Here is a 72,089-nt window from a genome sequence, read left to right on the forward strand (position 1 = left end):
ATGCTGAAGAGCTTAGCTTTTATTTCTAAATGTAGGTAATACATTTTAATAGCACTTCTAAAGGCATAGGGGGGAAAAAACTATGTTGTTCTAATCAGCCAACACTTCTTCGAAGTTTCTGCTTTAGTGTATGACATTTCAAAGTTTTCTCAGTAAAACTGATAGTAGTTTACAAAAAAATCACAGATTGGAGAGATGTTTTCTTTTAAGTTTGCATTGATGGGTTGTTTAGTTGTGAATGTCTAAAAGATAAGAGAGTTAAGATTGATCCCCACTTCATGTCTTCCACAATGAACATGTATTTCCCAAGAAGCAACTTGGCAGAACATACCAACCTGAGTCCTCAATAGCAATTTACTTACAACATAGCAGTGTATGTACTGTTATTGCTCTTTTCTTGCTGTCTTTTACAGGCTTCAAATACTATAATTGTGCATTCATATACAAAAAGGTAAGCATCACAAATTTCATAGATTATATGTTAATCTGCCATACCTCGGTGTACTCATAATGACAAACTCAGTTAGAAACCACAAATATGAACCTAATAAACCTTACATCTAAGAATTGTAACAACACAGAGTATTAGGGACTTGTTTTTTGACAGGACTCATTGGTGGCAACTAGTGCCAGTATACAAGGTGTTCGTAAAAAGAAAAAAGAAAAGGAGTACTTGTGGCACCTTAGAGACTAACCAGTTTATTTGCCACAAGTGCCACAAGTACTCCTTTTCTTTTTTCTTTTTACGAATACAGACTAACACGGCTGTTACTCTGAAACCTATACAAGGTGTTGCACACTTAAATGGGGAAGGGATAAGATAATCACAAATTCTACTTGTGCAAGTATCATGGTGGAGCAAATGCTGGATTGTTTCCATCAGAGTAGGTGTGGAATACAGTCTAAACAGCATAATTGTTACTATAGAAAAGAGTCAATCAAAATGAGGCAATAAAGAAAGATAAAAGTAAGTTGTAATTAAATGCCCTTATTATATATCCCTTTTCAATTCATACATTCATTTTTCTCAATGATTATCAAAAAAAAAGTCTCTTGTATTTTTAAGACCAGGCATTAAGACAATCAATTTATCAAAATAACTTACAATTACATAGGATTTTTCATGTTAAATGGTCCCACAGAATACTACAATTTTAGTTTCTATTCAACCAATTTATATGGAAACTATGTAGGGCCACTACATTCACCACCAGAACTGAGCAATCTTTAAAGAGCAGAGGACAATACAGTACTATGCAAAATTTTAGGAGAGCAACTGAAGAAATAGCAGATCCAAACAGAATTGCATGGGAAATTTAGGTAGTCAATTTTGCAAGAGTCTAAATGTAAAAGTAATGACAATGAATGTAAAGGTTCATGGATGGAAAAGTGTAAATTTTACATCTAATATACAGATGCTCAAATTTGAGCAGAACACCAGGGTTATATATCAATCACCTGCTATCTTATAAAAAATGTTACAGGAACTTTAATGACCACAAATATTCCAATACCTTAGTCTTAAAACATAAAAAGACAGCACTTTCAACAACAGAGTACGGTTAACTCACACTAGGGCAAATGGTCAGGCCCAACTCAGATGGATGTGTGCCACTTGTAAAATTACCAACACCATGTTGTGCATTTTGTTCCTCAAAGTTGATCCAAGTACTGATTCAGCCCAATCCTGTCCATCTTGAAAGATCTAACAGGATAATAAGGTGCAACAATTTACTTGCAGGAATTTCAAAGCCTGGTGTATGCACTACTCATAGTTTGTTAGATTACTGCCATTTACCCTTCAGGTTCCCTGTTAAGAGTGAATGGGCCTATAATCCTCATAACAGATAGCGAGCCTATTCCATATATCAAAATCATCTTTGTAGACTCTAATGGATCTAAAGTATAGGAATTAAGGAGCTTTGAAAAAAAATCTGATGAGAGATCTCTAAAATTACTCATGTGGTAGCACTCTTGCTACTGCAGCTGAAGATCACAGGTTGTTATCCCATGACAGGGCCTGGATTCATATTTAAGATGGACACTAGTGTAGTCTATTACTATTTACATAGAGTAGGGTTTGGCAGACAACATGCATTTCATTTCATGAGAAAAATGGAGGTACTGACATTTGTTTTCATCCCGCAGTGGAACACCCCAACACTCTTTGAATTTTTTTGTGACTAGACAATGCCTCAGAGGTTAGGACACTCCCTTTGAACCAGGGAGAGCTAGAGACTGCTGCTTCATTTGTTGCAGAAGCTGGAATGCATGTAGTTCTGGCTATCTGTACATCTCAAATGAGATCAGTGTCATCATTATCCCTGTTTTACAGATGGGACAACTGAAGCACAGGCAGGGGGAAAGGACTTGTTCAAAGTCACCCAGCAGGCTGGGTTTTGGTTTAAGTGACTTGCCCAGTATCACACATTATGGTCCAAATACTTAGTCCTGCCTTGAGTACAGGGGACTGGATTAGATTGCCTTCCAGTTCTATGATTCTATGAAAACACTGAATAGCTTCTCATTAAGTGTGCACTGAATGAGGAAGGGTCCTGTGGGAAAAAATAGTATATTATGTAATTCGACAAGGAACACATGTGACACGCAAAGGGGGGATGAATTAAGATTGCCAGCCTAATCTTTATTCTAGCATTTCCTAACTTCTAAATGCTTCACTTTACAATCTTAATAATGTTCTTTTACATAGTGTTTTGTGTGTAATATTTAGATTTATTTCCTCCCATGTAGAGATGTGAGAACATTGCCCCTATGTTTCTCGTAGAGTACATAATGGCTATTCTACATATCTATAGTATCATCTTGTTACTGTGCTTAGGTCTGGAGGGGAGGCAGGTGGATTGGTAATCATCCATACCATTTTAAAATTCATTGGGGAGCGTGACTGTGCTTGCCATTAAGGTTTTCCACAGGTTCTACAGCTCTAGTTAAAGCTGGTGTTTCATTCTCCCTCTTCAAGGGTATTTTAATGCTTTTAGAAGCCATAAATAAAGGGTGAGTAATTTTCCACATGAATTCAAAATCTGTTCTGCTGCATTCAGCCTCTGAATTACAGGAATCATTTGAACTGAAAAAGATCCAAGGAAGTACAGCTTACTGAATTTTGCAAAGCAAAGTTATATTTATTCATTGCATATGCCAAGTGTGTGTATCTTGGGGTAGAAGAGTGACTGGTTTAACATGTGCAGAGTATTATAACTTTATACATGCTTTTAAATTGCATTGGCATTCTCATAAAAAAAAAAAAGACTGACTTCAGTGGAGAGATGACAACAACAGCTGAGACTGCCCCCTTGCATATCTCCTTTCTGGGTTTCCAGAGTGGTTCATCATCAGGCAAACCATTTTTAGATGAGAAAAAAATCCACCCATGTACAAACAGTTCTAGAAGAAGTAAACTTGTAGCTCTGCTGTTCCAATACCGCAGGCTACTGATGTCCTTCTAAAGTGCTAGGCTGTATGCTAGCACGAATCCACTTTCCATTAATACTTAACCTACCTCCCCATCATATTCAAAAGCCCCATCCCTTTCCAGCAATCTAAATGACATGGTGGCTCCTTAACAAGGCTGATGAAATACTACTGCTTAAAACCCAGTACCTTTAGCTACAAGTAACTTAATCTGTAAAACATCTAATAGATATTAGACACATTTTACCCTTCCAAAGAGTCTCATCTCTAACATTTTCACTTATTTTTTTCCTCATCCATGGAGCTGAGGAAGAAAAGCTGTGGAACACCTCTCCTGCATAAAGCATTTTCTCTCCTCCAAACCCTTCTTTAACATCCATCTCTATTGGAAATGCTTCCTACCTTCTCCACATCGATAACTTTAAAATAACCTCTCTTTAAAGGACTTTTCCCCCTCTTTGTCTCTCTCACACTGGAGGCTCTTGAGGGCAAGAAATGCATCTTGTTATGTATGTGGTGCACCATATAAATGCATAATGTTATTTTTAATTGTAACTACAATGAAATAGTCTCTCTCTTTCTCCCCTGTAAGTGGAGGGGAACACCATCTATTTCCTTATCAGACCCTAGTACAGTTTTTGTGCAAGTCTGCAAGAATTGTGTTTGTAGTTTTATACTCTCACAGATTAGGTGGCACTAATTAATTCTACGTTTTTATTTATTTTTTTAAAGCAGAATTACAGGACTAAATTCTGTTCTCAAAAGCATTCCTCATCCCCTTTGATGTCAATAGAACTTTGCACCTGCATCTGAAGGTAAAATTAGACATGCAGGGTTGTAGACTCTTTTCACAGGGTATAAGTAACTCCAGTTGAAGTTAATGGGAGTTCCTCATACATGGTTATTGGAGGATAACCATGAAGAGCCTACAAGCTGCATTTGAATAAGTAAAGTAGGTGTACTTTTGATTAATATAAAGCATGTATGGGTTGACATAATGCATTGAAGGTTGTTATGAAAGGTCTGGTTAAACTCATTTGACCTGAAATGTCACAGGGCAGCTTAGAAACACCATACATAACATATACAACTCATATTTTAGCCAAATTAACTACTGGTGTAAACAGGTTTTGCTCCATTGAGCGTAAGTATAATTCCAGGAAGCTGCATCAGTTTACCAACAAAAAAATTGGTCTATTATTCCCAGTGGTTTTATTTTAAACATCACACAAGGCTCTAAGGATTTTGCAGCACTTCAGTGTCAGTTTAATTCTTCATTTAATTCTTCATTACTGAAAGATCGGACATTTGGGAAATCAATGAAAGGTTAAGTTTACAGACTATTTTGAAACCAGTCCAAGATCCTGCAGCTTTTCAGATTGCTTGGGGCATGACAAAAAGCCATTTTCTGAGGCAGGGTCATACATTTTATTGCTAAGAAAAAGAAAAAAATGGAAGCAGATCTTGAAAAACAAGAGAAATCCCTAGAGAAAAGAGCACAAAGCTACCTGCACCACTTTTCAAAAAGTTTTGAAAACCAGGGTCAAAATCTAGGGTTTGTTAGGTGATTTTCCACAGAAACTAATTTTGGAAAAGGAGATGCAAAAAATGGTTGAACTATGGGTTAAACAGTTGCACTTAGGGTGACCAGATGTCCTGATTTTATAGGGACAGTCCCGATATTTGGGACTTTTTCTTATATAGGTGCCTATTACCCCCCACCCCCGTCCTAATTTTTCACACTTGCTATCTGGTCACCCTAGTTGCGCTGGTAAACAATAGTTATTCCCACCAAAATAAAGCAGGATATATATATATATATATATATATATATATATATATATATATATATATATATATATATATATATATATATATATATAGTTCTTCTAATGCACATTCTGTTTATCATAGAATCATAGAATCATAGAATATCAGGGTTGGAAGGGACCCCAGAAGGTCATCTAGTCCAACCCCCTGCTCGAAGCAGGACCAATTCCCAGTTAAATCATCCCAGCCAGGGCTTTGTCAAGCCTGACCTTAAAAACCTCTAAGGAAGGAGATTCTACCACCTCCCTAGGTAACGCATTCCAGTGTTTCACCACCCTCTTAGTGAAAAAGTTTTTCCTAATATCCAATCTAAACCTCCCCCATTGCAACTTGAGACCATTACTCCTCGTTCTGTCATCTGCTACCATTGAGAACAGTCTAGAGCCATCCTCTTTGGAACCCCCTTTCAGGTAGTTGAAAGCAGCTATCAAATCCCCCCTCATTCTTCTCTTCTGCAGACTAAACAATCCCAGCTCCCTCAGCCTCTCCTCATAAGTCATGTGCTCTAGACCCCTAATCATTTTTGTTGCCCTTCGCTGGACTCTCTCCAATTTATCCACATCCTTCTTGTAGTGTGGGGCCCAAAACTGGACACAGTACTCCAGATGAGGCCTCACCAGTGTCGAATAGAGGGGAACGATCACGTCCCTCGATCTGCTCGCTATGCCCCTACTTATACATCCCAAAATGCCATTGGCCTTCTTGGCAACAAGGGCACACTGTTGACTCATATCCAGCTTCTCGTCCACTGTCACCCCTAGGTCCTTTTCCGCAGAACTGCTGCCTAGCCATTCGGTCCCTAGTCTGTAGCGGTGCATTGGATTCTTCCATCCTAAGTGCAGGACCCTGCACTTATCCTTATTGAACCTCATCAGATTTCTTTTGGCCCAATCCTCCAATTTGTCTAGGTCCTTCTGTATCCTATCCCTCCCCTCCAGCGTATCTACCACTCCTCCCAGTTTAGTATCATCTGCAAATTTGCTGAGAGTGCAATCCACACCATCCTCCAGATCAAAAGGATGAGGGTAGCATCTTGCTTGCTTGGAGTATTGCCACCATTTCCATTGAACCCACTTAACGGCACACTGAAAAAAAATGGCGAACAGGGTAGAAATTGTACTTGGAATGATAATTGAAAGAGCCCCAAAATGGAATAACTAATTTGCACGTTAGGGCTTTGCCCCAAACCCCAATAGTTGCATTGACATCGGAGCAAGCCAAGACCCAAACTGTAAAAGTCAATGTGTTTCCTGGTTCCTCCCTTGCTCCATGGCTAGATACTATATCTTTATATCTGGCACAGATTACTCCTGTTGGGAAACCATTAAAAGCAACTAAATATCAAGGTTGTAAAATTGAGATACTCCTCAAAATGCATTCACAGGAAAAATTCTAATGAAGTATATTTGTAATGATTCACAAACAAAACTAGATATTGAATGAAAAACCCATCTTTAAAGATAAAAAACATTGACACTAAAGAAAGTTTTCCATAACACCTCCAACTTCTAATAGATTAAAGAGTAGAAAGGGATAACATATGAGACTTATAAGGTTGAAATATAAAATGAAGAATTGCCAATCATAAGATTAAGAGCTTTGATAGCTATAATTTTAATACAATGTAATTATGGGTGGTGAATGAGTATAGATAAGGTATCACTTAGAGCAAGGCCTTGCTGTCATAAGTGTGGTTTTGCCAGTGTTTTTACATAGAATTGTTAACTTGCTTAAAATGATGTTATTCCTGACAGACCAAAAGTAACATGTGCTGGAAGCTGTGAGGTGAAAATACACAAACCTGTAACAAGGAGACTTTTACTGGTAAGACTGAGGGCAGGGTGACAAAAAAAACAAAACATGACAAACAGTGAAATCAGAAAAAAAATATCGATGTCAGATAATTGAAGCTTGCCCCATGCGTAATGTACTAGTTACATAAAAAATGTGCTAAAAGCTGATTGGATAAAGGTCAAGGAATCTGGAATGTGAAAATGTATAAAGATTTAAAATAAATATGAGCCCAAACTGAAGAAACACCAAAAGCAGAAACGGAAGCATGTGACTGAAGTACCAGACCAGGTGGCCAGGGGAACGTGGTCACTTGGTCCCACAGGTAGGTAGTAGTAGTAGCAGTAAAAATATATAACTTCCTACTATCATGGAAGAGGAAAGGACTTTTCAGTGCCCAGGAATGTGGTAACTTGAGCCCATTTACCAATTCTGTCTTACGTTATTCTTTGTCTGGCATAAATGTTCAGACATTATAAGTGACAATAATTCTATTTTGAAATTGTACAAATAAAGATGAACATTGATTAAGTCTAGATTAGGTGGACTTGTGACTCAGTTTCCCAACGTTTACCCCAATTTCAGGAATATAAGATTTTTTTTTCCACAAATTACACATTGCTGTTCTATGCCCTGGCCAGCGCTTCAATGAGAAACTGAAACTGTGGAACACAGGCTTCACAGTGTTCCCCTCTCTCTAGCTAACACTGCAGATTGGAGAGTTTAGAGTGGTCTTTTCAGTAGTTTGTGTATTAGTCCATATTTTGGGATTGAACATGCTGTTGGCATACAGCCCTTATTAAAGGGCAACAAATATGTGCCTCACAACTGGAGGAACACCAGGAGGCATCATCTCTCCAAAGGACAATACTTCCCAGGGGAACCCTGTTACAATGGGGGCAGGTGGAGTTTGTGTGATACCCATTTAAGAGGTGCAGAATGCACCCTTGTCATATGGGAAGTCAGCTCTTCCTGGCCAAGATGCAGGAAGGAGGGAGTGAGAACAATGCGTGCCCTCTTACTCCTCTTACTCTTCCAGTGCAAGAGCTAGATGCTCCGGTCATCAGGTACCCAGATCTGTGATGTGGGAAACCCTTACATGGTAGTGCAAGGAGGAGAATTCTTACACTGTAGGAAGGTGGTTGTTGTGCCTACAAGTGCTGTCTTTCTAAGGCAAAGTGCCCTTTCTTTGTTTTTATATCAAAAAGGTAAATTCAAAAGGAGCTGATTACTTGTATTTCCTACGGAAGTCCATCGGAGTTGAAGATACACAGCTGGTGCTTCGCACCACAGCAATTGGCCCCAAGAACACTTCAGAAATATTAAGGACTTCCAGCATAACTATCTTGGTTAGGGGGTGATTTATTTTTACTAAAATAGTGTTACTGCTACAAGCCCTTGTGTGGGTGCAGTGATGCCTTAGGTTTAGTGGTGCCTTAGGTTTAGTCTACACTAGCAATTTATATTGGTATAACTACGTCTCTCAGGGGTGTTGAAAATCTACACCCCTGAGAGATGTAGTTATGCCCACCTAACGCCCGAAGTAGACCATACTATGTCAATCGGAGAGCATTTCCCATTGTCACAGCTACTGCCTCTCAGAGCAGTGGATTAACTACACCAACAGGAGATGCTCTCCCATCAGCGCAAGTAGTGTCTTCACTAACCTCTACAGTGGCACAGCTGAGCCACTGCAGCACTGTAAGTGTAGACAAGCCCTTATACCAATATAGTCATCCCCCGCCCATATGTGAACAGCTATATTGGTATAAAGGTGCTTTATACCAACAACACTGCATCCACTTTAGGGGAATTGCAACACTAACTATACTGGCACAAATTCTTAGCTGAGAAAAGCCCTGAACTGAAAAGGGACATAAAACTATCACATTTGACTATCAGAAGCAACTGACCAAAATACTGTCATGAGCCATCAGCAACTTTAAATACCATTAATTACTAAAGTCCTTGTGCCTACTAAACAAAACCAAATAAGGCATAAACACATGGTTAGAGCTCTTAAACAATAAGGAACAGAATGTTTCATGCATCCATTGTGAGTAAATATTGACGACTTATGGTTCAGAGGAGGAATATAGCTAGGCACAAAAATACACTATATCAAGTGGAAAAGCAGTTCCTTTGCACTAAAAGCATCTTTCTTAGCCTTGGAAAAAATTATCTGTATTTGTAAATGCCTCTCATTGTTCGTGTAAATGCCTCTCAATGTGCCCCATGTGATCGTATTTGGCTACAGTAAATCATGTCCACTTGCTAAATTTCCTTTGAAGTGCCTTTTGAGGTGGAAAAGTGTGTGCATGAGTGTGTTTTAAAGCTCCATCTTGTCCTGGGTAAGATGTTACATATCAACATATTGATCTGAAAATGAAGATCCTGTCCTCCTTGAAGATCAACCTTGCTATGACTGAGGGACATTGCTGGAAAGGCTTCAGGGTTGGGGAGACAGAGAGATACACACACACACACACACACACACACACACAGACCCCCAACCCTGCCATTGGTTAGAGCAGAGACCTCAGAGTCAGAATATTTGGGTTCTATTTCTGGGTCTGTTCATTGTGTGGCCTTGGCCAAGTCATTTAGACCAATATTTTAAACTTGAGTTGATAAAGTTAGGCACCTAAAACAAATCTATAATTTAGGGACCCACAGAACAATACCATCTAGCTCTAATATAATGTTTTCATCAATTATCTCAAAACACTTATAGGTAGTATCATCATCCCCATTTCACTGATTGAGAAAGGGAGACAAGGGAAGGTGAAGTGAATTGCCCAGGGTTATATGGCAGGCCAATTGTGGACATGTGAACAGAATCCATACCTGCTGCATTCTAATCCAGGCCAGTTATCCACTAGACACAATTGGCCAGATTTTCAAAGGTATTAAACATTGGCAATTTGCACTGATTACAGTGGGAGGAGGTCAGGATTCTACACACCCTTCAAAAACTTTACTTAGAATAATTATCTGCTGGAAAATATTTACTTCTTAGTAGTGACTATTGCATGTGAAATTAGTTGGCGGACTATAGATGCAATTTAACTTCTGTCAGAAGCCAAATGCATAATTACCATTGACTTTTATTTATCCACATTGGGACAGGCCCTAAAAGTAGATAACAAAATACACTATTCTAGCTGGCTCTAATGAGCACCCCCGTGGCAGTTTCAGCAGAAAGGTCAAGACAGAATGAGCCATAGACATGGAATTACTTCTCATGGCAGCTCCTCCAAGTCAGGATTGTAACACACCAGCAAAATATGGGAAGGCTTGCACTATTTCTAGTGATTCTGTAGATTCATAGAAGTGTTCAGTGTAATCCATTGCACTTAATCTTTTGCAAATGAAATTAAAATAGAATTATTCTCAGAGATGGAATTTCTGGGAAAAGCTTGTAAAAATAAAGTCCTTGTGCATCTTGTGGTATGGAAATCTTTTGTGAACTTGAAGGAGCTTACTTGTGTTTGTCTAAACAGTGTAGCCAATCTCTATTTAAAATATTGTATCCCTCTATTTTGTTCCTGTTGGAAATGCAAATACCAACTATGAAAACGTAAGATTTGACCTCCTATTTACCTGAGTTCTTTCAAAATGTGGCCCCATTTGGTTTGTTACCATAACAATCTGAAGCTGTTTATTTTACAAAAAATATCAAGACTATGCTCTTTTGCAGGCTAATTTGAGACATTTCAAATTTCCAACTCAAAAGATGTTCAGGCTGCTCTCAAGATTGAAAATATAAAATGTAGAAAAGGGTCTGAAAAGGTTATTTATTAAGAAGTAAATGTAGTGCATCTGATTAGATGTTAAAAAAAGACAATCATCTCCAGGTCCGCTGCATGAAACTGCCTTCAGAATAAACATTTTTGCATCTCCTCTCCTGCACACTTTTTTGTGTGCCTCTGTTTGAATTTACCTCATGCTATACAAAAAGCAGCTCTCTGAACTTGTCCACACTGCCTGGAGTTCGAACTACAGAGATGCAAATAGCAGTGTGCAGTAAAATGTTGCGATGTGGGTGGATGTCCCCTGTGTGGACGTTGCAGGTACAAACTAAAAAGGTACTTTGCATTAATGTAATCCTGTTTGAAGAGGACTATGTTAATGAGACCTACAAACCTTTTATTCACACCAATGGCATCCATGTGGGGGAGTTACAGTACAGCACTATGCTGAATTCTGTTATTTACATGGCCTGGAGTTTGGACTACAGGGGTGTGGACATGCTGGCTCACACCTAGCCAACATACCAAATGCTTATGCTGCCTGTACTTAGCAGCACCACAGCCACACAAAGGAAATTAAAAGTTTCCCATCCACACCCTCAACCTCTCCTTCTATTACTGAAAGCATCTTTACTTAGATCTTCTGGACATTCAGCTTGTCCCTCCCCCATCCCCTTGTGCAAGTCTGTGGAAATGCTGCCACCAATGTATGTCGCTATCTTGAACCACATCATCTTTCTTTATGAATTGCTTAACTGGCTCCTCATTGCACTGTCTGTATCAATTTTAAGGTCCTTATGCTTGCTTTGAACTCTCTCTGTCATTTAGCCTCAATCTAGATCTCCAGCCTGGTATCCTTTTGCTGCTCCTTTATCACCTCCTTCCACCAGTGGTTCCAGCCTCAGTGTTCCTTCTCCCATCTCGTATTTCATGCTTTACCCTATGAAGTTGTTAGTAAAGTACCATTTCCCAATAAAACAAGACAAAAACCTTTGCTTAGCGCACATACAATATCCTACTTTCAATATTTGTTTAACTACCACTAAATACTGTAAATTTGTAAACTACCACTAAAGTCTAATCCTGAAAGCCAGTGGTATTAAGTCTTCTCATCTTATGTCCTTCACCTTGGTAAATAAAATTATATTGTTGGATGCTCCTTGGCAGCTGTGTATGTTTGAAAGATTCCTGCCTCCCTTCCACCACCATGTCTTTGCTTCTCAGTACTCCTTTCTCTTCTCCAAGTTTCTTTCCCATTTCCAAAGCTTCTGGTGTGAGAGCTATAGCCATATGATACGACTCATCTACTGTACTGGAAAGCCATAACACGCGATTATCAAAACACCCTCACCAATGACACCAGCTCTTGCTTACTATTTTCTCTTGCAACTCTTCCTGCATAGCAAGTGAATATCTCGATTTCCTCCAAGTTGTGTTTGGCTACCTTTAAATTGGAAACGTCAAACCTTCAAATGCATTCTTTCAGTTAGGTCTATGCTTTCTATCCTCCTTAGCCAGAATCACAGGCTGGGGATGAAAAGTCAGCATTATGAATGCAGCAGTGACAAAGAAAATGGGGAAAGGTTTGGCCAGCCAATTCCATTCCCAGCCCCTCAGCCTCCTTGGGCTCACAGACAATGAGACACCAGGCTCCTAACAGACCTCTATGTGAGGAGCTATATATAAATAAAATAGTGAAAACAGCGGTAAAATAGGAGCAATTAAGAAAAGAAAGCCCATGTTACAGAAAATAATTTTCCACATAAGCAGAGATGGCTTTGAGCTGTGACAACAGAACCAGAGAGAGGCAAAGCGACTTGCCCTACTTCATTCACTAGGTCAGTGGCAGAACTCTTCTGGGTCCCAGTCTAGTGGCCTTTCATGAGAACTACACTACCTCTTATAGTGTACTATATGAACTAAATGCCATAGTAGACCCATCTCAAAAGTCCTGGATCCTTAAAAATTCCCCCATGCTGCAAAAGATTTTATCTTCTGACAAGAAGGGAATGTCTTGTATATAGGATCTGGGTGCTATTCAATGGAATTCATCCTTCAGAAGGCTGGATTATTAAGTCTGCAAGACTATGTATTCTTAAAGATTCAGATAAAAATGGGTTATGGACAATGAGATCTTTTAGGAGAAATACACAGAGCAAAAAACATTGGTGGCTATATCAGCTCTTCATTTCATACAGTATTGTTCAATTACTCAATAGCCGTCTGAATCAAAGCATGTCTCCATTCTCCAACATCCATCCCTTCCCTCACTCTTTTTTTTTTTTTAAAGAAATGTTAGCAGCAGCAGCCCTTTTCTGAAATTGGCAGAAAGGTATGAGCCTATTAAGGAGGGGTTATTAAGGTTGAATATGATCAGAAAGGAGAATGGATTCCTCCGAGATTTATATCCTTTTGCTTTTTATTGTAGTCCACAATTTGTAACATTTCATTACACACCCTTTGGAGCAATTTACCCCCTTTTTTATTTCACTCTATGGGCTTTTATTGCAGTGATCTTAGCAGAGGAGCCAATATTTATTTATTTGTAAATATGGATTTTTGAATGGATTAAAAATGGTCAAGTTTTTTTTTTCCTGGAATGATGCAACTCAGCCATATTGTTTGTTTTGTTAGCCATGTTTAAAATTAGTGCACAGGGTACAAGACAGTATGAATGTGTGTTTGTATTTTAAGGGTGGGATTTCCAAAGCTGTGCTTCCACTGAAGTCAATGGTAATTCTTAACAACTCTAATGGGAGTAGGCTTAGGATTTTTAGAAACCCCATCTTAAATACAGTTAAAACAGATATGTTTAGATTCACATCCAAACAAGGAACAGAAGATAGCTGACTTATCTGACCAATCACTACAGGGCAACTCTACTAAGTTTCAAATGCCTGCAATCTACATATTTAATTATATATTGTCATGGGGTCCATTCGCTGCTAGGGGCACCGCCTCTTGGCTACTCTGGGGATTAGCTTCTTCCACATCCTGCGTCCTCCTCTGGAGGTTCCTCCACCCATTGTCCTCTCTCTCACCCTGTGGCCCCTCTTGCTCCAAGAGCTGCAGCTTCTTCTTCATGACTTGGGCCACTGGCCAGGTCACTATAGTCCCCCCCTTCTGGGGAATCAAAGTCTTTCAGGGCAAACTGTCTCAGGCAGTGCATCCTCCACTGTCTGGTCTGTGCCACTGCTTCAGTGGCTAGTAAAGGAACCCAGACCCTCCCTTTGCTCTGGGTTCCTGCTCTGGGGCCCTCTACTCAGCAGCCAAGGTCCACACTATCTTATGCCTTGCTGCTTCTCCTCTGAACCTTCCCTACCTTTCTGGCTCTCCCCCTCTCTGGGTTTGCCAGTCCAAACACCCTCCTCCCAGGAAATAACTGTAGGGTACTTCCTTCCATAGCCCCAAACACACGTCCCTTCACCCAGAGAGTGACTATAAACTGCTTCCCTACAGCCCCTGGCTGCTCTCAGCTTCTGGGCTTTATAGAGACTGTCCAGCTGAGTCTCATCTAATTGATCCCTGCCACCCCTCTTCTTCTACAGGCGCAGCCTGGGCAGCTAATTGGCCTATCTAGGCCTTCTGTGGGGAGGACACTCCATTGGGGGAGGGGTGTACACACACACACACACACACACACACACACACACACACACACACACACACACACACACAAAATCACAATTTAGCAGACTTGAGGAAATCCCAGACTGGTTTTGGATTTTCCCATGAGCTGACACAGTCCGAATTCCTTGTATAAATTATTACACTATAAATTTCTCAGCATCACCACGGAGGTGCTCAGTGGCCTTGGCTCCCATTGATGGCTAGTGGGTTGCAGGTGTTCTGCATCTTCCAAGCAGTGCTAGTTGCCTCACAGGATCGGGCCCTCAGGTCCCAATTCAGCATAGCATTTTTACTCAGTAATTAGGCACCTGCTTAACTGTGAAGTCAATGGGATTTAAGCCCCTGTTAAAGGTTAAGTGCTTTGCTGAGTATGGGTTTTAATGCAGCCCTATTAACATGCTTTTCTGAACTGGAGTCTACCTGAAGCAGATTTAAAATTTTTGATAGAAACTCACACTCTGCGAAGTCCTTCCTCTCAAAAGGGAGATACTTTAAAAACTGCATTAAAAAGTTAATTATAAAAAAAAATGATTCTGACTCCAGGTCTGGAAAGCAATTATAAAATGGTCTATCAAAAAATGTGTGGTACATTACACATGATGAGGTGAGATCTTCTCCAGTGCCACTTCTGAGTGGTATTGAATCTATTCCAATTCTTCCCCCAGTCTCATTTTGACTTATTGCTGTTGTTATTTTCCATCACAATACAATCAGAAGCTAAGAAGTCTCCTCCTAATTTCATCAAAATGCTAATGAACTGTTTTTGTTTGCAGCTTATAAGAAATTGAGCTGCTTTTCGAGGAACAATGGATTATATCACAAGTAGATGGACATACATTTCTTGTGCTTTTAAAGTTCAATACTATTTCTCTAAAAATACGTCAGGACAAACAATGTGGAATCTGATTTCCCTGACATTTTTAAATTCTAAGAGTAGAATATTATGAGAAACACAACAATCATGTTTGATTTCTTTGAAGGAAATGATTAAATGTAAGCATGAGACGTGTGAAGGCTCAGTGAAAGATACCAGGAAAGTAGGCTTGCTTTTTTGTAAGCTTGTAGTCTTACAGAAAATTTAATTAATGTCCTTTCTCTTGTACTCATATAGTCTCAGCAATGATCCCGGGGGGGGAAAAATAATTAAATGAAGAGCTGTCCAAAACCACATGCACACTTAGAGAAATTACTGGAAGTTTTCAGTAAATGTGAACAAAGTCACTTTTGGTCAATGAGATTTAGCAGCCATATTCCAATATCTGTTTTGAAAGATGGGCCTGCATAGGAAGTTTTGAGGCTCAGTGGTACCAGGGTGGACAGATTTAAATAAAAGTAATTTAAAACACTGATTTTAATCAGAAAGTAGGAAACCTTGATTTAAATAATCAGTTTTAACTGTGTTTTGCATTTCTACTTTTTAGTTATTTTCCCAAAGAAAAGTCGATTCTCATTGGTTGGTAACCATTAAAACATGTTTCTACAGCCACACAGAGACTTTTACACTAAATTTCCTGCTGCTTTTTGCTAATCAGGAATATACATTGTATCTATACACATTTATTTAAGCAATTATGAAACTTACCTTTTAACTAGATGATCATTAATTTTTACTAGCTATTTGTGTCAAGCTCTATTTGGATGAAAATTCAAAATAATTTAATAAGGCACAAAACCAGCATTTTTTGTTTTTTAATAAATAAAGCTACCATAAATGTGGTGGATGCATAAGAGAATTTTTTTTCCAAATCATATTCTGCATTTAAAATTAGCCATTTTTTTTAAACAACAGAAGTGTTATTTGAGTGAGCTAAGCTGATCATTTCTGGTCACCATAACCTTCAAGATTTTAGAACTAGTAGAGCTCATCCTTTCACACTAGTTTTTATTCATAGATTGGAAGAGGAAAACAATCTTTCCTGCCTGAGGCTGCTCTAACGTACACTGGCATAGTTCTGGTCTGAAAATTATGAAGTCATGACCAACGTCTTTGCACTTATTGTTACGCTTCCTAGTAGAGTCTGGACACAGCAGAAGATCTGGCTCTAGATGTCTCACTAAAACTAAGGATAAGTTATCTCATTTTCCCTAAGTGAGTGGCAGAATCTGGCCTCAAGATTTTGGAATAAAATATATTATTACTCTAACATTCCGGTAAAATTACAAGCTATCAATTTAATTTGTAAAAGGTTTCCTGTTTGTGCGTCCTGGTGAGGTGGCTCTGTAGGGAAGCATGTGATCAGAGTCAGTGTGCAGACAGAAAAAACTAGAGGATGGTGGGGTAAGTTGGGTATCTCTTTTCAGAGAGCATCCTGCTTTGTTTTTCTCTCTCTCTGTTTTTGGGTTTTCTTTTGTATTAGTGTGCTTCATTTTACGAAATAGTGTAATGTTACATTGCAACCCTTCAGCAAAAGTATTTTATGTTTTTATCTAACTTTTCGTGTGAATGCCATGAACATAACACAAACAAAACAGGGTGAGTGATGCGTGTCCATATAGTACAGAATATTTAATTGGACTTTTCTGGAATTTCCCTTTTAGGAACAAAGAAAGCACAAACGGCAGAACTGTTCAGTGTTGGCAGGACTGAAGATGCAAAACCAGTTGACTCAGTGTATGTATCTCTAAACAGCCATCATGATCATCCTGACTAGTGTTCTTAGTGTCTCATCTATGTGTTATGTGCCTACCGATTGTTTTCAGACTGAGAACTTTGGAAGTCACATACCCTGTCAGATCAGTGGTCTGTCTAGTGCAGTATCCTGCACACTACCAGATGCTTTAGAATAAGAAGCAAGAACCCTGATAGTGAACAGTTATGAAACAGAATATCCACAGGAGGAGTTACTTCTTACCCTCATCAGCTAATAATATGTTCATACATTAGAAGAATGATACCCGTCTGAAGAAAAACAATTTTGCACCTCAAATTTAAGGATGAAAAGGCGCACCCAGTTTACTTTCTCATTCATTATTCCTTCATTTTTGTACACAACTCTATGATAGCCCTTCTTATTTTGCTCTTCTGTACCTTCAAATCTCTCTTCCTATGGAAGTCTTTGCATGCCTATAATTACTTTAGTCATTCATCTCTGAACAAGGTCTTTCACAGTTAAACTTCTTTTGGAATCAGGCAAGCAAAATGATTTGTTCTTCAGTTTCCCAGAACCCCAGGAGACAAGGAGATAGGAACTTTCATGGACATAAAAGTAAGTTATCACAAACACTCCTGGAGAGATGAAATGCTTGAACTTGTAGAATCTATAGTCAAGATAGGGAAAGTTGGAATAGTGGTGAAAGAACAGGGATATGGATTCTGCCTAAATGAAATCTAATCAATAAAATATATATAAAAAATATGCCAGGCCACTTCAGCAATTGTCATGTGCCATTCACTGGTCTGGGGGTGAGTACAACACATGAACCAAACTGCAGGAAAGCTGAGATGTGTTTCCTTCACTGATAAGTCCGAATACCTTTTCTTCATGCATCAGGTGTTAGAACCCCATAATCTGAAAGAGTGTTACACAGCAGAGTTCAGCTACTGGAGCCACTAAGGTATTTCAAAATGAGATTAGATGAATTTGCTTGTAGCTTGGTGAATGCAGTTCTGACCTCGTGATACACTCTGGTCATATACCTGAACTCAAGCCCTGACAGAACAGCTGCTGGCAAGGTTATTTTCCTAACATCCCTCAAAAACATGATCATCTTGTCTGATCTTCTTTGTAGAATTCTAAAGCTCCAGCAAATTAAAATGATAGAATGTCTTCTTGTTAGCAAGGGACAATGAAGGAAAACGTAGCTACAGGAGCAATGAAAAGGGAAGTATGGGTTGTGATTAAGGCACCAGCCTTGGAATCAAAAAGATCTGGGTTCAGTTCCTGGTTCTGAAACAGGTCTTTTTTTCTGAAATTGGGCAAGCCACTTTGTGCCTCAGTTCTCCATTTATTATGAAGATGATAATATTCCCTTTTCTATTTATATTGTAAGATCTTTTGGGCAAAGATTGTCTCCTACTAAGTATTTGTAGAGCACCTAGCACAGAAGGGTTGCAGTCTCTGCTGGACTCTTGCAAGACAGACAGACTGACCTAGTCCAAACAAACTCAAGGATGGTGTTAGGAGAGAAAAAAGGGTTTTGTATATCTTAAAGGGGGTACAGCTTCACTCACCCCAGAGAAGCAATATTTCTTTTAAACAGAAACATATGGTCATGGTAAGTGAAAAACAATGTTCATCTCTGAGTTTGGAGACTTAACTAACTTCTGAAAACTTTGAAACTATTCACCATAATATTGCACAATTAACAAAAATCTGAAAGTGCACAATGTTTTGAGCACAGATGGGATTTTGATGGAAATTAATCTTCATATCATGGAGCAGTGTGACATCAAGACAACAAGAAATCTCAGAGAACATACTTTTGTTGATCTGATAAAATAATTAACTCAATCACTTAATTGCTATGGTATGTTCATGGTAGTCATGGCCCTCTCTCTATTTTCAAGGCCGCTTTCTGCCAATGTGAGGGAACAGTCTCAGCAAATAAGATGCTTTAAGACCCCATTACAATCACCTCTGACAATGGATCAGGAAAAGTTCCTATATTTTTATTTATTACAGTTGCTTCTGATACCTGTGTAGAATTCAAGGTCTGCTGTTCTACAATGGCTAAGCAAGAAAGATGGCATACTTCCACTCCAAACAGAGAACAGTGACCCTATTTCAAAGGGGGTTCATTGTCATAAATGTGGTTACATTTTTTGGACAAAAAGAAATATGTTTGAGAAAGCTCAGAAAAAGAAGGCAATGTCTTAGGGGAACAGTGAGTAGTTATTCTGTAAACACAGATTCGGATCGATGCTGAATTCTATGCTATTTATTCTTTGTATTGTGGGTACAGCAGCAATATATTGCATGGGCAGATCTGCACTCAACTGTATTTATGAAGAATTTGAAAAATGAAAAATTATAGAAGTGTCCAAGTTTCACATTGAATGGAATAGAGTGAAAAAGAGGTTCAGCAAAAACAATTGTTTATTCTTTTTTTTTAAGTCTGTGTCCTGCCTCATTGGGACAGTCATCTGTTCATTCGTTGATGACACATTGCAGGATTCCCATTGTATATTCAGTTTCAGCATGTTTGTTTATACAGCTCAGAGCTGTAAAGTTTTGGAAGAACCTGAGGCTAATATGAGGGGGAAAGGAGTCCAGGAAGCTGGCTGTATTTTAAAGAAGCCTTATTGAAGGTGCAGGAACAAACCATCCCGATGTGTAGAAAGAATAGCAAATATGGCAGGCAACCATCTTGGCTTAACAAAGAAATCTTTGGTGAGCTTAAACACAAAAAGGAAGCTTACAGGAAGTGGAAACTTGGACAGATCTGGAGCAACAGATAACGACCCTGCGTTGTATACGAGAAACTGAGGATTTTCTGGACAAAACTCAGGATAGGCTTCTAGGGGCACAAAGCTCTAAAGATATAGAGCAGGTTGCACAGAGGAGCCAAGAGGCCAGTGAAGAAGCTTGGCAACATGTGACCTCCAGAAGAGGTAAGCGGAATGTCCGGGTTCCAGTAACAGACACAGGTAACTAACCGCTTTCATGTTCTCTCCACAGGTACCATTGCGGAGAGTTGGCCAGATGATATGTCTGGGGGGAGAAAGCAGAAGGAGACTCCGCTGGTTGGAAGGCATGAGATGCGATGTCCTGAGGTTGGGGGTTCCACGACCACCACTCCCAAGAGGAGAAGGCGGGTGGTGGTGGTCGGGGACTCTCTCCTCCGGGGGACTGAGTCATCTATCTGCCGCCCTGACCGGGAAAACCGAGAAGTCTGCTGCTTGCCAGGGGCTAAGATTCGCGATGTGACGGAGAGACTGCCGAGACTCATCAAGCCCTCGGATCGCTACCCCTTCCTGCTTCTCCACGTGGGCACCAATGATACTGCCAAGAATGACCTTGAGCGGATCACTGCGGACTACGTGGCTCTGGGAAGAAGGATAAAGGAGTTGGAGGCGCAAGTGGTGTTCTCGTCCATCCTCCCCGTGGAAGGAAAAGGCCTGGGTAGGGACCGTCGAATCGTGGAAGTCAACGAATGGCTACGCAGGTGGTGTCGGAGAGAAGGCTTTGGATTCTTTGACCATGGGATGGTGTTCCATGAAGGAGGAGTGCTGGGCAGAGACGGGCTCCATCTTACGAAGAGAGGGAAGAGCATCTTTGCCAGCAGGCTGGCTAACCTAGTGAGGAGGGCTTTAAACTAGGTTCACCGGGGGAAGGAGACCAAAGCCCTGAGGTAAGTGGGAAAGCGGGATACCGGGAGGAAGCACAGGCAGGAATGTCTGTGAGGGGAGGGCTCCTGCCTCATACTGGGAATGAGGGGCGATCAACAGGTTATCTCAAGTGCTTATATACAAATGCACAAAGCCTTGGAAACAAGCAGGGAGAACTGGAGGTCCTGGTGATGTCAAGGAACTATGACGTGATTGGAATAACAGAGACTTGGTGGGATAACTCACATGACTGGAGTACAGTCATGGATGGTTATAAACTGTTCAGGAAGGACAGGCAGGGCAGAAAAGGTGGGGGAGTAGCACTGTATGTAAGGGAGCAGTATGACTGCTCAGAGCTCCGGTACGAAACTGTGGAAAAACCTGAGTGTCTTTGGATTAAGTTTAGAAGTGTGTGCAACAAGAGTGATGTAGTGGTGGGAGTCTGCTATAGACCGCCGGACCAGGGGGATGAGGTGGATGAGGCTTTCTTCCGGCAACTCACGGAAGCTACTAGATCGCATGCCCTGATTCTCATGGGTGACTTTAATTTTCCTGATATCTGCTGGGAGAGCAATACAGCGGTGCATAGACAATCCAGGAAGTTTTTGGAAAGCGTAGGGGACAATTTTCTGGCGCAAGTGCTAGGGGAGCCAACTAGGGGGGGCGCTTTTCTTGACCTGCTGCTCACAAACCAGGTAGAATTAGTGGGGGAAGCAAAAGTGGATGGGAATCTGGGAGGCAGTGACCATGAGTTGGTTGAGTTCAGGATCCTGACGCTGGGAAGAAAGGTAAGCAGCAGGATACGGACCCTGGACTTCAGGAAAGCAGACTTCGACTCCCTCAGGGAACAGATGGCCAGGATCCCCTGGGGGACTAACATGAAGAGGAAGGGAGTCCAGGAGAGCTGGCTGTATTTCAAGGAATCCCTGTTGAGGTTACAGGGACAAACCATCCCGATGAGTCGAAAGAATAGTAAACATGGCAGGCGACCAGCTTGGCTTAATGGTGAAATCCTAGCGGATCTTAAACATAAAAAAGAAGCTTACAAGAAGTGGAAGGTTGGACATATGACCAGGGAAGAGTATAAAAATATTGCTCGGGCATGTAGGAAAGATATCAGGAGGGCCAAATCGCACCTGGAGCTGCAGCTAGCAAGAGATGTCAAGAGTAACAAGAAGGGTTTCTTCAGGTATGTTGGCAACAAGAAGAAAGCCAAGGAAAGTGTGGGCTCCTTACTGAATGAGGGAGGCAACCTAGTGACAGAGGATGTGGAAAAAGCTAATGTACTCAATGCTTTTTTTGCCTCTGTTTTCACTAACAAGGTCAGCTCCCAGACTGCTGCGCTGGGCATCACAGAATGGGGAAGAGATGGCCAGCCCTCTGTGGAGATAGAGGTGGTTAGGGACTATTTAGAAAAGCTGGACGTGCACAAGTCCATGGGGCCGGATGAGTTGCATCCGAGAGTGCTGAAGGAATTGGCGGCTGTGATTGCAGAGCCCTTGGCCATTATCTTTGAAAACTCGTGGCGAACGGGGGAAGTCCCGGATGACTGGAAAACGGCTAATGTAGTGCCAATCTTTAAAAAAGGGAAGAAGGAGGATCCTGGGAACTACAGGCCAGTCAGCCTCACCTCAGTCCCTGGAAAAATCATGGAGCAGGTCCTCAAAGAATCAATCCTGAAGCACTTACATGAGAGGAAAGTGATCAGGAACAGTCAGCATGGATTCACCAAGGGAAGGTCATGCCTGACTAATCTAATCGCCTTCTATGATGAGATTACTGATTCTGTGGATGAAGGGAAAGCAGTGGATGTATTGTTTCTTGACTTTAGCAAAGCTTTTGACACGGTCTCCCACAGTATTCTTGTCAGCAAGTTAAGGAAGTATGGGCTGGATGAATGCACTATAAGGTGGGTAGAAAGCTGGCTAGATTGTCGGGCTCAACGGGTAGTGATCAATGGCTCCATGTCTAGTTGGCAGCCGGTGTCAAGTGGAGTGCCCCAGGGGTCGGTTCTGGGGTCGGTTTTGTTCAATATCTTCATAAATGATCTGGAGGATGGTGTGGATTGCACTCTCAGCAAATTTGCGGATGATACTAAACTGGGAGGAGTGGTAGATACGCTGGAGGGGAGGGATAGGATACAGAAGGACCTAGACAAATTGGAGGATTGGGCCAAAAGAAATCTGATGAGGTTCAATAAGGATAAGTGCAGGGTCCTACACTTAGGATGGAAGAATCCAATGCACCGCTACAGACTAGGGACCGAATGGCTAGGCAGCAGTTCTGCGGAAAAGGACCTGGGGTGACAGTGGATGAGAAGCTGGATATGAGTCAGCAGTGTGCCCTTGTTGCCAAGAAGGCCAATGGCATTTTGGGATGTATAAGTAGGGGCATAGCGAGCAGATCGAGGGACGTGATCGTTCCCCTCTATTCGACATTGGTGAGGCCTCATCTGGAGTACTGTGTCCAGTTTTGGGCCCCACACTACAAGAAGGATGTGGATAAATTGGAGAGAGTCCAGCGAAGGGCAACAAAAATGATTAGGGGTCTAGAGCACATGACTTATGAGGAGAGGCTGAGGGAGCTGGGATTGTTTAGTCTGCAGAAGAGAAGAATGAGGGGGGATTTGATAGCTGCTTTCAACTTCCTGAAAGGGGGTTCCAAAGAGGATGGCTCTAGACTGTTCTCAATGGTAGCAGATGACAGAACGAGGAGTAATGGTCTCAAGTTGCAATGGGGGAGGTTTAGATTGGATATTAGGAAAAACTTTTTCACTAAGAGGGTGGTGAAACACTGGAATGCGTTACCTAGGGAGGTGGTAGAATCTCCTTCCTTAGAGGTTTTTAAGGTCAGGCTTGACAAAGCCCTGGCTGGGATGATTTAACTGGGAATTGGTCCTGCTTAGAGCAGGGGGTTGGACTAGATGACCTTCTGGGGTCCCTTCCAACCCTGATATTCTATGATTCTATGATTCTATGAGATGACTAGGGAGGAGTATAAAAATATTGCTAGAGCATGCAGGGGTGTAATCAGGAAGGCCAAAGCACAATTGGAGTTGCAGCTAGCAAGGGATGTGAAGGGTAAAAAGAAGGGTTTCTACAGGTATATTAGCAACAAGAAGAAGGTCAGTGAATGTGTGGGCCTCTTACTGAATGGGGGAAGCAACCTAGTGACAGATGATGTGGAAAAAGCTGAAGTACTCAATGCTTTTTTTGCTTCGGTCTTCACAGACAAGGTCAGATCCCACACTGCTGCATTGAGCAGCACAGTATGGGGAGGAGGTGAACAGCCCTTATTGGTGAAAGAACAGGTTAAGGACTATTTAGAAAAGCTGGACATGCACAAGTCCATGGGTCTGGATCTAATGCATCCGAGGGTGCTGAGGGAGTTGGCTGATTAGATTGCAGAGCCACTGGCCATTATCTCCGAAAACTCATGGTGATCGGAAGAGGTCCCAGAGGAGGTCTCCTTCCCTTGAGGTTTTTAAGGTCAGGCTTGACAAAGCCCTGGCTGGGGTGATTTAGTTGGGGATTGGTCCTGCTTTGAGCAGGGGGTTGGACTAGACGACCTCCTGAGGTCCCTTCCAACCCTGATATTCTATGATTCTATGAATTGGAAAAAGGCAAATATAGTGCCCATCTTTAAAAAAGAGAAGAAGGAGATTCCGGGGAACTACAGACCACTCAGCCTCACCTCAGTCCCTGGAAAAATCATGGAGCGGGTCCTTAAGGAATCAATTTTGAAGCACTTGGAAGAGAGGAAGGTGATCAGGAACTGTCAACATGGATTCACCAAGAGCAAGTCTTGCCTAACCAACATGATTGCCTTCTGTGATGAGATAACTGGCTCCATGGAAATGGGGAAAGCAGAGTATGTGATATATATTGAATTTAGCAAAGCTTTGGATATGATCTCCCACGGTATTCTTGCCAGCAAGTTAAAAACAAGTATGGATTGGATGAATGGACTACAAGGTGGATAGAAAGCTGGCTAAAACATTGGGCTCAACGGGTAGTGATCAATGGCTCCATGTCTCGTTGGCAGCTGGTATCAAGCGGAGTGCCCTAGGGGTCGATCCTGGTGCTGGTTTTGTTCAACATCTACATTAATGATCTGGATGATGGGATGGATTGTACCCTCTGCAAGTTTGTGGATGACAGTAAGCTGGGGGGAGACATAGATATGCTGGAGGGTAGGGATAGGGTCCAGAGTGACCAAGACAAGTTGGAGAACTGGGCCAAAAGAAATCTGTCGAGATTCAACAAGGACAAGTGCAGAGTCCTGCTGCTTAGGACAGAAGAATCCCATGCACTGCTACCGGATGCAGACCGACTGGCTAAGCAGAAGTTCTGCAGAAAAGGACCTGGGAATTACAGTGGATGAGAAGCTGGATAGGAGTCAACAGTGTGCCCGTGTTGCCAAGAAGGCTAACGGCATACTGGGCTTCATTAGTAGGAGCATTGCTAGCAGATCGAGGGAAGTGATTATTCCCCTCTATTCAGCACTGCTGAGGCCACATCTGAAGTATTGCATCCAGTTTTGCATCCCCCACTACAGAAAGGATGTGGACAAATTGGAGAGAATCCAGCAGAGGGCAAAGAAAATGATTCGGGGGCTGGGGCACATGGCTTATGAGGAGAGGCTGATGGAACTGGGCTTATTTTGTCTTCAGAAGAGAAGAGTGAGGGGGGATTTGATAGCAGCCTTCAACTACCTGAAAGGGGGTTTCAAAGAGGATGGAGCTAGGCTGTTCTCAGTGGTGGCGGATGACAGAACAAGAAGCAATGATCTCAAGTTGCAGTGGGGGAGGTCTAGGTTGGATATTAGGAAAAACTATTTCACTAGGAGGGTGGTGAAGCACTGGAATGGGTTACCTAGGAAGGTGGTGGAATCTCCGTCCTTAGAGATTTTTAAGGCCAGGTTTCATAAAGCCCTGGCTGGGATGATTTAGTTGGGGTTAGTCCTGTTTTGAACAGCGGGTTGGACTAGATGACCTCCTGAGGTCTCTTCCAACCCTAATCTTCTATGATTCTATGACTAAGTGGGATTTTACATGATGCTACCATGATAAATCTAATATTTGTAAATTTGCTATAATGTATCACAAGGTTTAAGCTTTATGATGAATGCCTTGGAATAATCAGATCCTGGAAACTTAGATAATGTCTTGTTCGTAATGACAATCACTGGTCAAAAACATTGTTTCATCTATGTTGAGGGAGAATAGAGAGACTCATAATTATTCCAAAGTTCATGCGCCTAGGAGGTCTCTACCCGATCCATGAATCTCTAAAAATTGACAAAGCCACCAGGCCACTGAAGGATTGAGGCATTAGCTTCACTCATGGCAATGACCCTACCTTCCCAAATGGGCAGTGATAACATTGCCTAGAAACAGAGCCATATTTGAAGATGTAGCACCAGAATGAATGAAATTCCATTCTCTACCTGTAGATAATCTATTGATTAAAATCCAAGACGTGTTTTCAATGGGAAATAAAAAACCCCATGTTAGAAGAAACATATTTCTAATTTATTAAATAAGGAGCATGGTGGCATCAGAGCACCTACTCTTTGTCACACATATATTTACAGAGTCAGTTAATTAAAGGGTAATATAATAGAGAAAAGGATTTTAAAGAATGCAAATATGAATATGGGGAGAAGTTACATAAAGAGTAACATTTTCAAAAGCACCTAAGTGACCTAGGAGGCCAAGTCCCATTTAAAAAAAATGACTTAGGCTATGTCTACGCTGGTGCTGGAAGGTGTAAAATTCAGCTCAAGTAGACACAACCAAGCTAGCTCTCATAGAGCTAATGCACTAAAAACAGAAGCATAGCTGCTGCAGCATAAGCACCACGCCACCCAAATAAGATCCTGTCCAAGACCCTTGGTAAGTAGTTGGGTGGCTAGCCCCTGCTCATTCTGCTGCAGCTCAGCTCACTTCTATTTTTAGCAAATAGCTCAATTAGAGTTAGATCAGGTGTGTCTACTCAACCTGGAAACTACACCTTCCAGCTCCAATGTAGACTTACCCTTCGGTGCTTAGGAATCTAAGTGTCATTGAAAAATCAATGAGACATAGGCTCCTAAACCACTTTTAAAATAGGATGTAAGCATTTTTTAGAGTTTTCCCCAGAGCATTATATCTTACATGCAAAAAACTATACTAAAAGAACACTACATTTGCAAAGCCAAGTGCTCAGAAGTTAGGAAATGCAACAAGTAAGGCCTTATTTCAACTTCCTTGTGAGTATACGTTACACGATTTTTTTTTCAATGTAATGGTTATACTGTTTTTTCCATGAGACCCTGCCTCATTCAGTGCACAGAATGGATGATATTCACTGAATTAGCAGCTATACAATATTTTATTTGAATCTTCATTTTTTCAAGATATGTCTCCATGCCTTATTCACTTCACCACATTCATAACCTGGCTCTGAAGATAGAATTTCCTCATGAGTTTGCTAGGACACTCATCACTTGTCACTGTATCATAATGCATGTTCACAAGAGGGCCAAATTAAGATTGCATGAGTGCTCCATTCTCTTGCTCTAAACTCCCGATCAGGAAGCTGGAAGAAGACAAAAGGTTCTAGTTTTAAGGGTTTTAAATCTGTTGTTATATTGAGATTTAATTTCTTGCTGTATTCATTTAGTCTGTCAGTGATGTTATAAGCTGTACCAGTGCAAACGCTGATGAATTTTTTTGGCATCAGTAAACAGGCTAAGTAGTTGTTTGTGCTTATTTGCTCATCTAGGAGCAACTAAAGAGCTGAGAGAAATGAAAGTGGGGAAACTAGAAGTGCCTCAATTATTGCACAGCAGTAAACAAAAGTTTCCAAATACCTGCCAAGTGAGATACTGTTATTTCCCATAGAAGACTGAGTGCTCTTCCCCAACAGCAGGAAACATATTGAGTGCAGTACAAAAAGAAAAGGAAGGAAGTGTAAAGGTAAGAGGAAACCTGGCTTGGGAGAATTGTTACATTGGCAAATTGACAGCAATGACACCATTTGAGTGATGTGTTCTGTAATCTTACCACTGCGTAATCCTCAGCAACTGATTTGTCGGAAAAGTGTATTAATGCATATTATTTGTATTGCTATACAAAGACCCAATCAGTTTGTGGGGCCCACTGTGCTGAGCATTGTACAAACACACAGGAAAACATAGTCTTCATCCCAAAGAGTTTATAATCTGATTTAAAACAATCTTCAATAAGTTAAGATAAACTACAAGTGGGGTGAGGGAAAATGAGGAAAACAGTAATAAGATAATGTATTTAGAGGCTAGAAATTTAACAACTTAATAAATATCTTGTGTTACAGGTTGTGCAGATAGGGACATTTATAGCTAAGGTTGCCTAATGCTTTTCGTAAAATGACCCTGATCTTTAGTTGATTATAACTTTGCCAATTTCCAAACTGGTTGTCTGCCTCAGATTGATTTTGAATATTTCAATTAAAATTGTTCAGACATTTCCACGAATGAGGTGAGAGAAAATGACATTTTTTTTTGCCCATGTTGCAAAATTCTTACAACTGTTTCTCTGAGAAGCTCAAGCACATCCATCCTTTGGAGCAGGAACCTGGAATTTGGCAGGAGTTCGGGGATCACCCTGATATCGGGCATGTGCCTTTGGCTGTCCCAGTGAAAAATGCACCCACATTTGGTCAAGTTACAAGCACTGCAGTAACAGAGCATGAGTGTGGTAGTATATTGGGATATTTCAGAAGAATAACTTTATCTAGCATTAAATGTGTTTGAAGAACAAAAGACTTATCAGAATTAGCACTATTACAAGACGTTAGCATAGGAAGTAATAATAATCTGCCATTTATTTAAAAGTGTTGCCATCATATTAATATAGTCTCGCTATAGTTTGCTTTTCCAGTTAGTGGTAACTTTTTTTTTAGCAGATATAATCACTTAAGTCTTTCTAAACAATGTAGCTGCAATTTTCACTTTCTTTTAAATATAATCCTAGTTTAAACATTGTTCTATCTTGCAAGACTGAAAAATTGACTGCAAAAGGCTAACATTTAAAATCACTTAGCTGTTCAAAGGGGACTGGTAGTACCTGTCAGAAACAGTCCAAGAATAATTATTAGTATTCTCTCTGTCTGTCTCCCAATTTGTCTGACTTGACCGTCTTTCTCTCCCTCCAAAGAGTTCCACTTGTAAGAGGATGACAGAAATTTCTTGACTGTAGAGTTAGAATTCACTTAGTGGGTCTCAGGTTAGAAGTGCAATGCATGTAACACAGCAGGCTCCTGTTTCTGTCTGTCTATGTCTGTGAATATTCCCAGGAAATGACAGCAGTCAAGTGATTTTACTCCATTAAAGGTCTGCACTGTTGGCTACCTTGCAAAGTTTAGTGACCAAAGCCATTTTTAAAAGAGATTCTTCACTCACCAGCTTTTGTTCTCTTTGGGGCTCTGCGTGGAAGTGAAGTGCCTTCAAAACTAAACACACTGAAAAAATATGAAAGTGGATGAAACAGCACGTCCCTGTGCTTGCAATAAAAGTGTAATCATCAAAGATAATTGCATCACTGAAAGCCAAGGGATAACATACACACATACAACATTGAATTGATTCTTTTAACTGGTTGCCAGCACTGCAAGAAGGCATCACTAAAGTATCATCTGGGACCTGAAAGGGTGGCTATGGCTTTGAAAGGCAAACCATGCTGGACGCACAAGGTCAGTATGATGCTTAAAGCCAAGTAGGAGAATTCAGCAACAGCAACAGGACTTGTTCTTTCAAACATGCGCTACACTAATCAGAGCATTCTATTTATGTGTGTTGACACCGGGTACCACACACAAGAAACCTTTTTCTCAGAACCTTGTTCTCACTATCATTGCTACTCGTGGCACTAATCATTTTTATATTTATATATACTGATTCTTGACATTGTGGTTTTCCATAGCAAGAGAGAGAGAGAGAGAGAGGGTAAGTTTGCAGCAGTGAAAATCTTTATCCATCATTTATTAAAGATATGATGATTTTGGAAACACATATACATACATCATCTAATTTTGTTTATTTTCCGTAATTTTCTTTGTTAGAGCTTTGCTCTATGTTCAGGCTAAGCTCCACTGTTATTTTAGTTAGAGATGATCTTCTGATCTAGATCCAGGGCTAGATTGTGTCTTGGACTCCCATGGTGGAGTAAGAACTTCCATTATGCCTTTGAATATGGCTATGCAGTGAGTGTGTATGAGTAGGCAGATGCTGCATGACCTCTTACACTTCTCTTGCAACAGGTGGGCAGGGAAGGGTGGGAAATGGGTGGAGGTATGGCTCCAGCTGCCACTTGCTAGGCAGTAGAGCTGATCTAGCTTGGAGCATGTCAGTTTGCTGCTGGAATAGACCAGCATCCCTTGGGGCAAGAACGGGACAAACTATAAGTCAATGGTACATCGGAGTAACAATAGCTCTTGGATCTATTCCTGGAATGATGCAGTTCAGGATCAGCTTTGAACAAAAGAGTGATGCATCAAGTCACAATTAGAGGTAACTGACATTTTTCCACTGACAAGTTTTCCTGTTGGAAAAGAAGGTTTTAGTCAAAAATCAATATGGGGGTGGGGGGAAGGGGAGTGTTAGGATATAGATATTCAAGCCTGCCTGTAAAGGCCTATACTTTAAGAATGTAGGTATATGTTTCTCATTTAGCTCGTAATAGAGGTATACAAGAAAGAATCTGTGTAAGGGCCTTCTCTCACTGTGACAGTCTGAGGCCCTGTTCTTAGGCTAAGGCCTTTGGCTAAGCAAACAGAGGCAGCCATAAGCTGGGAAGCCAATGGTCACATCCTTACATTCCAAACTAGTCAATATGGGGTTGTTAGGAAGGTGATCCGATCTATCACCTCCAGAGAAAGGGAAGAGCCTAGAAGATGTAAAAGGAAATTTAGGTTGATAGTTTTCTGTCTGGTAAGAAATCACTTATCAATAGACACAGCTGGGAAACCCTTATGTCTTTATAGATGTAGTTGTGAAATCCTCACTTCTGTATTGTTTTGTCATTATAGTTCCCACTTTGCTATTGTTTATTTGCATGGTCTCTGTCTGGTTCTGTGATTGTTTCTGTCTGCTGTATAATTAATTTTGCTGAGTGTAAACTAATTAAGGTGGTGAGATATAGTTGGTTAGCTAATCATGTTACAATATGTTAGGATTGGTTAGGTAAATTTCAGTAGAATGATTGGTTAAGGTATAGCTAAGAATATTACTATTTAACTTAGGGGCAAACAGGAAGTAAGTTAGGATTCGAAAATAAGGAAAAAGGAACTTGGATTTAACCTTGCTGGAAGTTCACCCCAATAAACATTGAATTGTTTGCACCTTCGGACTTTGGGTATTGCTGCTCTCTGTTCATGCGAGAAGGACCAGGGAAGTGGGAGAGTGAAGGAATAAGCTCTCTAACAGGGAGGATTGACAATGTTGACTTTTTTTTTATTCCCTGATCAAGACAATCCAAACAAATCAATTAATTCTAACATATCATAGTCATTTTGTCTAGATAAAAATGTTTACTTTCTTGTTTTGTTATTCCAGATTCAACACTTTTCAAAATTGTTTTGTGCAAATTTTTGCTATTTCAAATTTTCATTTTAATTCAGAAGGAAAATGTTTTTGAAATGCCAAAATTTCCTACTAAAAGAAAAAATAAGGTTTTCCAACAGTTCCTTGTCACAATCTAGCCCCCCAGAGTCAGAGTGAGATTAAGCTACTGTTTGCATTTGAGGATGAATCAGGGGTAAGGGCTGGTCTACACTAAACCTGTAAGTTGACCTACCTTACGCTACTTCAGTTACGTAAGTTATGTAATTGAAGTCAATGTAATTTAGGTGGACTTACAGCAGTGTCTACACTGCACTGTGTCAATGGGAGATGCTCTCCCACCGACTTACCTTCCGCCTCTCAGGGAAGTGAAGTACAGATGTCGACAGGAAAGTGCTCTGCCATCGACTTGGCTTTCTTCACCAGACCCGTTAAATTGACACCTCTACATTGATCACCGCAGGGCCGATTTAGCTGTAAGTAAAGAAAAGCACTAAGATACCAAAATTTTGTGAGCTGATCTCCTGAGACTTGTTAACGTGTAAAATTTTATGGTCTCAGCTATTTTTGCAAGATGAATATGTACTTGTGCTGCACTGAAATATTACAAAAAACATTGTTCTCATGAAATTTTGACGGTATGTGCGTCAAACTTGGAACAGAAACTCCTCCCCATTTTGGATGTGACCTAAAACCAAAATTGTGGGGACAATTTTGGATCTGGGGATTCAAATATGCATACACAATTCAAATGTGCTCTGATTCTAGGTTCTGGCTTTAACCCCTCTCTATTTTTAAATAATTTAGAAAATGTCACTAGAAGAGTTTAACAACAAAAGTCAGATGACATGCAGACAGCAGGTCTAAACCTTCCTGCATTAAATTGATCCGAATGAAAAGTAATTGGTGTAATGACGGAAGATCAGGTTATTTCTTTAAGGAAGCCATCATTCAAAACAAAGTCCCCAGAATTTGTGCACCATAATAAAACTATACTAAGAGAAAAAGCTTTTGGTCGAAAGCTTTTCCATACCCCTGGGAAGTCTAAATGGATAAAAAGCCAATACCAAAAAAGAAATAAATAGAATGCACTCAAAATCTTTCCTCACAAAAAAATATGGACTGAGCAGACTATCTTCTGGTGTGCTGTAGCACACAACACCGAAACGTGACAAAAATATAATGACACCGACATCCCCCTTACGTTTTTCAAAGATTGAATTATCAGAATGAGAAGTATCATTTAACAAAAGCACTTGTATTACTGGCATCTAGGGATAATGCCCCTACAGCAGAATGGTTTCTAGAACCAGCACTGGGACCAATATTATTAAAAACAGTTTGCCCTCTGTGGATATTGTTCCTACAGCTATGTGAGCTGCATGAAGCCTAAGGTCAAATCTGAGCTGAGTGCTTACAGGCAAACTTCCCCGTACTGGAGCTTGAATTCAAAATTACCCTGGGATTACTTAAGAAAAGCAAATGGAGAGGCTTCTTAGCTATTTATTTGAAGTCCTTACAGAAAAAAAACAAAACCAAAACAAACTCACTCCCACACACAACCATGGAAAACAGAAATCAAAGCTGATTATCACAAGGATTTTTTTTACCGTAAATTGCATAAAATAATGGAAATCTGCACCTAATACTATTTAAACTAAACTGGAGGATTATTCCCAGCAGTATCTTCAATCCTAATGTCTGAATTACAGCACATACAATTGGTTGACTTGTACTAGAATTAAATCTGGTAGCAGCTATTCAATTTTACCTGACAAAACTCAGAGGCAGATAACATTGTTTCCTATTTGCTTTTTAATATCACCAGAACATTTTTTGTTGTTGCTGTAAGCAAATGTAAAAAATTCCTTAATGCCGCTTCATTTCCCAATTCCTTGGCTTAGTGTGTATTATGGAGACAAAAGAGAAAGACTGAAAAAAGAGAAAGAAAGGTGGGTGGTTATAATAATGCTTGTATGAAATATTTAAAATGAAGATTAAACCAAGCAGATTATGGAGAGTCACTCTGTCAATGTAGCCATTGCATTAAAAAAAATCCCAACCTACTTAAAATGGTTAATTGGGTTACCCAGAGTATTAGGGAATGGAGCCATGCTCCACTCCTCCCTAACCTCATGTTTTATTAAGGGAGAAGGGAGTCTGCTCCCAACTCAGTTTGTTGTGGTACAGTTGAATAAAGCAGCAAGTTTCTCAGCCTGGAGTCCTGTGAGTAAAGTGTTATTTTTGTTGCACTGAGCAGTCCCTTTACAAAAGGAATAGTCCCCTTATTCCCTGTTTGATCTGTAAAGTGGTTTGAATAACTGATTATTTTGGTTCCTATTCTGGCAGTTTCAAAACATCGTGGGGAGAAAAAACAACAACTCTGACCAAAACTGAAATTTTTCGGAAGTTTTGGCAAAATTGAAGAAGTAAAAAAAAAAATGTGTTTCACCTGGAGCAAAACATTTCATTTTGTGTATTTTAAATAAAAGCAAAGGAACTGACGAGCTAGAGTCACAAAAAAATCATGTCCTCTTATACCCAATAGCCCAGTGGTTAGAGTATTCACATGGAATGCGGGAAACTGAGGTTCAAATCCTCCCTCTAGAACAGGGACTGCAATGTGAGTGTCTCTCTCTTCCCCCCTTCTAGATGAATGTCCTAATCATCAGGATATAGAGTCATTATCACTCTCTTTCACTGGCCCAATAGTTTATCAGGTTTGAATTTGCCACCTTTCGGTATCACCAAATGTCCCCTTGTTCTTGTATATTGAGGCTGGATCAATAGACGTTCCCAGTCAACTAAACAGACACATGTCAAAACAAGAGATGAGAAAGCAAAGGGAGGAGTTAGGGAATATGGATAATTGGTGGTGATAAATACAGGAATATGAGTTAACTTAGGACAGGTCTACACTGAAAAAAAATTAAACAACCTGTCATAAATATAAAGGGAAGGGTAAACCCCTTTAAAATCCCTCCTGGCCAGAGGAAAAATCCTCTCACCTGTAAAGGGTTAAGAAGCTAAAGGTAACCTCGCTGGCACCTGACCAAAATGACCAATGAGGAGACAAGATACTTTAAAAAGCTGGGAGGAGGGAGAGAAACAAAGGGCCTGTGTCTCTCTGTCGGTATGCTGCTTTGCCGGGGATAGAACAGGAATGGAGTCTTAGAACTTTTAGTAAGTAATCTAGCTAGGTATGCATTAGATTATGATTTCTTTAAATGGCTGAGAAAAGAATTGTGCTGAATAGAATGACTATTTCTGTCTGTGTGTCTTTTTTGTAACTTAAGGTTTTGCCTAGAGGGATTCTCTATGTTTTGAATCTAATTACCCTGTAAGGTACCTACCATCCTGATTTTACAGGGGTGATTCCTTTACTCCTATTTACTTCTATTTCTATTAAAAGTCTTCTTGTAAGAAAACTGAATGCTTTTTCATTGTTCTCAGATCCAAGGGTTTGGGTCTGTGGTCACCTATGCAAATTGGTGAGGATTTTTACCAAACTTTTCCCAGGAAGTGGGGTGCAAGGGTTGGGAGGATTTTGGGGGGAAAGACGTGTCCAAACTACGTTTCCCAGTAAACCCAGTTATAGTTTGGTGGTGGCAGTGGTTATTCCAAGGACAAAAGAAAAAATTAATTTGTACCTTGGGGAAGTTTTAACCTAAGCTGGTAAAAGTACGCTTAGGAGGTTTTCATGGAGGTCCCCACATCTGTACCCTAGAGTTCAGAGTGGGGGAGGAACCTTGACACAACCCTCAGCAGTGAGTCTCAGATCCTGGGTCAATTGACTTGGGCTAGTGCTATGGGGCTAAAAATAGCAGTGTAGATGTTCCTGCTCAGATTGGAGCCCGGGGCTCAGACACCAACCAAAGAGGTGGGGGCATTTTGGAGCTGAGGCTCCAGGTTGATGGGGAACATCTACGCTGCTATTTTTAACCCTGTAGCAGGAGGCCCATGAGCCAGAGTCATTTGCCCCAGGCTCTGATACTACTGTGGTGTTGTTGGTTTTTGCAGTGTCACTGCATACATCTTATTTCTTTTGCAGATGGGGAGGAGCGACAGCTCAGAACAAAATAAGTCAAACAAAATAGAAGTCTCTTTCATAGAATAGAAGTCTCTTTCTTACACTATGCCATATAGTTATACTGGCAAAATCGCCTAGTGCAGATATAAGCTATATCAGAAAAAAAAACAAAACCCTCTTTTGCCAATATAAAGTGTATCAGTTCCAAGAATGAAATGAGCAAAAAACCTGCATCTACACTCAAGTTTTTTCTGACATAGCTATATTAGTTAGAAGTGTGATTATTTGACACTCGTAACAGAAACAGCTATACTGGAAAAATTTAGTGTAGACAAGGCCCAAAACTCTCCCAGGTTCAAAAATGGGAAACATAATTACCCCAAGTTCAAAGAAGTACAGAGCTGGAATTCAGAGAGGAGGTCTGGAAATTCATAATCACAAAAGGCATGAAGTCATAGCAATATCTACATGGCTGGAGACAGCTGAGTATGGGCAGGCTGTGGCCACCAGAGAGAAGAGAACCAGGAGGAATTCCACACCCCTAGAATTTTCCAATCAAAAGTACCTCTCAAGATCCAACTGCTCCAAGGGAATGGAGAGAAGTCTAATGCCATCCAAGTACCTATGAAATCAAGCTGATCCAGAAAGAGTTCTCCAACCATACACAGGAGACAGACAATGCTTGTGGAGATTCAATACTCAGAAAAAATCTAAAGAACACTCTGCAAGGGACAGGTAGAAAACAGGATGGTTTGTTGCCTTCCTGTAGCCAAGACTTGAGATGTCACTCTAAGATTGGATACCTTTCTGAAGTTGATGGTCAAGAATCCATTGGTGGTAGTTCATGATGGCATTAATAACACTCTGTTGTGGGATATCTGTGACGTTCCCCTGGTGTTATCTGGACTAGTGATCTGCTTGGTCATTCCAATACTCGACTCTGGGAGCCAGCCTTACCCTGCTCTGCTGTGAGAACTCCCACTCCTGGGCTGTTCACACACAGCCTCTGGCATGTAAGCTGCTCCTTGGATTGTGCAACCGAATGACACTAGCCAATATTTCCAGTCCCACAGACAACCCTAGGAACCTCCATCTTGCAGTGTCCAGTTATGCCCACTGGATGCTGTAAACTTATGAGTTTGTCAATTTAACAAAGAAATTGATATGCACCAGTCTTGTTATCCCAAGGGGAGTCTCTGACACACCTCAAACCAAACACACTGCTTCAGGTAAATTAAACAAACAGATTTATTAACAACAAAGATAGATTTTAAGTGATTATAAGTCAAAGCACAACAAGTCAGATTTGGTCAAATGAAATAAAAGCAAAACACATTCTAAGCTGATCTTAACACTTTCAGTGCCCTTACAAACTTAGATGCTTCTCACCACAAGCTGGCTGGTTGCCCTTCAGCCAGGCTCTCCCCTTTGATCAGTGCTTCAGTCGCTTGGTGGAGATGTCTGTAGATGGAGGTGGAAGAGAGAGGAAGAGCATGGCAAACATCTCTCCCTTTTATCATGTTCTTTCTTCCCCCTTGGCTTTGCCCCCACCCCTTCAGAGTCAGATGAGCATTACCTCATTGCAGTCCCAAACTGACCAAAGGAAGGGGGGGTGTGATGTTATTGACATAATCTGGGTCCGAATAGATGATCGTTGCAATCAAGGTCCTGTAGTGGCACCGAATCTTATATAAAGGGGGTAAAATGAGGTGTCTAAGACAAGGTTATGGTTTGCTGATTATGATTATGCTTTCTATATGTGTGTATCATTTTTGTAGTTGAAGTTATGAATATTGGCTCTATACTGTCTGTATTTCAATGTTATGCTATGCTTCTGGGTGACACCCCAGACAAGTTGGTGTCAGCTCTGCCTAGCCTACTTGATGGCCCATTAAGGACCATCAGCTATACAACTGACCCATTGAGAGAAGGCAGACACTTGTGACTCAGCAAAGTATGCAGGGACATGCCTATGGACAGAACTCTGAGGTTTTTCCATGCCATGTGATGGACAGCTTGTCTTTGGAACAAAGAAAGAAAGACCACATGGCAAGAATATAAAAAGCTGCCACAGCTCCTCCATCTTGTCTTCAATTCTGCTTCATACCTCTGGAGGAACTTTGCTACACGGAAGCTTTGAACTAAGGACTGAAAGACCCATCCCAGCTGTGGATGTACTCCAGAGACTTGATTTGAACCTGCAGTTTATTCTATCACTGCTGCAAGCCTGAACCAAGAACTTTGCCATTACTGTATGCAATTGATTTCATTTAACCAATTCTAGCTCTCATCTATATCTTTTCCTTTTATGAATAAACCTTTAGATTTTAGGTTCTAAAGGATTGGCAATAGCATGATTTGTGGGTAAGATCTGATTTGTATATTGACCTGGGTCTGGGGCTTGGTCCTTTGGGATCAAGAGAACCTTTTTTCTTTTACTGGTATTGGGGTATTGGTTTTCATAACCATTTGTCCCCATAACGAGTGGCACTGGTGGTGATACTGGGAAACTGGGGTGTCTAAGGGAATTGCTTGTGTGACTTTTGGTTAGCCAGTGGGGTAAAACCAAAGTCTTCTCTGTTTGGCTGGTTTGGTTTGCCTTGGTGTGCACAGAAACCCCAGCCTTGGGCTGTAACTGCCCTGCTTTAAGCAATTTGTCCTGAATTGGCACTCTCAGTTGGGTCCTGCCAGAACCAGCATCGTTACAGGGTGACTCACTCGAGAGTCCAATAGACCATTTGTTGTTGCCTAGGCCAGTGTCCTTTGTTCCTGTGAGGCTTGACTGGGTTTGTCCCATACGTGCCCTGATGAGGTGTGAACTGCCCCTCTGTTCTTGGAGAGTTTTTGCTTGGGCTTGTTTTAAGCCATGAGGACACATTCTCAGCCTCATAAAAATATACAAGAAATTACAACCTATAACATTACTATAACAATGATTACTATAACATCACTATAACAACAGTGCTCAGTGCATCATGAGTCTTCCGAATACACCCAACATGACAAACTTTGCATTAGATACCACACAATCATATTATAAGGATGAACATGGGGGTGCTGGGTGTTCCCCCGAGGTACAGAACATCACAATATCTCACAGACAATAGATGACTTCAGGGAACTCAGAAGCATGCAGAAGAAGAAGAATGCCCATGAGATCTTGTCTGAGTTCTTGTCCCATGTCCTGTCCCATTATTGAAAAGTGAACTGCTGGCTAGGTAAGTGGTGTAGGGCAGAGGGTTTTGGTTTTGTGCAACATTAGTCCATGTTAAATGGGGAAAGAGGGCAATGGTTTGGATGGCCTCCACTCAGTACACAGGGAACCAATCACCTTGAGGACAGACTGGATAGAATAGTCAGGAAGACATTAAAGTAATTACAAAAAGGGAGGGTAAAGAGAGGGAAGATATGAGCACTTAGCACAAAATCTGGATGTTGAGAACAAAATTAATCAAGGAACCAAAGGACATGAAAAGAAGAAATTCTTTAATTGCCTTTACACCAATGTTAGGAGCCTGGGTACCATGCAAAAAAGAATTGGAATTGCTCATTTACAAGCATAAATTCAATCTAGCTGGTATTACTGAAACCTGGTGGGATAATTGACACAATTGGGAAGTTAAAATCAATGTTTATAACTATTTAGAAACAATCAAGTGGGCAAAGGGGGATGGAGAATGGAACTCTGTGTGAAAAATTATATTACCTGTTTCAATCACTGATAACTCAGCAGAAAATTATCTTGAATGCGTATGGATCAATGTCCTGACAGATAAAACACAAGATGGGCTACTAGTTGGTGCCTGCTAAGACCACCAAATCACATTAGTGAACAGAATGATCAGCTTCTTATGTATCTATCTATAATGCACAGGGGCCGAGGAAGCTGTATAACCATGGGGACTTCAATGTGAGTGACATATGCTGGAGGTCTCATGCTGCCAGTACTAAAACATCCTTTGAATTACTAAATATTATATACAGATGACAATTTCCGAATTCAAAAAATGTTGTATCCAACATGGGGGAATTCTGCATTAGACTTTGTCTGGACAGATCAGATAAAGGGGACCTGATCAGTGAACAGGAGTGGCTAACAGGGGAGTTTTGCGAGGGAGTTTGGAGGAGACAGTGTGTGTGTGGGGGGGAGGGGGCTAGGCAGATACACTTAACATTCTGTAAACTTAGAGCCAGAAACACCCCCCCATAAAAACAAAACAACAAAGGAATAAGCTTCAGGAGTAAAAAGATAATGCAGGCAGAACTCCAGCAACAGAATGGGGACTATCCAGTTTATTGCACCCAATGCAACCTGCATGATTACCTGCCCCATGGCGTGTGTATACATTCAGTACAAGGACCTTATGGACCTCCGAGACCATGTACGGGCTTTGGAGATCAGATTGGCTGAACTGGAGAAGCTAGAGGTACATAGATGAGACTTTCCTGGACACAGGAGAAAGGTCCCACACCCGGTCTGACATCCTCTTTGCTGTTGAGGAGGACGAAAGTCTCACGGAAGAACATCCAACTGGAGCAGAGGTAAACAATTCCATAGTTGGGATTCTTCTTCCAGATGATGCTGTGGTATCCTCTAGCACTGAGGGAACTCCAGTTATTAGGAAGAGACAGATATTAGTAATGGGTGACTGGATCATTAGAAACACAGATAGCTGGATTTGCAATGACTGGAAGAACCACACAGTCACTTGCCTGCCTGGTTTGAAGATTGTGGATCTCTCGAGACATCTAGATAGACTTATGTGTAGTGCTGGGGAGAAACCAGTGGTTGTGGTAAATGTAGCTACCAATGACATAGGGAAGGATAGGAGAGAGGTCCTGGAGGCCAAATTTAGGCTGCTAGGTAAGAGATTGAAGTCCAGGACCTCAATGGTAGCACTCTCTGAAATGCTTCCAGTTCCACGAGCAGGACCAGTTAGACAGGCAGAACTGCAGGATCTCAATGCGTGGATGAGATGATAGTGTAGGGAAGAGGGGTTTAGATTTATTAGGAACTGGGGAAACTTTTGGGAAAGAGGGAGCCTATACAGGAAGGATGGGCTCCACCTAAACCGAAATGGAACCAGATTGCTGGCACTTAAAATTAAAAAGGTAGTTGAGCAGGTTTTAAACTAAGGGCTAGAGGAAAGCTGACAGGTGCAGAAAAGCACGTGGTCCAGACAGAGACATCCCTTTGGGAAGGATCCATGAATGGAGATTCTCTATGTCCTAGTAAGGAGGAGAGAATGGAAGATGATAAAATACAGGTAGGATCTGATGAGAAACAGTCAAATGAAAAAAAGTCCCATTCGATTACAGCATGTAATGGCAGGCAATTAAACAGTGACAGTTTTTTAAAGTGCTTATTTACCAATGCTAGGAGTCTCGGTAATACAATGGGTGAACTAGATGGCCTTGTATTAAATGAGGCATCACAGAAACTTGGTAAAATGAGGATAATCAATGGGACACAGTAATACCAGGGTAAAAAAAAAATATCAGAGGACAGAACAGGTCATGGTGGGGGTGGGGAGTGGCACTTTATGTGAAAAAAAGCATAGAATCACATGAAGTAAAAAATCTTAAATGAACCAAACTGTACCATAGAATCTCTATGGATAGTAATTCCATGCTCTAATAAGAAGAATATAGCAATAGGGATATATTACCGACCACCTGACCAGGATGGTGATAGTGACTATGAAATGCTCAGGGAGATTAGAGAGGTTATTAAAATAAAAAACTCAATAATAATGGGAGATTTCAACTATCCCCATATTGACTGGGTACACGTCACCTAAGGACAGAATGCAGAGATAAAGTTTCTTGACACCCTAAATCAGGGGTTCTCAAACTGGGGGTTGGGACCCCTCAGGGAGTCACAAGGTTATTACATGGGGGGCTGCGAGCTGTCTGCCTCCACCCCAAACACCACTTTGCCTCCAGCATTTATAATGGTGTTAAATATATAAACAAGTGTTTTTAATTTATAAGGGGGGTCGCACTCAGAGGCTTGTTATGTGAAAGGGGTCACCAGTACAATAGTCTGAGAAACACTGCCCTAAATGACTGCTTCTTGGAGCAACTAGTCCTGGAACCCAAAAGAGGGGAGGCAGTTCTTGATTTAGTCCTAAGTGGGGCACAGAATCTGATCCAAGAGGTGAATATAGCTGCACCCCTTGGTATTAGTGACCATAATATAATTAAATTTAACATTCCTGTGGCAGGGAAACCACCACAGCAGCCCAAAACTACAGCATTTAATTTCAGAAAGGGGGACTACACAAAAATGAGGAAGTTAGTGAAATAGAAATTAAAAGGTACAGCACAAAAAGTGAAATCCCTGCAAGCTGCATGGAAAATTTCTAAAGACACCATAATAGAAGCTCAACTTAAATGTATTCCCCAAATTAAAAGCATAGTAAGAGAACCAAAAAAGTGTCACTGTGGCTTAACAACAAAGTAAAAGAAGCAGTGAAAGGCAAAAAGGCATCTGTTAAAAAGTGGAAGTTAAATCATAGTGAGGAAAATAGAAAGGAGCATAAACTCTGGCAAATGAAATATAAAAATATAAATATAAATAAAAATATAAAAAATATAATTAGAAAGGCCAAAAAAGAATTTGAGGAACAGCTAGCCAAAGACTCAAAAAGTAATAGCAATTTTTTTTAAGTACATCAGAAGCAGGAAGCCTGCTAAACAACCAAGGGGGCCACTGGACAATTGAGATGCTAACTGAGCACTCAAGGACGATAAGGACATTGCGGAGAAACTAAATGAATTCTTTGCATCGGCCTTCACGGTTGAGGATGTGAGGGAGATTCCCAAACCTGAGCCATTCTTTTGGGGGGCAAATCTGAGGAACTGTCCCAATTTGAGGTATCATTAGAGGACGTTTTGGAACAAATTGACAAACTAAACAGTAATAAGTCACCAGGACCAGATAGAATTCACCAAGAGTTCTGAAGGAACTCAAATGTGAAACTGCAGAACTACTAACTGTAGTCTGTAACCTACCATTTAAATCAGCTTCTGTACCGAATGACTGGAGGATAGCTAATGTGATACTAATTTTTAAAAAGGGCTCCAGAGGTGATCCCAGCAATTACAGGCAGTAAGCCGGACTTCAGTACCAGGCAAACTGGTTGAAACTATAATAAAGAACAAAATTGTCAGACACATAGATGAACATAATCTGTTGAGGAAGAGTCAACATGGTTTTTGTAAAGGGAAATCATGCCTCACCAATCTACTAGAATTCTTTGAGGGGGTCAACAAGCATGTGGACAAGGGGGATCTAGTGGATATAGTGTACTTAGATTTTCAAAAAGCCTTTGAAAAGGTCCCTCACCAAAGGCTCTTAAGCAAATTAAGCTGTCATGAGATAAGAGGAAAGGTCCTCCCATGGATTGGTAACTGGTTAAAATATAGAAAACAAAGGGTAAGAATAAATGATCAGTTTTCAGACTGTGAAGAGCTACAAAAGGATCTCTCAAAGCTAGGTGACTGGACAACAAAATGGCAGATAAAATTTAATGTTGATAAATGCAAATTAATGTACACTGGAAAACATATCCCCAACTGTACATATAAAATGATGGCACCTAAAATTAGCTGTTACCACTCAAGAAAGAGTTCTTAGAGTAATTATGGATAGTACTCTGAAAACATCCACTGCAGCATCAGTCAAAAAGTGAACAGAATGTTAGGCATCATTAAGAAAGGGATAGATAATAAGACAGAAAATATCATATTGCTTCTATATAAATCCATGGTACGCCCACATCTTGAATACTATGTGCAGAGGTGGTTGCCCCATCTCAAAAAAGATATATTGGAATTGGAAAAGTTTCAGAAAAGGGCAACAGAAATGATTGGGGTATGGAACAGTCTCTGTATAAGGCGAGATTAATAAGACTGGAACTTTTCAGCTTGGAAAAGAGACGACTAAGGGGGAATATGATACAGGTCAATAAAATCATGACTGGTGTGGAGAAAGTAAATAAGGAAGTGTTATTTACTCCTTCTTTTAACACAAGACTAGGGGTCACTAAATGAAATTAATAGGCTGCAGGTTTAAAACCAACAAAAGGAAGTATTTCTTCACACAATGCACAGTCAACCTGTGGAACGCTTTGCCAGAGGATGTTGTGAGGACCAAGACTATAACAGGGATAAAAAAAGAACCAAATAAATTCATGGAGGATAGGTCCATCAATGGCTATTAGCCATGATGGGCAGGGAGGGTGTCCCTAGCCTCTGTTTGCCAGAAACTGGGAATGAGTGACAGGAAATAGATCATTTGATGATTACCTGTTGTGTTCATTCCCTTTGGGGCAGCTGGCATTGGCCACTGTCAGAAGACAGGATACTGGGCTAGATGGATCTTTGGTCTAACCCAGTATGGCCATTCTTATGATCACAGAACTGAAAACTAATGATAGCTTAGTTATGATGATCATGACTTGATCATATTTATATTTTACAAAGAGATAAAGCCCATATATAGATATAGATAGATAGAGAGAGAGAGAGAGAGAGAGAGACTTGGTCTTTAAAAGATCCAGTTTCACAAAACTATAAACAATTATGAGCCTAATTAGATGGTAGGAAGAATTTAATCAGAAAAACATGAATGATAATTGGGAATTGTTTAAGAACACTTTACTAGATGTGCACAACACAATCCCACAATCAAGGAAGAAGGATGTATTGGTTAAAACAAGAACTACTTTAGTGGGGTAGTGAAGGCAGCTATAAAATAAATAAATAATATTTCACAAAGAAAGGGTAAGTTGATCATAATGAATATAAGTGAGAAGCTAGGAATTGTAAACAAATGATAAGGGAAGTAAAAGAACACAATGAGAAATCTATGGCCAGTTGAGTTAAGGACAATAAGTAATAGTTTTTTTAAATATATTAGGAACAAAAAGAATCCTAACAATGGTATTAGTCTATTGACCAGGAGACTTACCAATAATAATGCTGAAAAGGCAGAATTGTTCAATAAATACTTCTGTTCTGCCCTTGGGGGAAAAACAGATGATGTAGTAATATTATATGATAACACTCTTTCTATTCAACTAGTATCTCAGGAGGATGTAAAGGAGAAGCTACTAAAGTTGGATATTTTTAGATCACCAGGTGTGGATAACTTGCATCTAAGAGTTTTAAAATAGCTGGACAATTAAGGTTGATTTTCAGTAAGTCTTGGAACACTGGAGAAGTTCCAGAAGGCTGAAAAAAAACTATTGTTGTGCCAATATTTAAATAAGTTTAAACGGGATGACACAGGTAGTTTTAGGCCTGACATCAGTCCTAGGCAAGATAATGGAGCAGCTGATATGAGACTTTATTAATCAAGAATTAAAGAGGGGTAACATAATTAATGCCAAGCAACATGGGTTTATGGTAAATAGACCTTGTCAACCAACTTAATATCTTTTTTTATGAGATTACAAATTTGGCCGATAAAAGTAATACTGCTGATGTAATATACTTAGACTTCTGTAAGTCATTTGACTTGGTACCACATAACATTTTGATTTAAAAAGTAGAATACAAAATTAATATGCCTGTGATGGGGTGGACTAAGCCCAAAGATCCCCTGCTTGAGGCCTCAGAATTCTGCCACACCCATCCCAGGAAAGGAGAATTGGAGAGGTCCTCCAAGCAGGCTAGAATGGCTGCAGGAGAAGCAGCCAATCAGGGCTCAAGAGGGCCCTATAAATAGGAGCTACAGAGCCAGAGACAGTACAGTTCCTCACTGGAGCTGGAGGAGTGTGGATGGTGTGGCTGGCTGAGGGAACTGCAGCACAACGGACAGCCAAGTGCTTAGTAGAGACTGGGGGAGCAAGGAAGAGCTCCTGGCTGGCTACTGGGCCTGAGCTTAGGAGAGCTCTGAGTTGAGGGTAAGGCAATGGTGAAGGCTGGGGCCCAGAATTGTGTGCAGGCCTGGATTCTGACCCCATCCCCATAGGGAAGGGCCTACAACTGGACATCAGTAAACCCCTAGAAGGGGACTGAACTGTCAGGAGTCCCAGCTGAAGACTGGGCCAAAACAGACTAAGAGGGCAAAACCATTGCGTCCAGGTAGGAAGCCCTGGGGGTATGGCCCAAAAGCAGGGATAGGACTGGTTTAAAGACTGCAGACACACCCAACCAGAGGGGGCACTCATGAGAGGTGGGTGCTGACCCTGTTACAATGGCACATATTAAATAGATGGCTAATTGATAGGTCCCAAAATAGAATTGATGATGCCTCTTTAACATTGAGTGGAGGTGTCTAGTGGGATTTCCACAGGATTTGGTTCATGGTCCTACAGTAGTTAACACTTTTATGAATGACCTGGAAAAAAACCATAAAATCATCACTGATAAAGTTTGCAGATGACACAAAAATTGGGGGAGTGGTAAATAACAAAGAGGACAGATCACTGATACAAAGCGATTTGTAACTGTATGTTTTAATACAGCTAAATGTAAATACATACATTTACAACAAAGAAAGTAGGTCATACATATGCGATGGGGAACTCTATCCTGGGGAGCCATGCCTTTGAAAAAGATTTGGGGTCATGGTGGATAATCAGCTGACCATGATTATGATGCGTGACCAAAGGGACTAATGCAGGGGTCTCAAACACGTGGCCCATGGAGTTATTTCCTGCGGCTGCCAAGCTCCCCTAAACCGCCACCCCCACTCCTCCCCAGCGCGCTGTGTCCCCGCTTCTCTGCCTACCTCCAGACACTTTCCACTGCCAAACAGCTGTTCGGCAGCGCTTAGCGCTTTCTGGGAGGAGCGGGGAGCCACACGCTCAGGGGAGGAGGCGGAGAAGAGGCAGGCCCGGGGCCGGGGTGGGGATTTGGGGAAGGGGTTGGAATAGAATCATAGAATCATAGAATATCAGGGTTGGAAGGGACCCCAGAAGGTCATCTAGTCCAACCCCCTGCTCTAAGCAGGACCAATTCCCAGTTAAATCATCCCAGCCAGGGCTTTGTCAAGCCTGACCTTAAAAACCTCTAAGGAAGGAGATTCTACCACCTCCCTAGGTAACGCATTCCAGTGTTTCACCACCCTCTTAGTGAAAAAGTTTTTCCTAATATCCAATCTAAACCTCCCCCATTGCAACTTGAGACCATTACTCCTCGTTCTGTCATCTGCTACCATTGAGAACAGTCTAGAGCCATCCTCTTTGGAACCCCCTTTCAGGTAGTTGAAAGCAGCTATCAAATCCCCCCTCATTCTTCTCTTCTGCAGACTAAACAATCCCAGCTCCCTCAGCCTCTCCTCATAAGTCATGTGCTCTAGACCCCTAATCATTTTTGTTGCCCTTCGCTGGACTCTCTCCAATTTATCCACATCCTTCTTGTAGTGTGGGGCCCAAAACTGGACACAGTACTCCAGATGAGGCCTCACCAGTGTCGAATAGAGGGGAACGATCACGTCCCTCGATCTGCTCGCTATGCCCCTACTTATACATCCCAAAATGCCATTGGCCTTCTTGGCAACAAGGGCACACTGTTGACTCATATCCAGCTTCTCGTCCACTGTCACCCCTAGGTCCTTTTCCGCAGAACTGCTGCCTAGCCATTCGGTCCCTAGTCTGTAGCGGTGCATTGAATTCTTCCATCCTAAGTGCAGGACCCTGCACTTATCCTTATTGAACCTCATCAGATTTCTTTTGGCCCAATCCTCCAATTTGTCTAGGTCCTTCTGTATCCTATCCCTCCCCTCCAGCGTATCTACCACTCCTCCCAGTTTAGTATCATCTGCAAATTTGCTGAGAGTGCAATCCACACCATCCTCCAGATCATTTATGAAGATATTGAACAAAACCGGCCCCAGGACCGACCCCTGGGGCACTCCACTTGACACCGGCTGCCAACTAGACATGGAGCCATTTATCACTACCCGTTGAGCCCGACAATCTAGCCAGCTTTCTACCCACCTTATAGTGCATTCATCTAGCCCATACTTCCTTAACTTGCTGACAAGAATACTGTGGGAGACAGTGTCAAAAGCTTTGCTAAAGTCAAGAAACAATACATCCACTGCTTTCCCTTCATCCACAGAACCAGTAATCTCATCATAAAAGGCGATTAGATTAGTCAGGCATGACCTTCCCTTGGTGAATCCATGCTGACTGTTCCTGATCACTTTCCTCTCATGTAAGTGCTTCAGGATTGATTCTTTGAGGACCTGCTCCATGATTTTTCCAGGGACTGAGGTGAGGCTGACTGGCCTGTAGTTCCCAGGATCCTCCTTCTTCCCTTTTTTAAAGATTGGCACTACATTAGCCTTTTTCCAGTCATCCGGGACTTCCCCCGTTCGCCACGAGTTTTCAAAGATAATGGCCAAGGGCTCTGCAATCACAGCCGCCAATTCCTTCAGCACTCTCGGATGTAACTCGTCCGGCCCCATGGACTTGTGCACGTCCAGCTTTTCTAAATAGTCCCTAACCACCTCTATCTCCACAGAGGGCTGGCCATCTCTTCCCCATTCTGTGATGCCCAGCGCAGCAGTCTGGGAGCTGACCTTGTTAGTGAAAACAGAGGCAAAAAAAGCATTGAGTACATTAGCTTTTTCCACGTCCTCTGTCACTAGGTTGCCTCCCTCATTCAGTAAGGGGCCCACACTTTCCTTGGCTTTCTTCTTGTTGCCAACATACCTGAAGAAACCCTTCTTGTTACTCTTGACATCTCTTGCTAGCTGCAGCTCCAGGTGCGATTTGGCCCTCCTGATATCTTTCCTACATGCCCGAGCAATATTTTTATACTCTTCCCTGGTCATATGTCCAACCTTCCACTTCTTGTAAGCTTCTTTTTTATGTTTAAGATCCGCTAGGATTTCACCATTAAGCCAAGCTGGTCGCTTGCCATGTTTACTATTCTTTCAACTCATCGGGATGGTTTGTCCCTGTAACCTCAACAGGGATTCCTTGAAATACAGCCAGCTCTCCTGGACTCCCTTCCCCTTCATGATAGTCCCCCAGGGGATCCTACCCATCCGTTCCCTGAGGGAGTCGAAGTCTGCTTTCCTGAAGTCCAGGGTCCGTATCCTGCTGCTTACCTTTCTTCCCTGCGTCAGGATCCTGAACTCAACCAACTCATGGTCACTGCCTCCCAGATTCCCATCCACTTTTGCTTCCCCCACTAATTCTACCCGGTTTGTGAGCAGCAGGTCAAGAAAAGCGCCCCCCCTAGTTGGCTCCCCTAGCACTTGCGCCAGAAAATTGTCCCCTACGCTTTCCAAAAACTTCCTGGATTGTCTATGCACCGCTGTATTGCTCTCCCAGCAGATATCAGGAAAATTAAAGTCACCCATGAGAATCAGGGCATGCGATCTAGTAGCTTCCGTAGGGGCAGGGAGGGGACAGAGTTGGGGTGGGGACTTTAGGGAAGGGTTTGGAATTGGGGCGGGAAAGGGATAGGAAGAGGTGAGGCAGGGGCGGGGCCTCATGGAAGGGGTGGAGCGGTTGTGGGGCCAGGGGCAGTGGGGTGCGGGGGTCAGTGATGCGGCCCTCGGGCTAATGTACTAGTTCTCATGTGGCCCTTGTGGTGATTTGAGTTTGAGATCCCTGGACGAATGTGATCCTGGGATGCATAAACAGGGGATTTTGAGTAGCAGTAGACAGGTTATTTCACCTCTGTATTTGACAGTAGTGTGACCAATGCTGGAATACTGTGTGCAGTTCTGGTTTCCACAGTTCAGAAAGGTTGTTGATAAATTGGAGAGAGTTCAGAGAAGAGCCATGAGAATGATTAAAGGGTTAGAAAACCTGCCTTATATTGAGCTCCTTGAGTCTGTCAATCTGTTTAGCATAAGAAAGAGAAGGTTAAGAGGTAACTTGATTACAGTCTATAAGTATCTATGGGGGGGACAAATATTTGCTAATGGGCTCTTCAGTCTAGAAGAGAAAGGTATAACATGATCCAATAGTTGGAAGTTCAAGCTGGAAAAATTCAGACTCAAAACAATGCATATATTTTTTAACAGTGAGAATAATTAACCATTGGAGCAATTTACCAAGGGTTGTGGTGTTTTTCTATCTATATCACTGAATATTTTAAAATCAAGATTGGGTGTTTTTCTAAAAGATCTGCTCTAGGAATTATTTTGGGGAAGTTCCATGGCCTGTGCTATACAGAAAATCAGACTAGATGATCATAATGGTCCCTTCTGGCCTTACAATCTATGAAGGGAAGTAGTAGATGGAGTGGAAGTGGCCTCTCAGAAAACCAAACTCCAGGCTATGCCGAGCTTTAAAAATCATCATTAACACTTTGAATTGCACCTGAAACCAAATGGGAAGCCAGTATAAAATGTCAGTGTGGATGTCAGGAAGACTCCTAGAGAGTTTTGTTCTACATCCAATTAGAGTCAGACAAATTAACAGAGCAAGATCTTAACTTACTTAATACTATTGGACTGGAGACTTCCATTTAAATTAAATATCGATAGTGTAGAACCCTGGCCCACAACCGTGAACAAGTCTGCATCAAAAAAGGCGTTGGTAACATTTAGACTAAGGCAGTATTTTTCTGATTGAGTCATTTAGAGACAGTCTGAGATCCAAAGAGAGTCTCTTTATTCTTCCCAAGGGCTGCATCTAATTGATCCTAAATCAAAGAGAAAATAAGTGTTTCACCAAAGTCAGTGCTCAATCGATAATGATTATTATTACTAAATATTTATAACATATCAGTGCTCACTGGCTCAAATCAGGATAGGGCTCCCAGTGCTTACAGAGTACATCCAGTACAGGGACCATGGTTTGCTGCCTGTGGAGATTACAGCCTAAGGAATGGTTGATAACAAATATGATCTGTGCCCTACTCCAGAGAAGATTATTTTAATCTGACTCTAAAATGGGAACATGTAAGAACCAGCAATATTTATGCTGTTTCTTTATTTGCTGTCTTACAGTGTCATTGGCTTATTAGATTCCGATACATCATTGCATGCTGACAGAAAGGATCTGAAATGCAGAATATCTGTACTCGCAATGCAGAAAACTGAATAAGCAGCGGAGATGAGCAATAAAATGATAATGTTGTTGTTTTTCTGATGTGACTTCATCTAAAGCAGAGACAATACTGAGAGCCATCTGATATTTTAAAACGCCTGAGTCTGCAGCAGACAGTTTTCCCAGCTGTTTTCAGTAACTGAATCTTTATCATCATCTTATTTGTGGCTTAATATATTCTCAGATGAACTGTCACTTTCTATTCTCAATTAAAAAAATGAAAAGAGGGCTCACTCCATTTTGCTATTTTTTTTCTGTACTTGCCGTTGAAAGCTGGCTGCAGACATATGGATTTATTTATTCCTGAGAACTGAAGTGTGGATTGGCAAGCAAATCTGAAGGAAAGTGAATTGAACAGGTTTCTTGCCTGGTCCCATCACTCTAGTTTTAGTCTTATTGCTTCTTTTCGCTAAGAGCGTTGCCTTTTCTGAAGCTCCTTCCTCAATCCCATAAATTTTAGGCAGTATCAGACAGGGATAGACAGAAGCAGAAGTCTCCTAGGCTGGAATCTACAGCTGCAATAAACTCTCATCTAATCTGCTTGAGAAGTAAAATCAAAACAGCACAACACTGAGCCCTAAAGCCCTTCACTGCTCACCTTTTCAGCCATTCTCATGGTAGTATTGCTATCAGTTACTCCAATAGCTCAAGTGGCAAAGGTCTGTTAAGTCTATCCTAAGGTTCCCACCCTGGGGGACTGTGGGAAGAGAAGGGATAGTCTCATGATTAAGGCAGTTAGAGCTGCCTTGGAGAATTGGTTTCTATCCCCCCCTTGCTGCAGAGTTCCTATGTGAAGCTAAGCAAGTGACTTAAATGAAATTTTTCACAAGTGGTCACAAATTGTGTGTTCCTCATTTTCTGGGTGCTGGCTTTGAGACCCTGGAGTTTGACTGGTAGAAGTGCTGAATCCTCACCATCACAACTGTTAGTCAATAGGAGCTGTGCTTTGAATGTATAAAGTGCTATTTAATGCTAAGTAATTTGAAAAATCAGGTCCTACATGTCTCACATTGTCCACCTAAAATTACTGGATACTTTTGACCTTAATCTGTTTGTGCCTCAGTTTCCCATGTATGAAATGGCAGTAATACTCCCTCATCTCACAGCAGTGTTGCGAAAATTAGTGTTTGAAGTATTCAGCTATCATAGCGATAAACACCATAGAGAAGTCCATGAGGAAATTAATAATTTTATCTTCAGAGCACTAAATAAGGCACAGGGCACATATTTAAGAATGATAAGAAAACAAAATATTGAATAGTTGCTCATTACGTGAACACTATCCAATCTGTGCACAAAATAAGGCAGTTGCCCTGTGAAAAAAATTGCATTGATCATCTAATTAAAGACTGTCATAATGTATTTCCACTAGGGGGCCAAATTAAGGTTGCACAGGCAACCTCATTTCTGGCATTTCCTAATTTTTGAGTGCTTGACTTTGCAACCTTAATAATGTTGTTTTAATTGGTATTTTTGTGTGTAATTATTTCTGGGTACCATAGGCATGCAAGTGCTTTATAAACAAATAGCCGTAGTCCATGCCCTGAAAAGATGATAGTGGTTGACATTAAGATATTGATATTTCTTTGGTTTAACATCAACATAATACGAATTACTTGCAAATAGCAATTGCAAATATTTTAGTGGAGACCATTAAAATCTAAGGCCTAGATCCTGGAAATTCGTACACATCTGGGTTAGGGTTGCCAGGCGTCTGGTTTTCTACTGGAACGCCCGGTCGAAAAGGGACCCTGGTGGCTCTGGTCAGCACTGCTGACCAGGCCGTTAAAAGGCCAGTCAGCGGTGCAGCGTGGCTAAGGCAGGCTCCCTGAAGCAACCAGCATATCCCTGCAGCCCCACACCAGAGCCTGTACCCCCAGATGGAGCCCTCACCTCCTCCTGCATCCCAACCCCCTGCTCCAGCCCAGTGAAAGTGAATGAGGGTGGGGAGTAGCCACTGATGGGGGGGGGGAGGGGGTTTGGAGTGAGTGTGGGGCGGGGCCTCAGGGAAGGGGTGGGGCAAGGGTGTTTGGTTTTGTGCAATTAGAAAGTTGGCAACCCTAATCTGGGTAGCTTTAACCATGTGAATAGTGCCATTGATTTCAAATGTGAACAGAGGTCCCTATCCTCAGAGGTGACTGAGGTCTGCATGGAATAGGACCAAAATGGGGGAATCAAAGGTGCCACCTAAACACAATCAAAATCCCTGGGGCTGCCAGGGCTGTCTTGAGCATCTGTAGAAGCTGGAACAGTCCTTAGCCTGCTCTAATGCATGATGGCTGGTGACTTCCCCCAAGAGACCATCATATTGGCTGCAGATTGCTATAATCCAGTAGTCACACCCACAGTTCCCTTCCTTGAGAGAATGCTGCTCATGCTAGTCATAAAGAATAGACATCTTCATTCTTCAGCTTTGTCATTTTGTCTAAAAATTTGAAAAACATGTTACATGAGCTATAATAACGAAAATGTCAGACAATTGGAGAAAACACCATACATTTGAAAATATACAAAAGAATAAATTCACTGCCTTGAACTGAGTGAGAAGTAATATAAATGCATTAGTATACCTGTCCAGGAGAGAGAATATTTACATGGGGATCTCTAAGACTGAATTTCAGTTAAATCAACAAACTTTGGTGAAGCTCCATACTCAAAGATCTGTGTGAAGACAGATTTTATATTGAATGTTTAATTTTAATTATTATGACATTGCCATTCTCCTCATGAAATTTTTTAAAGGCAAAATGCAAAATAATTAAAATATATATTCTTCTCCTTACATCTGATTAAGGAAGAGCAGAACAGGTCATATATGAAGAGAGGAGAAAAAGTGATAGTTAGTTTAGTGATATCATTGTGAGTTGTCTGGTGCTGATTGGGATGCAGTAAAGGTAGCTCACCATTAGAATACATGAGAAATCAGTCTTTTCAGGAAGTTGCATGTTGTCTTTTCATAAGTGTTTATTGAAACAGGTAAACTTTAGTTAAAGAATGGTGAGAAGATCTCAGTTCTCATTAATTTGCCAATGGCTAAATGATTAAAACACTGTTCTATTAATGAAAACAGTTCTCAGCTCCCTTAGGGCAAAATTTTGGTACCAATGGCCAAATTATTAATTGGCAATAATTTATTCAATATCACTAGTTAAACCAGGTGTACAGCTGCTTTTGTGTCACCAAAGCTATGCAAGATAGACTGGGCATACTGATGAATCTGACTTGAGACTTTCAATGAAGTTAACAGCAGATGGAACCAGCCATTATTCATGGTTGAAGAGACGGCTATTTCACAATTCCTTAATTTTCCCACTTTTTGCTTTGCATAAAATACTTTCAAACATTCAGAGCTCATCCATAAAACATAGTTGCTCTGTTTTCATTAACTTTTATAGGTGTTAGGCACATACATATTTCCACACTGACTGGTCCAGGTATCGGGAATGTAACTTTATCTTACAGCACTCTAGAAGTATTAATCCCTTGGGCTCTCCTTCCTCCCCACTTAATAATATCTAAACTGCAGCTCTCTTTGTCAGTTCAAACTGAATAAATATATGTTTTATTGCTAGCAGTTTCACCCAGAGTAATAAAAGGGTTTCACCAAAGAAGAGACACTTAGTCTTCGAGACAGTTAGTAGGGCACCCAAGTCAGTATCTTACAGTGCATCCTGTATGGTAGAAGATTGCTGTGTCTGAAAGAATGAAATTCATCCTTGTGCAATGGACTGACATGACTTAAGCCCTCTAACGTGCCAGTCTTTTTGTAGTGCTGAATTTCACCCTAAAATGCATACTCTGGTGTTGGGTACTATGGAGAACTCCTGTGTGCTCTGGTGCCTGGGTCAGCAGAGGTTGAAAGATGCTTCCTCCAGTCTCTCAGATGTCAGAAAACTCTCCCTGATTCACAGTAACTTCAGGGATAAATAAAACAGATTGTGGCTTGTTCTGCAATTCTGAATCCCCTCCTCCTCTGGTTTGTCTGCTTCAGACAAGAGCAAGTGACACAGATTATAACAACTATATCTGAAGTATTCAAGCACAGGGCTAAAAGTGAAACTAACATTTTCTCTTGTAAGCTAAGCTTTAGGTAACCGGAGGATTATTGGTAGGTTAACGAATAAATACTACTTGGACTGTAATTAGCATCTAGCCTGAGGTCAAATACTAAAGGAAACACATTGACCCATAATAGGGCAGTCATTATTCAAAACTCAGCTCTGTGAGGCTTTATCTATACTGTTCAAAGCACAGCAAGATATCGTTCTTCCTGCGGTCACCTTGAGCAGATGATGTTGAGCTATTTTTGGCATCCATAGTGTTTTGCATCACAACGTGCTAGAGGGCTTGATCCTGTTAGGCGCTGAGAACCCTGGCTTGAATCCAGCAGACCACATGCTTAACTTTAACCAGGTAAGTAGTCTCACTGACATCATTGGGTCTACTCTGATGCTTAAAGATAAGCACATGCTTAAGTGATTTGCTGGAGCCAAGCCAGGGCTCTGAGCTGCTGGCAGGATCAAGTCTTGAATGATGAACAGATGCACAATACATGGCTTTTCCTTATTTGCAAATGTTGTATAAAATGTCACAAATGTTCCCTCTTGCAAATGTTGTATAAAACTCATTTATTTAACAAAAAAAAAAAAAAGCCCTACACTCTCAATACTGAAGCAATCCCATGTTGGGTGTGCATAAACTCTACAATGAAAGAACAAAATATTGCCCTTTAATATACCCATGTACCTAGCATTAACTTGAGTGGGAAACAACTGTATGGACCTGAAGCAAGATCTGGCCACATAATTTAAGATGCCATTTTCCCATTATAATAAAATAAAGTTAACTCCAGCATAAAAGCCCTCTCTTCTAATAAAATATCACAATGACATTATTGTAAAGACTATTACTACAGCTTATTCAATTTGGCCAATTACTGTACACCCTCAGAGTTAAATATACTCGCCAAAAATGTGTTCCTTACCAGCATTCCTGCCTTCGAGCTGTGTGATTATAACTAGGGCTGTCAATTAATTGCAGTTAACTCATGCAATTAACTCAAAAAATTAATCTCGATTACAAAATTAATCTCAATCGCACTGAAAATAGAATACCAATTGAAATTTATTAAATTTTTGCATATTTTTCTACATTTTCAAATATCGATTTCAATTACAACACAGAATACAAAGTGTACAGTGCTCACTTTATATTATTTGTGATTAAATATTTGCACTATAAAGATGATAAATTTGATTTTTCAATTTACCTCATACAAGTACTGTAGTGTAATCACTATCATGAAAGTGCAACTTACAAATGTATTTTTTGTTACATAATTGCACTCAAAAATAAAACAATCTAAAACATTAGAGCCTACAAGTCCACTCAGTCCTATTTCTTGTTCAACCAATTGCTCAAACAACTTTGGTTTCAATTTTCAGGAGATAATTGTGACGTTCTGTACCTCAGAGGAATACTCTACACCCTCATGTTCAGCCTTATAATATGATTGTATGGTATCCAATGTAAAGTTTGTCATGTCGGGTGACTTTGGAAGGCTCATCATGCACTGAGTATTGTTGTTATAGTAATGTTACAGGTTGTAATTTCATGTATACAGTTATGAGGCTGCAAATGTGTCCTCATGGCTTAAAACAGGCCCAGGCAACTCTCTCCAAGAGCAGAGGGGCACTTCACACTTCATTAGGGCATGTATGAGACAAACCCAGCCCAGCCTCATAGGAACAAAGGACACTGTCCTAGGCAGCAACAAAGGATCTGTTAGACTCTTGAGTGAGTCACCCCCGTTCCTTTCGTCAGTTTGGGACTACGAGGAGGTAATGCTCACCTGACTCTGAAGGGGGGTGAGCAAAGACAAGAGGGAAGAAAGAACATGATAAAAGGGAGTTTGCCATGCTCTTCCTCTCTCTCTTCCACCTCCATTTACAGACATCACCACCATGTGACTGAAGCGCTGATCAAAGGGGACAGCCTGGCTGAAGAGCAACCAGCCAGTCTGTGGTGAGAAGCATCTAAGTTTGTAAGGGCACTGAAAGTGTTAAGATCAGCTTAGAATGTGTTTTGCTTTTATTTCATTTGATCAAATCTGACTTGTTGTGCTTTGACTTATCACTTAAAATCTATCTTTTGCAGTTAATAAATCTGTTTGTTTATTCTACTTGAAGCAATGCATTTGGTTTGAAGTGTGTCAGAGACTTGCCTTGGGATAACAAGCCTGGTACATATCAATTTCTTTGTTAAATTGATGAACTCATATACCCTTGCAGCATCCAGTGGCCATAACTGGACACTGCAGGATGGAGGTTCCTAGGGTTATGTCTGGGACCGGAGATATTGGCTAGTGTCATTCGGTTGCACCATCCAAGGAGCAGCTTACATGCCAGAGGCTGTGTTTGAACAGCCCAGGAGTGGGGGGTCTCACAGCAGAGCAGGGTAAGGCTGGCTCCCAGACTCAAGGCTTGGAGTGACCCAGCAGATCACCAGTCTGGATAACACCAAGAGAATGTCACAATAATGCTGCCTGCTTCTTGTTTACAATGTCACCTGAAAGTGAGAACAGGTGTTCGCATGGCACCGTTGTCGCCTGCATTGCAAGATATTTATGTGCCAGATGTGTTAAAGATTCATATGCCTCTTCATGTTTCAGCCATCATTCTAGAGCAGTGGCTCTCAAACTTTTTTGCAGGTGACCCCTTTCACACAGCAAGCCTCTGAGTGCGACCCTCCCTTATAAGTTAAAAAAAAAATCTGTGGTTTTGATTTGACATTGGCCTTTTAAATACACTTGAGGAAACAAACAATGTTATGCCTTTTCAAAGTGCAGTAGCTTGCAAGAATTCCTTTGCTTGCATCCTCTGAGATTTCTCAGCCTTGTCACGGCTGCAACAGAAGGATACTAACTTGCTAGGAAGCAGCCTCTGACTTTAACATTAAGACTATATTTGACTAGCTGCAGGATTATCCAAAAGGCTAGCAAAAGCATGGTTATTTCTGGCATGTGGCAGCATATGATGGTATAAGTGAAGCTATACTGTAAAGCAGAGGTACGTTAACTATGAAAACTTATGCCCTTTCTATGTGTTCAATGTTCTGTAGCTGCCCATTTTCCCCTCTTCTGTATTTCACTCATTGTCTTGCTTAAGGCCCTGATTCAGCAAATCACTTAAGCAGATATGTAGGTCCTATTGGTTTCAATGTGACATAAGTATGTGCATAAGTGTTTTGCTCAATGGCGATGCACTTAAGCAAGTGTTTAGGTTAAGCATATGTTCAAATACTTCACTTCAGGATGAAATACCTTTAAATACAAGTAGCACACAACAAATACAAATGAAACCCTAGAATTTGTTACAACACAAGTACACTCTGGGTGCAGAAGGGGAACAACAAAGTATGACACAGAATGTTGCCTTAGGTTTTAGCCTTTTGTCTCTCATTAAAGTTGGAAGTCACGTGGTTAAAAATTCTGTGCAAGGTTTTGAAAAATAATCCTTTCAGAGTCATCCCACATTAGTCTGCCATTAATATAGATTAGTCAGATGAGATGTTAGGACAGTGCTTGAACACGGACAGCATGATATAAGGGCCAAGTATTTTGATGAGTCCTGCTCTTATTGTGTTTGCTCTTTGTTTGTGGTGAATGTGGCAATGAAGGTGACAATGCAGAATTATTCTAATAAGGCTAGAAATATACAGAAACAATTTCTGTTTTGAATTTTGAGTAGGGAGTTTCAAAAATACTTCATGTTTTCCCTTATCTATGAGACTAAACAGTCAATGGGGACATTGCAATATGCAGAATCAGAAGGGAGAGCATCTTACACATGAGCTGCATAAAGTCATTGATAACTTTACAATAAGGCAGCGGGGCCTTCGGCTATGACTACACTATGGACCTTATCACAGCTATTCCTCTTGGTCTAGCTGAAATTACTATAAGGTGGGTGCACAACTGGTTGAAAGGCCATACTGAAAGAGTAGTTATCAATGATTTGCTGTCAAATTGGGAGGGTGTATCTAGTGGGGTCCCAGAGGGTCAGCCCTCAGCCCAGTACTATTCAATATTTTCACTATAAGACTTGAATAATAGAGCAGAAAGTAGGGTTGCAAGTACTTCGGAGTACAGATTTAAAAATCAAAATGACCTTGAAAAATTAGAGATTTGGTCTGAATTCAACAAGATGAAATTTAAGACAAGTGTAAAGTATTTTATTCAGGAAGGAAAAATCAAATGCACAAGTACAAAATGGGGAATAACTGTCTAGGTGGTGGTACTACTAAAGAGGATCTGGGGTTTATAGTGGACCACAAACTGAATGAGTGTGATGCAGCTACAAAAAACACAGATATGATTCTGGGGTATATTAAGAGGAGTGATGTACATAAGATACAGAAGGTAATTGTCCCACTCTACGCTGCACTGGTGAGGCCCCAGCTGGAGTACTGTGCCCAGTTCTGGGAACCACACTTTAGGAAAGAGGTGGACAAATTGGAAAGAATCCAGAGGAGAACCACAAAAATGATAAAAGGTTTAGAAAACCTGTGAGGGAAGGCTAAAAAAGCTGGGCAAGTTTGGTCTTGAGAAAAGAAGACTCAGATGGAAACCTGATAAGTCTTCCAATATGTTAAGGGCTGTAATAGAGGACAGTGATCAATTGTTCTCCATGCTCACTGAAGGTAGGACAAGAAGTAATAGGCTTAATCTGCAGCAAGGGAGATTTAGGTTAGATATTAGGAAAAACCTTCTAACTATATGGGTAGTTAAGCTCTTTAATAGGCTTCCAAGGTAGGTTGTAGAGTATCCATCACTGGAAGCTTTTAAAAACAAGTTAGAACACCCATCAGAGATGGTCTTTTACTTGGTCTTGCCGCAGTGCAGAGGGCTGGACTCGATTTCCTGAGTCTGTTCCAGCCCTACATTTTTAAGATTCTATGACTATTTGTTGCATATGACTGATCATTCAAAACATATGGTACTGCTTCTTCTTCCTGAATAGATTCCTGATTTTTTTTTTTTAAATAAGCAGAACAGCGAACAAATACACTCCTGGTAAAAAAAGACAGACATTATCAAAGTTATTCAAAGCTGAAAGCAACTGACACTTATTCAGCTGTTCAGGAAAAAACTGATTCAGAACTTTAGACTCTAAGCCCTTCAGGACAGAGACCAACTTTGTGTTGTGTTTCTGCCATGCACAACATAATGGGGTCCTACTCCACTACACCACCAGTTAATAAAATAAACAACAACAAGATCATCTTTCCATCCAAGAAATATGTCTGTCATTGCAAGTCAGTATGTGACAATAGGAACACTGACATATATTTATTAAACTTGCACATTTGCACTTTTGTACAAACATTTTGTGGCCTTAAGAAATACCACAAAATCACTTTGGTTAATGAAAATGTTTATTTGCAAAATATATTTACCAATCACTTCTTGTGTCACTTGACCAGCATAATTTCTAAATAAGGATACAGGTTGAATGGAGCTATTTGTGAATGCATGAATCTCCAATACAAGCCACCAAGTGCACTGCCAACATGAAAGTTGATTTGTCATTTGTGCTTTTGTTAGTCAAGAGGGTCATCAGCCTTCTGCTTCAACAACTAGAAAGCTAGAAGACACACAGGCAAGTGGCAGAAAGCATCACAGAACTCGTCCAGGCAAAACTGCCTGTTGAAATCACTGTAGCCAGTAATAGTCCAAGAACGGGATCATTTAGGTCAGTGAGGGTGAAGAATAACAGGCCAATAAGGATAAAAGACAGGTGGATAAACTTGGTTTAAGAAAGGCTACAATTAAATTTGGCTATTAAAAGATTAGTGTCAGCCACAGCATTTATTTTTAGGGGGATTATTTTTACTATATTCACATTATGCACCTACAACAAAATTAGCTAATAAAATATGCCAGCTAGTCCAATAAAATAAACCACATTAGAAATGTGACGAGCACTGGAACTCCTCTGTACATTGTGCCCGCTACCAGTCCAGTTACACACGGAGTGTTGGATTGGTTTTCCTACCAATCCAGTTTAGGAAAACTGGAATACATTCCGTTCAGAATCTTTTTAGGAAAAAAAAAATTGCCATCACACCCCATGCTCTTCTCATAGGTATTTGCCCAGATGATCCCATTTACATCTGGGTTTATAGGCCTGATCTAAAGGCCACTGAAGTCAGTGGGAAGACTGCTCCTGACTTCTGTGACTTTGGGTAGAACCTATAGTTTATGCAGTGCATACACTCTAAGAAAGCAGGTGTTTTTGGGAACCAAAGCGCAGACTATGAAAACACCAAAACGTTTACTCGTTATCCTGCTCTAGGGCAGTTGCTGTCTTTTCCTTGAATGAACATGAGCCAGACAGTACTGAGCAATGTAAGTTCTTACACTGGTTCCATAGGGTCTGCTGTGGTGCATGGCGGATTATTGCAAGTGTTGTCTATCATACAGGTCTTCAGTCCCTCATACAGATTCCTTGTCATTCTCTAAAAAGTAAAATGGTGCATGCACAGAACAACTCCAACTTCTTCTGTTCAATCCCTCACAGACTATAGCCCTAAACTTGTTTTGCCCTTGAGGGATTTCACCCTATAACTGAAGTTTCCACTTCAGGGTTATCTATCAAAGAAGTTGTTGTCCTCAGACAGTGTGCTGGAATCAAGCTGCATCACCTGGAGGATTTCTGTCACGATGGTATACATCATTCCTCCTGAGCCTCTAGCGAGACTGATTTGGAACGCACGAGTGCCACATTATCTCCCCTTGCAGCATCCTGTTCCTCTCACTCCTCTGCGTTGCCATGACTTGTCTGTTTGAGTAATTTGGAGGCCTAGGTACGTGCTGTGGGCTGCAGCCAACTAACCAATAAACATGGTATTCCCAGTGTTGGCAGTTCTTACAGAAGGAAGACTTTATAAAATAGAATTCAGACTTCATACTGTGTAGAGGCTTCTATTGTTGCTGCAGTTTTAATCAAGCTTTAAAATACATGACTGCTTTATAAAATTTGTCAGCATCTGTGTACAGATGTTCCTGTGGCAATATAATGACAACATGACTGTCACTGTGCCTGCTGAGATCACAGCTGAGAGAGCCAATTTCAGGTCAGACTGACAAAAACTGGGCAGACACTCCCACAGTGGTGGTCTATTCTATAATCAGATTTAACCAAACCAGCAAAATATGTGCGCTTCTGGATTGCTATACTATCTTAATATGGAGCCACAGGCTCAGTCCACATTAACCCAGACAAGCTGGATTTCTGTGATGAACGGTTATTAAAATCAAAAACTCATCACACATTAGGTTCCTCCAGTCACAGGGGCCTGTCTCTTACCCAGGTCAAAGGATACTCAGGACCTTACACCAAAAACAATGCTGTAGCAAATCCTTAGTAAACTAACTAAAGATTTTTTAGCTAAGAAAAGAGAGCTATTAAAAGGTTAAGGCAGGTAAAACACATTACAGATGGATCAGAATATGTAATCCAAAATGTTAGCAGGGAAGTTAAATCTGCTAGTTTTCTATAAGTCTGTCTGTGTTACCTAAGTAGCATTGGGGACCTCAGTCCTTTTGTTCAAAACTTCCTGTCGGAATTCACAGTCCAGAGATGGAATAGGAAAGAGGTGGCCAGGGCCTTTGGTTCTCCCTTTTTATATCTTGACCATTTTTGCTGGAAAAATCCTGGCTGCGTAATGGGTCAGGCAGTTTCATGGCCTATATGCTTGGCCATCAGTTCCTCATATGAATTGAAATTCTAGCTCGCACCTTTGCATATGTGCCATTTGAGGTGACTTTGGGGATGATGTGCAGACCCCTTGATTAGAGTGCCTTTGTTATTTCTAAAGAGCCAACCTGTGGGCTTTTCATACCCAGAGCATGTTTGAGTTACAAACACATAGCAAAATTTAACAACATGTCAATATACACAGTATAACAAGATCATAATATTCAGCAGATTACAACTTCTAAAAAGCCATACTTTGTACAAGATTTATGACAATTTTGTCATAATGGTGACCATATTATTGTAGACGGTCACCTACTCCTTTAGACACCATTACAATGACAAAAACAGAAAGATGTATTGAGTCTATAGTAATAGTACTGAGGCTTGCATTCTACATGTAGTAATATGCTATAATACCATGTAAATAACATGCCAGACCATTCTGCATTAGGAAGGTTGAGCTGGTTCAAATTTTATTAGATTACATAAAGAAGGAGGTTTATAACATGCACTGATAAGGAGAGATTCTCTGTTGTTTTTTCCCATAGTGTGGACTATATCTTACTAGCACAATTGTCTTGTGGACCTGTCTCCCCTACCATTTTTACTTTCATAACTTCCCAGTGGAAATTACAACAGTTACTTATGTGGAAGAGTAATGTTATGTATGTTTTTAAGCTTCTGTTAATGCAATTTAGAAGCTGGAAATATAGCACCATATGATCAGTTCCTCCTCTACCTCTAAATCCTCTGTGTACTGCAGACTGAGACCCACAGCTATGCAGCGTTCTATACTATATTCAGCCTGCAACTGTGTGGAGACTGACCGGAGGCACCTCCTGCTGGTCATCTCAGGGAATTAGCTCACCAGCCTCCAGAGCGCCCTCTTCAGGCCGGTGACTTGCCTTGCTGCTGGCTCCTATGTCCCTCCCAGGACCCCGGTGCCCCTTTCTCTGGGTGCCTCCTAGCAGTACCCCACAGTTCCAGATCTCCTCCTCCAAGGGGAACCCCCCCACTATCCCTACCTCGCCTCAGTCGTAGGCTCCTGCCAGTCACCAGGTAGCCCCCGCGGCCTGGGGCAGACTGCGGTATGAGCCACTCATCACTGGCAAGGTTGGGTTTGGACCTGCTGCCTCTGCCTACCTGTGGCTGCCCCTGCAACCCCCATAACTAATAGGCCTTACCAGGCCCGCAGCCTGGGGCTTTCCAAGGCCAGAGCTCCCCGGCTCCCTTGGCCTTTCCCCAGCCCTGATCCAAACTAGGTCCTGCTCAGCACCTTGCAGCCAGGCCCTTCTCTCTCTAGAGGCAGAGGGAGACACTCTCCCTGGGCTTCTGGCTCAGAGTCTTTATAGATCCAGCTGGGCCCTGATTAGGGCGTGGCCCCCAGCTGAGGCTGCTTCCCCAATCAGCCCCTCTGCCTTCCTTCTACAACAGCCCTCTCCCAGGACTGTTCTAAACCCCTCTGAGCCCGAGCGGGTGTCCACCCCGCTACACAGCCACAGTGTGCAATAAGGTTTATGAGAACAAATGGCCAGTTGTTAACCCATTACCACTTAGCTGGAACATTACAGGAGGAAAAGGTGACACTGTTTGAAGGAACGGTCTCCTTTTACCCACTAGTGGACTTTTGCCATCTAGTGCACTTCTGCACTAGCAACTTGTACCACCATTTGCTTGAGCCAAATTGTGGATTTGTTACTTACGTTGGTCAGCAGCTACTCAGGCAAGTAGTTCCACTGATATGAAAAGGCACACTCTTGTGTGTAAGTGTCCATCAAGATGAGTAAGGGTTCCGCAACTGGGCCATTACAATGCAAATTAAATCTTCAGACATCATGCCTAAAGGAAAATAATGCATAACAAATAAAATAGGATCCTCGTATACTTCAAAATCTAAAGACGATACAGCTGCCAGGCCAAGGAGATGTGTTACTACACCATTATTAGAAAGTTAATGTAGCATATTAACTAATATAGCATTTCCCAGAGCTTTCCCCAGGAAGTGTCCTTTGATCTACAAGTATCATCCACAAGTCTTAAATCAAGGCGTCCAGATTGTTTCTTAAAAGCCATCAATTTGCATGTCTTAGACCCAGGGGGAGCAACAGCAAATCAACTGAAAAATACAATAACCCCTTTTACTGCAAATTTACACTTTGTATTTATAAGGAATCCTACTTATCAAGTGATTTAGAAAGCAGCATGTGTACCTAAATACTTGGCAAAGGTTTACTTATTGCAGGGAAAACATAATAGCTCCCTTTAAAAAAACAAACAAATGTTTATTGCAAAATAAACAATAGCTGGCTTTGCAATACGTGTGATGTGTTATATCACTGCATTTAGTTGATTATAAATATTAGATATTAGCCTGAATGAAAACTCTGTATTTAATCACCCCAAAACATTGGCTTGTTTGAGGGATCTTCCGAGTTCAGAAACCATGGTGATGAATGAGGTACAAGAACCTAAATAAAATAGAATTGATATTTTGCAGTTCAGACTCATCTCTATTGGAAATATCAATTGAAAGCACATGGATCTATTAACTGTTTATATCATAATAGAACCTAGAGGCATCACAGATCATGGCTCATTATGCTAGGCACGGTATAAAACATATAGTAAGAGATAGGCCCTGCCCTGAATAGTCTACAGTCTAAATAGACAAGATGAGGGATGGTGAAAGGAAGCAGTTACCTCTTTTTTCAGTTGATGAACTGAGGCACAGAGAGTTTAAGTCATTTGCCAAAAATAATCTAGGAAGCCTGTGGTGGTACGAAGTGCCAAACCCATCCATGTCACTTACACTCATTACATATACTTGATTCATAACAATGTAGTTCTAGAATCATTATGATTCTGTACACAGAGGCTCCCAAGAAGAAAATGCAAAGCTGAGAAGCAACTGATGTAGGAGTCTTTTCAGGAGTGTACATCCCAAATCCTCATTATGCAGCACTAGGAAAATGTCTTGTTTAACTGAAATAAAAGCTAGAGTTCTTTTGGGATTGTACTCAGACTATGATTGCAAAAAACACTCACTGCAGAATATGGTTTGCATGCTTAATAGAATTGAGAGAAATGGAAAGGACAGGCTCTGCCCAACTACTGCCTGCTACTCTTATCTGTCCAAGAAGTGTGCATCTGTGCCAGTTTAGCCACTAAGCTTGATTTAACAGGTTCACCTAAGTGAGCAGGAGTAGACTTGAAACAATCTTGATCATCAATACGTAAAACTCAAAGTGAAACCTGAAATACACAGTTTTAGACCTAGCTGCTAAAAGCATCTACCCTTGTCATAATTAGGTACTGACTTCCAGGCTCAAGGAACAATTTGGACTGTAAGAAATGCCAAAGTTGTACTTATTAGTGTTGAAGATAGAAACAAAATCATGAGGAGAGATGGAAAGGGCCTGATATGAATGACTCAACTCTGACAATTTCCAGATTCCTTAATTGTCTTTAGGCTCAGAAAGAGGGGTGGGGAAGCGAGGATTAACTATGGTTACACTGTCTGGAGTAGTTCATGACCATGAGTGCCTACCTCAGGGCAAACACCTCAAACCAGTGCTATGGTCTATAATTAGATTTCATCAACCCAGTAACAAATGTTAACTCCTAGATCACTGTAACAATCTTACCATGGAGTCACAGACAGTTCCCTTGGCCTCTCCAGTCTATCTTGCCACCCAGGCAAGGTGGATTTAGTGATAAATGGTCACTTACACCAAAAAAAAAAATCACAAAATATTCAGGTTGCTCCCAGTCCCAAGAGACTAGTCACTTACTTCAAATCAATTTGTACCTTAGATCTCACACCGAAGACAATGCTGGTAGCCAATCCTATTGTAAGCTAATTAAGGATTTATTAACTAGGAAAAAGAAATCAGAGAGTAATTCACAGGTTAAAGCAGGCAAGATATATACACAAATGAGTTCAGTCTATGGCTTTAAAAGGTGACAGAGATGTAGCAATCTGTCAGTACTGAAAGTCTTTTCAGGGCTAACCCATGCCAAGAAAAGAGCTCCCCATGCTGCTTATGTTTAGCGTCTTTGCCCCTCAGATGGCATGAAAGACTGAGTTTCTCCTTCTCAGGGATTTTTATCCCCCCAACTCCAGAGTCCAAACTGATGGGATGATTTCATCCTTAGGTCTCCTGGGGGAGTTAGCAATGCAACTAACAGGGCCTCTCTCCTTTGATGCTACACAATACGTTATTTGCCTTCAATGGGTCATCTCGAGCATTTTACCTTAATTAACACTACTTTTCCTGTTTGGTGAATTACACAATTACAGAAGTTTACAATGCAAACACTCAATATAACTTTATACCATGGGCTTTCGAGCTTACATGCAAGATCAATACATGCAGCATCCGACAAGTATTTTATAAAGTCTGAACACTTTCTTATCAACTTAACATCTAATACCTATTTTGAAAATGCAAACAAACAGGTAAGCAAGACTGGTTTCCAGCTGTGCATGTGTAAGTGTTCCTTGAGGTCTGGGGCCTCAGCATGAGCTGGCACCTGGCTTACCAGCGTCACAGCTAAATTCTGACAATAGTTAGCTGGAGTTATGAGTGGAAGAGGATGACAACTTAAATCTCTCTCTCTCTCTCAATAAAGATTTCAATGTGATCCAGACCAAAAAGTTGCTTTGATTTAGTATGACAGTTTGCAAAAACAACAAGTCAAGCCAAGGGTAAAGAAACAGATCAGTGGAGGGGAGTGGGAGCAACGGAGCCTGCCAGGTTCCCCTCCTCCACAAGCAGTAATCTCTGTTGATCAGTTACAGCAAAAATCGAGCCACTTTGTGCTGCCTAAGTGACTCAAAGGAGTTAGAACATAATCGAGACTCTGACCCAGGGAATACAAAAGGAGGCTTTAATTTACCATCTCATCTACTACAGTCAACCCAACCACTTCCCCATGCTGATCCAATCTAATGGAAGTAGTGAGCACCCACAGAAGTCCTAAGAGATTGGATTAGCCTCTGAACATTCAGAAGCTTATCTGAGACTGATGTAACCCTCTTTGGAACAGAAGTCAAACTGGAAATATCAGTTGATCCAGCTAATAAGATGTCCAGGTTTTTGTTGGTTGGTTTGTTTTGTTTTAGTTTCAAGACAGTTATTACTGGTTCCCTAAGGTAAGTAATATCAACCCCTGTAGCAGAGCTTTACCCAATTCAGCTTCAGGCCCTGCTGATGGCTCTGTTTCATCTTCTTCTGCAGTTCATTACATGTCACACTGCAGGTGTTCTCTCAATAGCTCTCTCCTTTCAGGAGACTGATTCATTAACATAAAGTTTGACACACAAGTCTTCCACCCTGATTTCCTAATTACCTCACCACCTCTGCCACAGGGTTGTTAGTCTTGCCTGCTAGGAGGAAAGCCTCAGTGGGGACTATCTCCCCAGCCTCCCCTCCAGCCTTCCTAGCTGGCCCCTGCTCCCTCCAGGTTTGCACTTCCCAGGCCTTGTGCCCGGGAACTAAGGAGTGTCCTCAGTGTGGAGTCAATCCTCTTGCTCTGATGAGTCTCTTCCCTGAACTCAAGGACTGACCTCAGGCTGCCCTCACATCCCCCAGAGGTCTGGTTCCTAGGCACAGGTTAGCCTGAACCCAGGACTGTTTCAAAGGGACAGCTCAGTCTCTGTCACATTTGCTCCTCAGAGCCTTGCCCATCTACAGGCAGGCTCTCCATGTTACATGAGCCACATTTCTTCTGTCAAGACCAGACAGTCTGTTTTTCTGTCCTCAGTCCCTCCAGCTTTCTTTTCAGCTCATTAGGCTCAGAAAGTAGGTGGTCCCTCTGCAGGAGTACTCCCTTCATATCATGCAGCTGGAGATAAATTCTGTCGCTCTCTCCCTGGCATCCAGCATCTATAATTGGAACGCTAAGCCTTGCTTGTCTGCAGTCCTTCCTTCAAAGTGTTTCTCGCTGGCTTGCTCTGAGGCTGCAAGTGCCTCCCAGTAGCTATTGGCCAAGGAGGTCAGGTCCCGCTCTGCCGTATTGGTTAGGTTGGCAGCTGTAAGAGGCACTACAATGACTGCAGAGTGGATGTTTTTCTGTAGCCTCTGTACTCATGCCAGATTCATCACACATTCCAGAAGATTCTCCCATGCTCATTCCTGTGGCCATCTTTCTCTGCTACTCCGCAGCCCCTGCCTGAGCCTGCAACGACTCTACTTCTTCGATGCGCTCACTTAGCTTCCTGGCCTCCTCCTCCTTCAAGTTGTGCTTCATTCTCCTCCACCCCTTTACTGAGCCTCTCCATTGATTAGTCTAATTCCCCTTGCACATCCCTTGTCCTGGACAGGATCAGCATCTCTTGCCCTCCTGCTCCTCAGTATGACGGGCAGAACTGTTCCTCCTTTCAGCCAACAGCGGCTCCAATGCAAGCTGTGCATTGCTTGCAGCTTGGAGATCTTCTGTCACTGGCCCTTCAAAGTGTCATTCATCACACAACTCTGTGTATTCCTTGTTCCCATGACTCAGCCTTGTCACTGGACCTCTGCTTCTCTAAGTCCAGCATCCCAGGCTTCATTTCCACCTCAGCACAGAGCTTAGCTAGTTCATCCTCCAACAGCAGGGCTGCTGCCCCGCATTTTCATCTCTGTCTTTAGATGGAGCAGTTCCAGTTCCTCCTTTACAGCTTGTGTCTCAGTCTTAATCCAGGAGGAGCATGTTTCATCCAGCTCTTGCACAATCTTCCATCTGTTCCTACAAAACTGTAGAGCTAGTTAACTGCTTTGCCCCAATCTGATCTGGCCCTCCAGATTCTTTAAATTGCGCTCCAGCTTTTCTCTGGCAGCCAAGGAGTACTGCTTCCTCCCTGAGCCCGGTTGTTCTTCCAACTGGGCTCTCTTTGATTTCAGCCTGTGCCTGGGAGCTAAGGAAAGTTGGGGGCGGGGGTGGGAAGGAAGACTGCACAGCCCTCCTGCTCCTGTGTCTCTTCACTAATTACCCTCATATCCCCCAACAGGCCTGATTCCTAGTCACATGCACCCATTATGTCACCCCCTAGACTGAGAGGTAACCTTGACACAGGTGGGATTGAATCCATGACTCCCTTAAAAGGACTCTCTATGATAATGCCCTAGATTTAGGGCCTGATTCTCCACCCAGTGCCTTGCACCTACTGCAGTCATTTACACCTGTGCAACGTGCTACCAGCTTAGAAACGTAACATTTTACATTAAGCATACACTCAGTTAACACACATGTAAATGACTACACAAAGTACATGGGGAGAATCAGGAGATTCTAGGAGAATCAGGCCCATAGCAAACTGCTAACTACAGTGGGCCCAAGAAACTGAGGAGTTACTCTGACTTAACACTTATGTATTTGAAAACAGAATTGGGCCCAGTAAATCTATATTCTTCTTTCTTCTTCAATTTTGCCTGCATCCTTCATGCTGTTGTCAATTGACTATAACAGAAATGGCAAGTTATTAACTTCTACCATCTCATAACAGAAACATTTCATTTTCCTGGGGACCCCTGAGGAATAACAGCCATACCGATGTATGCCATTTGTATGATCTAATCGTACAGCAATATAATGCAGGATATTCAGTCTAAATGAAGGTAGTAGACAACATGAGAAGTGACTATTTATGTTTTGTTTATTTTGACAAAGCTTAACGTAAGAGGTAAAAAGCTTCTTAAAACCAGACAACATTGGGGGCCATTTCAGTGGGACAGTTACGCTTATCCCAGCTATTTCAGGCTGCAAACCCGATGACTACCTCCCACTGTCAGCCTTTGGTTCTAGGTATCTTGAAATTACCAGCCTGAAATGAGTGAAGGGAAAGCCAGCTGTCTGTGTTGGATAAAAACGAGCACAAATAGGACCATGCCAAGCTAGGAAAACATTTGTGTAATGTGGTAAATTGATGTTGTTGCCTTCACTAGAAGAAACATAGCCAATTAAGTCAACTGCAGAGATAATAATCATGTGTTTCAAGTTCACAAAAGGAGTGAGTCCCTGCAGAGTTTATTATATCGTTTCTCTCCTATCTGCAGTGACATTTAAATATACAAAATCCTCAATTCAGGATGGGGAATATTGAAAGTAAACCATTAACTAGATTAACAAATGACTCCAACAGAAGTAGTCTCCTTTAGCCTATGACACTGCTTGGGCACACTGGAAGCATGCTCTTGCAGGAGAGAGGACTGGGCAATCGATCAATTTCCAGAACCCCACCCCTTTTATACAAGAAAGCTGTCATAAACAAGGACCACCATCACTGAGCAAAGATACTTCTGTTCAATGCACTGGAAAGGCTTGTATTTTGTTCCTGATAAGAGTACTGAATATATTATGGTAGGGTGTTCACTTTATGTTGCAGCAACAAAAGTCTTTAGGGAGGCCCAGTAAAGGCTTGGACATTTTTAGACACCCATTCCAAAAGAAAATAAATATATGCCTATCTCTGGTAGGGATGATTTAGCCCTACCCAGAAGCAATGAATTCCCTCAGTAGCAGGGAAATATCCCCAGTTCTTCCTTTGATGGCAGAAATTCAACAAGAAGCTCCCATGTGCTTTCTCCAGTATAGGTTAGTCAATATTTCACTGTACTGCTTCAAGAATATAATCAAGTCTTTTCCACTATAATCACATTGCTATTCATAAGACCAGGGTAAGCATTTGCAGGAGGGTAAAGATAGGTGTTTTCAGAAAGATGCCAGACATAACAATCGTTTCACATAAAGTGTCTGTGAGATAGTGAGTGATATCACTTTTGTCTGGTGAACCTATACAATGCTTCTGGCGTTGGCCCCGCTATGGAGAAAATATCATTTACATTTGTAATATACACCAAAAATGAGATATGTATCTAGCCAGATAACAAGATACATTATTTAAAAAAAACAAACAAACTAGTGACCCTGTTCCAAGACATTATCAGAGCTGTTTTAAACATTAATAAGTCAGTTTCTGAAAACTGGGAGGTTTACAGAACCAAAAATCATTTTTTAAAACCAACTCTTTATCCTTGTCTCTTCCTTCTTTGGAAGCGAAGAAAAAGAGGGGTGGCTCGCAGTTAAAAATTGTGGAATACATTCTGCTCTCAGACACAGTGTGTCAATTCAGAGCAACTTCACTGAAGTAATTACCCTAGATTTACACCATTGTAATGCAGAATTTAGTCCACTACACCCAAATTTCCGCTCACACCATTTTCGCAATGACTTCAGAGTGCCTCCTAATTTACATCAGTATAAATGAGAAGAGAATAAAAGTCTCACTGTCTGTATATTGCAATTGCTCTTTTTCATTTGTTGGTTATTGGAAGGAAAATGAGCATGTTCCATCTCAGCTGATTTTAAGAGGCAGATGAAGCAAATGGGAGTTGTGGGCTTTTGATCATGGCCACTATAAAAATATGAAATGGTTCAGACGAGAAAGAGTAGCATGAAGACGCACTGTATTGTCATTATCTGAGCCTCACAAAAAGTGTCTTTCCATTTAAGAGCATGCAGTTAAAGTTAGGGACAGATGCTGTAGCTCAACCACAATATATGGGCTTAATGCAGGAATTTCTGGGTGAAATTCTTTTGACCTGTGTTATTCAGGAAGTCAGACTAGATTATCATAATGATTCCTTCTGGCCTTAAAAATTAAAGTAGATTTTTAAAAAAATATATATGAATAAAACAAAGTCAGCAGCAAATAGCGTCAGGAGCAAATGTTTCACAGGAGTAGTACAGGCAGGACATAACAACAACAAATGAAATAGCAGGTGTAGTAGGATTCACATCTTACACTTATCTTCACACTGAGGAAAACCAGCAGTGTCAGCACATAATCTGCTTCACTCAAGATTTTTTTTTCAGTATTCTAGTACAGTGGTTCTCAAACTATTTTTTTCCGCAGACCACTTGAAAATTGCTGAGGGTCTTGGTGGACCACTTAATGATCTTTCCAAATGTTGTTTGTACCATTAGCTAACTATTGTAAAG

Source organism: Natator depressus, chromosome 3, assembly GCF_965152275.1.
Source record: "Natator depressus isolate rNatDep1 chromosome 3, rNatDep2.hap1, whole genome shotgun sequence".
NCBI lineage: Eukaryota > Metazoa > Chordata > Testudines > Cheloniidae > Natator > Natator depressus.